At 35.5% G+C, this 59,654-nt stretch overlaps 4 protein-coding genes across 9 annotated transcripts; all 4 read right to left on the bottom strand.

Annotated features, from left to right (window-relative positions):
• Positions 1–14,849: 14,849 nt before the first annotated feature.
• Positions 14,850–23,004, bottom strand: LOC135141879 (lysine-specific demethylase 5). Of its 3 annotated transcripts, XM_064073450.1 has the most exons (12): positions 22,263–23,003; positions 21,869–22,131; positions 21,614–21,691; positions 21,427–21,565; positions 21,184–21,344; positions 20,998–21,132; positions 19,656–19,811; positions 19,326–19,604; positions 18,702–19,279; positions 18,283–18,520; positions 15,969–18,230; positions 14,850–15,822 (listed from the first exon to the last, which is right to left on the bottom strand). In XM_064073450.1, exons 2-12 carry the CDS (start codon positions 22,103–22,105, stop codon positions 15,340–15,342), a joined length of 4,746 nt encoding a protein of 1,581 aa, XP_063929520.1. In that variant the 5' UTR covers positions 22,106–22,131; positions 22,263–23,003; the 3' UTR covers positions 14,850–15,339. The 3 variants fall into 3 exon arrangements, with proteins under 3 accessions (XP_063929520.1, XP_063929519.1, XP_063929522.1); XM_064073449.1 differs by having other exon boundaries at positions 21,869–23,003; XM_064073452.1 differs by lacking the exon at positions 20,998–21,132 and having other exon boundaries at positions 21,869–23,004.
• Positions 23,005–25,658: 2,654 nt separating this feature from the next.
• LOC135141441 (uncharacterized) lies at positions 25,659–28,629 on the bottom strand. The gene is made up of 5 exons (XM_064072536.1): positions 28,349–28,629; positions 26,237–26,440; positions 26,115–26,185; positions 25,916–26,064; positions 25,659–25,864 (listed from the first exon to the last, which is right to left on the bottom strand). Exons 1-5 carry the CDS (start codon positions 28,614–28,616, stop codon positions 25,786–25,788), a joined length of 771 nt encoding a protein of 256 aa, XP_063928606.1. The 5' UTR covers positions 28,617–28,629; the 3' UTR covers positions 25,659–25,785.
• A 104-nt stretch (positions 28,630–28,733) lies between these two features.
• LOC135141439 (uncharacterized) lies at positions 28,734–35,893 on the bottom strand. Of its 3 annotated transcripts, none has more exons than XM_064072533.1 (5): positions 35,700–35,893; positions 32,611–32,812; positions 32,127–32,223; positions 31,912–32,016; positions 28,734–31,098 (listed from the first exon to the last, which is right to left on the bottom strand). In XM_064072533.1, the coding sequence occupies exons 1-5, from the start codon at positions 35,859–35,861 to the stop codon at positions 28,734–28,736; spliced, it is 2,931 nt and encodes a 976-aa protein (XP_063928603.1). In that variant the 5' UTR covers positions 35,862–35,893. The 3 variants fall into 3 exon arrangements, with proteins under 3 accessions (XP_063928603.1, XP_063928604.1, XP_063928605.1); XM_064072534.1 differs by lacking the exon at positions 35,700–35,893 and adding an exon at positions 32,883–33,083; XM_064072535.1 differs by lacking the exon at positions 32,611–32,812 and having other exon boundaries at positions 35,700–35,778.
• A 391-nt stretch (positions 35,894–36,284) lies between these two features.
• On the bottom strand, positions 36,285–50,128 carry Chd1 (Chromodomain-helicase-DNA-binding protein 1). Of its 2 annotated transcripts, XR_010282388.1 has the most exons (19): positions 46,725–50,128; positions 45,550–45,641; positions 42,448–42,613; positions 42,296–42,396; positions 41,889–42,241; positions 41,259–41,830; positions 41,088–41,201; positions 40,854–41,018; positions 40,658–40,800; positions 40,471–40,608; positions 39,318–40,287; positions 38,810–39,268; positions 37,843–38,763; positions 37,612–37,790; positions 37,453–37,561; positions 37,271–37,398; positions 36,931–37,212; positions 36,366–36,878; positions 36,285–36,311 (listed from the first exon to the last, which is right to left on the bottom strand). XR_010282388.1 is itself a non-coding variant. In XM_064072532.1 (18 exons), the coding sequence occupies exons 1-18, from the start codon at positions 46,731–46,733 to the stop codon at positions 36,656–36,658; spliced, it is 5,124 nt and encodes a 1,707-aa protein (XP_063928602.1). In that variant the 5' UTR covers positions 46,734–50,128; the 3' UTR covers positions 36,338–36,655. The 2 variants fall into 2 exon arrangements, 1 of the variants encoding a protein (XP_063928602.1); XM_064072532.1 differs by lacking the exon at positions 36,285–36,311 and having other exon boundaries at positions 36,338–36,878.
• Positions 50,129–59,654: the final 9,526 nt, after the last annotated feature.

Raw genomic sequence — 59,654 nt, 5'->3', positions numbered from 1 at the left:
ACTTAAAGAGAAATCGTGCGACCCCTTCGTAATTAGCGGAAGTGTCACTAACCGTTAAATGACGCGTACAAAGTGACGTCGGTTTGTTATACCGCGACGTGGTGTTCGATTAGTGCAAGATATCGCAAACACGGGAAGATCTTAAAGTATACTTATTAACATATCCAACTTAATTAACGTCAGCAAAATCGCCACGAGCTCCGAGCATAGTGCGCTGGAAATAGTTGTAAAATCTGGTAATTGACAGCGATTATGGAAATTTTCTTGCTTGAATGTAAGAGTGTGCCGTAGAAAATCGCAAATTTTCAGTCGTTTACGCACTGTGTTGTTAATAATAAATTTTCAAAACGGAAATTTAAGTATCGAAAGTCACAGTTTAGAAGTGAAGCTAGCGAAGCGAGCTACGTTTTGTATCCAAGCAAGTGGAGCGATCCGTCAAACATATTAAGTATGCGGAAGCCCGGATTCGTGTATAGGAGGCTGGTGGCGCGGAAAATTCGTTGTCAAACAGAGCTCGCGAAGCGAGCGAGATGCGTCTGTCGAAGCCGCGAGCTGTTACATAAACCCACATTTTTAATATATCTCAAATGAAATGCACGCCGTAAGTCTGCAAGTAAAATTTGCATGGAAAAATGCATCACTTAATGTAAATTTTATATACCGCTTCATAAAAGCGGTGCAGGTTGTCACCGCCGGTGTATTTATAGCTCCTTTGACTTTTATATAACATATAATTAATTTTATTCGCCATATTTTTAACAACGGAGCCGTAATTTCAAGCATTGTTGAGAAATATCGATTTCGGGTGAAAGAAACCTACTAATTAATTTTTGCTGTTTTAAATAGCACCGTATTTTTCCATCGGTTTCACTTCGACAAACATTTTAATAAATATTGACATGTAAAATTTTTCCTACACACTTTGCTACAATTTAGCAACTAAACCACAAATTTATTATCCAAGTATTAACAAAATTATAAAAGTTTTGATTGGAGTTTGATTATGCCATTAAATGTTTGAAGTTGTTTCGGAGAGATTGAACGCTAGCAAACGTTGACATCTTACCAAACATTTCGTTTAAAATACCGCAAAGTAATACGTCTTTTCAAAAATACTTTAGCTGAAGTCGCTACAAAACTCCTCTTGACAAAATCAACTTGTCTGACGACTTTTAACATCGCCGTCAATTTTTTTCTCAGTTATGAATTAAAACACTTGACTGAAAGAGGGATTTTATCCGGCGTCGCACAAAGCGTCGCACTTTTAAATTCTAGCTTATACGCAATATTTACTACAAAGGAAATAATTATTTGAGCGCTTGCTTGTATTGCGAGGAGTAAAGGGTGAATTAATATAATAAGGATAGTTAGGCGTCAATTAAACACTAGTTAACTTACACCGTTATGCCATTTACTCACTTACGCTTTGAAACAGGTATAAATGTATTCGTGCCATTTCGTATAGAAGCGCAAATGCCATAAACCCGTGAATAAATAGCAAAAATCAATTTAGTTAATAAAACTGGAATAAACTCCGCACCGGCGTTCAACCCTTCCCCAATAAATTCATCGCCAGGTTTATAGCTAATTCACCAATTAAATTCATCTACATTTTACAAAAAATTATAAACACGCCAACAACTTTTACACATTGTAACTTCCAAACTCGCTTTTAACAGAAATACGTAAAAGTGTGGTAAGTTTAGACGCGACCGACACAATACTCCCCACTTAATTTTGAAAATCGTCATTATTACGAGTTTTATGATAAATAAAACTTCCTATATTACAGTAAACAGTATTCAGCTAATAATATACGATGTATTCAAGAGTGTTGTGGAACCGAAAACATTCTAAAGCGAAACATTCGAGATACAATTTTCATTATTGGCAAGACTACGTTAAAACTTACCAATATATTGTCAACAAAATATGTTTTATTAATAGGAGAATCTGGCAACCGGCTGTATCCGCTTAACCTCGTCTCTGCTGTTTCAGATTTCGCTAAAATTTAGAATCAATTTTTCCTTTAAGATGCAGTTAAATTTATGTCGAAAACGCGGCGAAATCCTCCAAATGTATTTTCAATTTGCGATTTTTTGTTGCAGAGCGTGTGATATCGTCCCTTTGTTCCTGCAGTCACTTTCAACGATCCGTTTAAAATAAGGACCTTAAAACTGTGTCACTGCAGACAATACGACACCTCCAGATTTACACCACCGTACCCTTTGCTCTTCTGTTTCAATTACACTGTTGCAAACAATTTATTGATCTGGTATGAAAAGAGAGCTGTGGAAACAAACCGAAGTATTTTTATAACGCGCTTTGTTTTAAGAGCTGGGGATGAATATCTTAGGGTTAGTAATAATTAATATGTTAAATATTAAAGCCGAAAAGAGAAGTAATTTGCGAAGTTGCAATAAGATAAAAGGACTGCGTTAAAAGCTTTAGGCTAAAACTAAAACTTTCGGAAAATATGCTAATTTTTTCAAAGGATTACTTAATTGCTAATTACAATTGCGAGTTAGATTGAAGGAGAATTATTAATAGCTCGTGAGAAGTTGTTTTATTTTAAGAAACTTGTTATTCGTAATTTGTAAAAGTGCTGAGTCGAAATCAACCATCTTTGGATTTATGATAATTTTCCTATTAAAATAATGCGTAGATGTTTATAATGACTTACTGCGGTATCACAAAGATTTCATTAAAAATAACATTAAGAACAACATAAACAATAATAAGCACTTATATTAGGGAAGTATCACTTTGTTCGAAGCTCCTCGAACAGTCTGAACATGTTAATCAAGGGAGGTCATTTCATTACGTCGTATTAATACCCCTAACAATAGAACCCTTATTTAAAGACCTGTCATTTCGTGGTAAGTGGTGGGTCTTAAAATAATAATAACAGTACAGTAATAATAACATTTTTTTGTGCAAAATAAGACCGATGCAAGATAACCTATATGTAAATATTGTAAAAAATATTTATTTCATTACTGAAAGTTCTGAAATTTATACACGCTTAAAAAATTTCGCCACCAAAAATTTCATGACGTCGAGCCTAAAGTCCATTTTTGGTCTGGCGCGGAGTGTCAGTTCGCACTTCTCCACCGATGACAAGGAACGGAAACTGGATTGCCCCGATTGACAGATTGTTACCTAAATATTAAGAGGTCTCAAAATATGACCTGTTGTTTTTGAATCATTTGGCATACACACAAGAATAATGCTCCACAAAAAAAAATAAAAATAAAACCAGACAAAAAAGTCACAAAATCAAAAAAGGCGAGAAGATTAAAAAAAGGCGAAAAAAGGTTATAAAAATGGTCAAAAAACGACATAAAACATACACAAAAAATTGCGACAAAAAGCCCAACAAAAATCTCAAATTCAAAAAATTGAAAAATTTAAAATTACAAAAAAATCGATGAATCGAAAAATTAGGAAATCGAAAATTTTGAGTCGTGAAAATTTGAAAAAACGAAAAATTTTAAACAAAAAAATTAGAAAACCATAAAACTGAAACAGATAATTGAGAAATCGAAAAATTAAAACATCGAGAAATCGAAAATTTGAAGAATCGAGATATTAAAGAACCGAAAAATTGCAAAATCCCAACTAAGATATGAAAATATTGAAAACTAAATAATTATTGAAAAATCGAGGAATTGAAACATCCAAAAATTGAAAAATCGTAAAACTGAAAGCTCGAAAAATTTTAAAATTTCCAAAATTGGAATGTTGAGAAACTGAGAAATTGAAAATTTGAAATTTCGAGTTCTAAAAATCAAAGTTGAAAAATTTTAAAAACCGAAAAACCCAGATGTCAATCTTGATATATCCATCTCATTATCAAAAAATCGTAAAATCCAAAATTGAAAAAGGCAAAATTTAAAAACTCAAAAAATTGAAAAATACGGCAATACTGAAGAACTGAAAAATCGAAAAATCAGTAAAAAATTGACAAAACTAAGAATAGAAAATTTGAAACATCGAACAATAGATAATCATACATCAAAAGATTGAGAAATCTAAAAATGGATAAGTCGAAAAATCGAACAATTGCGAAATCGAAATAGTCCAAAATCGAAAAGCTCAAAATTGAAAAATTTAGAATTAAAAAAACTAAGAAATTTCAAATTAAAAAAATTGAAAAATTAAAAATTACAAAAAATCGACAAACTGAAAAATTGGAAAATCGAAAACCTGGACAATCGAAAGATCCAAACATGGAAATCTCGATAAATTCAGAAATCGAATAATTGAAAAATCGAAAATCTGAAAAATCAAAGAGACAAAAATTTTCAGTTTCTCAGTTTCTCACCATTTCAGTTTAGGGAATTTTTCAAGTTTTCGACGCTTTAATTTTACAAATTGTTCGATTTCTAGATTCATCCAGATTTCGATGTTTCGATCTTTCGGTTGTCCGCTTTGTCGATTTTTTAAGTTTTCGATTTATGGATATTTTGTAATTTTAAATTTTTCAATTTTTTTTTATTTGAAATTTTTCAGTTTTTTCAATTCGAAATTTTTCAACTTTCTACTTTTCGATTTTTCAATTTTACCACTTCTACATTTTTAGATTTCTCGATTTTTTGATGTTTTTATTGCTCAATGTTTCAAATTTTTTATTCTTCAGTTTTCAATTTTTTACAGATTTTTCGGCTTTTTCGCCTTTCCGATTTTTTGATATTTGGATTTCTCGATTTTTCAATTTTTATATTCTTGAATTTTTCAATTTTTTACAGATTTTAAATTTTACATTTTACTATTTTTGGATTTTACGGGATTTTTGATAATTCGATATCTTGACATCTGGATTTTTCGATTTTTAGAACTCGAGATTTCAGATCTTCAATTTCTCAGTTTCTCAACATTTCAATTTTGGGAATTTTTCAATTTTTCGACGTTAAAAATTTTACATCGAGGTTTCGATCTTTCGATTGTCCAGTTTGCCGTGTTTTTACTTTTTCGATTTATCGATTGTTTCGTAATTAGAAATTTTTCATTTTTTTTAATTTGAAATTTTTCATTTATTTTAATTCTAAATTTTTCAATTTTCAACTTTTCAATTTTTGGATTTTGGCTTGTTTCGACTACGCAATTTTTCGATTTTTGGACTCCATTTCTAGGTTTCTCGATCTTTTAATGTTTCTATTGTTCGATGTTTCAAATTCTTCTCTATTCTTCAGATTTTTTCAATTTCTCGAATTCTCATCCCTTTTTTTCATTTTTTACAAATTTTTTTTTGATTTTTCAGTTCTGCAATATCATCCACTTTTTAAAGTTTTTAAATTTCATTTCTGGATTTATCGAGATTTCGATGCTCCGATCTTTCGATTGTCCAGTTTTTCGATTTTTTCACTGCTGATATATTTTTATTTTTTAGAACGTAACATAATTCCTAAGTCTTAAAAAATTCAATTAAAATTTTACATACAAACAAATGAAAATCCGAGCAATATTTCGCAGTAAAATTGCTCCCAACAACTTTCAATTAACGAAAAACTTTTCTAAAAATCCGCGACGACGCTTTTAAACAAACCATACTTTTCTCAGATCGCTATACTTAACTGCGTCCCGTGTAAATTTATAGAGCGCCGTCGTAAAACAAGATCTCCACTTGGAATCGGGAAAACGGTCAAAGTGGCGACGTGCAGCAAAAAAATTCGGGTTGTTTGAGTTTTTGCAGCGGTGTTACTTCTGGTTTCGCCGGAAGCGACATCAACTTTTTTAGTTACAATGGATCTCTCTGAATTTTTTTATATAAATGGCATATTGAGGAGATATTACCGTCGATGTCGGTTTGAGGGCACAAATAATTGGGAAGCTTTGACAATGACTTAAATATTTATTTATTTGGATTATTTATATCAGATGATAATTTCAGTGGTCATTAGTCGGCGAGTTTTTTTTTGTTTTTTGTTTTTTGTGAAAAGCAATCTCATCGGTCAATAGATCGGAAATACGTGCGGAATTTTCGTGGAAAATTCGTTGAAACTGGAAGCGTTCACAATATTAAAAAGCCAAGACGACTGTCTGTCGGTGAGGATGAATAAATCTACGTGGTTGTAGTGCCGGGCTATATTTCACACTCGAACCATTTTTAACCCCGAATAGTTAATTATAAAAAATTAAAAGTGGTAATATCGTGTTAAGCGTAATTGAAATTTATACACCTTAAGTAAGTAGTAAATTCGTAAAATGAATTTGTTAAATGTGGTAGGCGCATCTGTTCTAATACACACGAACAGGAAAATTAACGTAATCGATTTAGTGGAAAAAAAGCGTGCGAAATTCGTCTTTATTGTGCTTACACCCTAATTTTCCGACTGAAGTTGGCTAATTACTTATCGCTTACTTTCTCACGTATTCAATTTTATCATTAGCAATCCTTTATAGAAGCGCTCCGTAGTAATTGAAGTAACAAATTATCAAACTCCTTTGGAATTTCCGAGGTGCTACACATCTCTTGAGAATGAGATCGGAATATCCGCAGGGTAATAGCAAATGACCTGTAACATAGCTTTTCTATGATGTCTGTAACCATCTCTACTTTATACGTTTGGTGTCGTTTCGATAAAATTTTCAACTGTTCTATTGATTCTTTCCGCGAAGTGAGTGCTCTCAAAATATATTTTGTGTATTATGGGATAAAAGCGAAGTGGCTGAAACAAGACGAGCCTAGAATTACACCTGTACTCGTTGACTTATCCAAGAAAAGTCAATACGTGTTGATCCCGATAATATTTCATTTAAATCTGCTCACGGTCGCACAGCGTAACCTTTTTAAAAGCTACGCCAATGAAATATTCAACTTTTGAATGAATGCCTTGTCAGCGTCACTATTTTTTGCTACCAGTGAAATATCCACCTTGTTTTTAAAACAAACATCCTATTCGTTTAAAAAATATAAACTCGACAGCGGCTGTCATTACTGATTCAATTTCGCGAAAGTAATGCGATACAATTACTAAGCCGTCTGCCAAGCCCAGAACGCCACCTTACATTTGCCACCGAACATATTATGTGCCGTAGAAGTTCGCAAGATGGTGCACGAACACAGATCTTCTCCTTCCCTCCGATTCTACGAACGCGGAAGGCGTTGAACTCTGAAAATTTACAGACCGAACTTCTTCAACTATCCTCCCTCGTTCGAATGAAGCGAAGAAAATTTACGGTCGGAGTAGCCGAAGAAAAAACCAATATGTTAATGCGCGAATACAATTAACCCAATTAATGCCAACAGCCAACTTTAAGTAACTTTAAATTCTTTAAGATGGTCAAATTATTATGATGCATGAAAATATGCGCCTCATCTTGCTAAATCAATACATGGAAACCGCAAGTCCGCACGGCCAATGACAAGGAAGCTGTGTGTTTTGATCAATAATAACAAAACTATACAAATTTGAAATTTGGAGGGAAAAAGCGCAGGCCCTCTAGCGGCGGCGCGACTACTTGGATTGGGGGAATAACCACGCGACGTAGTTCCGTCGAACGACGCTCGCGGACAGTCTCGCACGAGATTCTAACCTCAATCGATCAATAAAATACGAATTCGCATTTTCATATACTTGATTTTTGTTTAACACAGTTCGAAAAGTTTGTAGTTGGCTGAAAAACGTTTCAAACATAGTAAATCGGTAATTAAAATTCATCTATTCACCGTTTCATAAACTTGGTGACGTCATCTCAAAGTTTTCTTATGTTTTTAACAAAATTAGTCACGCCGAAATTTACTTGATCGATTAAACCACAAGTCGTATCAAAATTGATGTATTAGCCCCCACTACAATCTTGATGACGTCGTGTCGAAATTTACTTGCACCATACAGCATAGCATGTATATTAAGGCCGAAACACAATGTAGGCAATAAGAAATTAAGAAATAAGGGATAAAAAATAAGAAATAAAAATTTTCAGTACGTTTAAATGGGTGCAACAACCCGTAACACTGAAATGAGGAACGAAGGAATACAACAAATGATATTTAATTTTTTTTAAAGCCAGGGGCGAATTGGACCTGGTGTGAATTCGAGCACCTCTGGAAAATTCCTGATTTCCCGTCCCTGTCCATAACGTCTTGTCTTTGAAGTAATTTGAAAGGATCTAAGAGACCATTTGTGACTTGTTTTTGAAGCAGTTTGAAAGGACCTCGAAGACCTCTTTTGTTTTATTTTTGAAGAAGTTTGAAAGAATTTCGGAGACAAAACACTACATTTTTAGCTTTTGCTTAGCATCCCCCTAGCTACGGCCTTGTCTAGGAATTATGAAATATCGAGAAAATATGAAAGTACCAAATTGCTCGATGAACTCCACTGTACGCTCTTAGCTTATCCCCGATTAGAAAAACAACTTGAAACTGTTTGTTATACATCGGAAGAATGTCACGTAGAAATTAGTTTGATTTGAATGAGTTTGTCCCCTCAAAACAGAGAATCAAAAGTATTATGTAGTGACCTTCAATCGACAAAATGTTCTGAATATCTTTATTATAATTCTTATTAAATAAAGACGTTTGCATTTTCACATTTTCGGGAAAATGGGGTGACTCGTTCATAATTTGATCAATTAAAAATATGAATACAATGAGGAATCACAAGTAAAACCTCATCATATCTTACACATTTTGGATAGAATTTAGTCGGCAATATTTTGAGATAACCTCATCAATTTTTTAGGAAGGATGAGCAACTACATTTTAATCAAAAATTTACCATGCTTAAGATAACTTTAAAACATCTCCAAGATTTCAAAGTATTGGATTTTGCAGATTCAAAATTAAATTACTCTTTATTTTATTAGAGGGTATATCATTTGTCCAAATCAGTCTTATTTTAGCAAGTACTAGCCCCACCCACCCACCCTCTATTTTCTTGAAGGGATCTCATTTGCCAAAATCAGTATTATCTTAGCAAGTACTAGCCCCGTCCACCCACCCTCTATTTTCTTAGAAGGTATGTGATTTGCCAAAATCAGTCTTATCTTAGCAGGTAGTAGGCCTCTAAGAAAATAAAGGGCGGGTGGGCGGGGCTAGTGTTTGCCAAGATCAGGAATATTGCCAAATAACATACCCTCTAAGAAATAAAGGGCGGGCGGGTGGCGCTAGGATTTACCAGAATAAAACTGACTTCGCAAATGACCTACTCTCTAAGAAAATAAAAAGCGGATGGGCGGGGCTAGTACTTGCTAAGATAAAAATGATATTGCCAAATGATACATCTTCTACCAGTCTTGTCTTAGCAAATACTACCCCCAGCCGCCTGTCCTCTATCTTCATAGAAAATGTCATTAGCCAAAATCGCCCACCCACCCTCTCTTTTCTTAGAAGGTATACCCTTTGCCAAAATAAGTTTTATCTTAGCAGGTACTAGGTCTTATTTAGGCAGGTACCAGCCCCGCCCACCCACCCTCTCTTTTCTTAGAAGGTATATCCTTTGCCAAAATAAGTTTTATCTTAGCAGGTATTAATCCCGCCCACCCACCCTCTCGTTTCTTAGTCTTATCTAAACAAGTAGCAGCCCTCTGAGAAAATAAAGGGCGGATGGGCGGGGCTAGTGCTTGCCAGGATGAAACTGATATTACCAAATGGCATACCCTCTAAGAAAACAAAGGGTGGGTGGACGAGGCCAATACTTGCCAAGAGAAAATAGATTTTGCCCAATGATATACCTTCTACCCTTTACTTTCTTAGAGGGTATATCGTTTGCCAAAATCAGTCTTTACAGGTACTAGCCCCACCCACCCCCACTCTCTTTTCGTAGAGTGTATGTCATTTGCCAAAATCGGTCTTATTTTAGCAGGTACCAAGCCCGCCCACCCACCCTCTCTTTTCTTAGAGGTATGTCATTTGCCAAAATCAGTTTTATCTTAGCAGGGACTAATCCCGCCCACCCACCCTCTCGTTTCTTACAGGGTATATGATTTGCCAAAATCAGTCTGATCTAAAAAAGTAGCAGCCCTCTGAGAAAATAAAGGGCGGATGGGCGGGGCTAGTGCTTGCCAGGGTGAAACTGATATTGCCAAATGGCATACCTTCTAAGAAAATAAAGGGCGGGTGGACGAGGCCAATACTTGCCAAGAGAAAACAGATTTTGCCCAATGATATACCTTCTACCCTTTATTTTCTTAGAGGGTATATCATTTGCCAAAATCAGTCTTATCTTAGCAGGTACTAGCCCCGCCCATCTGCCCTCTATTTTCTTAGCGGTTATGTCATTTACCAAAATCGAGCTTATTTTAACATGTACTAACTCCGGATCCCTTTCTGTTCTGTTTTTGAAGTAGTTTTAAGGAATCTCGGGGATCCTTTTTGTTTGTTATTGAAGTAGTTTGATAGAATCTCGAGGACTTCTTTTGTTTCGTTTTTGAAGTAATTTGAAAGAATCTCAGGGACCCTTTTTGTTTGTTATTGAAGTAGTTTGAAAGAATCTCGAAGACCCCTTTTGTTTCGTTTTTGAAGTAATTTGAAAGAATCTCGGGGACCATTTTTGTTTCTTATTGAAGTAGTTTGAAAGAATCTCGAGGACCCCTTTTGTTTCGTCTTTGAAGTAATTTGAAAGAATCTCGGGGACCAATTTTGTTTCTTATTGAAGTAGTTTGAAAGAATCTCGGGCACCATTTTGTTTTGCTTTTTAAGTAGTTAGTTTAAGAGAATCTCAGGGATCCCTTATCTTTTTTCGAAGTACCTAACTTGAAAGAACCTCCGGATCCCCTTCTGTTTTGTTTTTGAAGTAGTTTTAAGGAATCTCGGGGACTCTTTTTGTTTGTTATTGAAGTAGTTTGAAAGAATCTCGAAGACCCCTTTTGTTTCGTTTTTGAAGTAATTTGAAAGAATCTCAGGGACCATTTTTGTTTCTTATTGAAGTAGTTTGAAAGAATCTCGAGGATCCCTTTTGTTTCGTTTTTGAAGTAATTTGAAAGAATCTCGGAGACCATTTTTGTTTCTTATTGAAGTAGTTTGAAAGAAACTCGGGCACCATTTTGTTTTGCTTTTTAAGTAGTTAGTTTAAAAGAATCTCAGGCATCCTTTACCTTTTTTTCGAAGTAACTTAAAAGAACCTCCGGATCCCCTTCTGTTTTGTTTTTGAAGTAGTTTTAAAGAATCTCGGGGACCCTTTTTGTTTGTTATTGAAGTAGTCTGAAAGAATCTCGAGGACCCATTTGTTTCGTTTTTGAAGTATGTAATTTGAAAGAATCTCGGGGACCATTTTTGTTTCTTATTGAAGTAGTTTGAAAGAATCTCGGGCACCATTTTGTTTTGCTTTTTAAGTAGTTAGTTTAAAAGAATCTCAGGGATCTCTTATCTTTTTTTCGAAGTAACTTGAAAGAACCTCCGGATCCCCTTCTGTTTTGTTTTTGAAGTAGTTTTAAGGAATCTCGGGGACCCTTTTTGTTTGTTATTGAAGTAGTTTGAAAGAATCTCGAGGACCCCTTTTGTTTCGTTTTTGAAGTAATTTGAAAGAATCTCGGGGACCATTTTTGTTTCTTATTGAAGTAGTTTGAAAGAATCTCGGGCACCATTTTGTTTTGCTTTTTAAGTAGTTAGTTTAAAAGAATCTCAGGGATCCCTTATCTTTTTTTCGAAGTAACTTGAAAGAACCTCTGGATCCTCTTCTGTTTTGTTTTTGAAGTAGTTTTAAGGAATCTCGGAGACCCTTTTTGTTTGTTATTGAAGTAGTTTGAAAGAATCTCGAGGATCCCTTTTGTTTCGTTTTTGAAGTAATTTAAAAAAAATTCGGGGACCATTTTTGTCTCTTATTGAAGTAGTTTGAAAGAATCTCGAGGACACCTTTTGTTTCGTTTCTGAAGTAATTTGAAAGAATCTCGGGGACCATTTTTGTTTCTTTTGAAGTAGTTTGAAAGAATCTCGGGCACTATTTTGTTTTGCTTTTTAAGTAGTTAGTTTAAAAGATTTCAGGGATCCCTTATCTTTTTTTCTAAGTAACTTGAAAGAACCTCCGGATCCCCTTCTGTTTTGTTTTTGAAGTAGTTTTAAGGAATCTCGGGGACCCTTTTTGTTTGTTATTGAAGTAGTTTGAAAGAATCTCGAGGACCCCTTTTGTTTCGTTTTTGAAGTAATTTGAAAGAATCTCAGGGACCATTTTTGTTTCTTATTGAAGTAGTTTGAAAAAATCTCGAGGACCCCTTTTGTTTCATTTTTGAAGTAATTTGAAAGAATCTCGGGGACCATTTTTGTTTCTTATTGAACTAGTTTGAAAGAATCTCGGGCACCATTTTGTTTTGCTTTTTAAGTAGTTAGTTTAAACGAATCTCAGGGATCCCTTATCATTTTTTCGAAGTAACTTGAAAGAACCTCCGGATCCCCTTCTGTTTTGTTTTTGAAGTAGTTTTAAGGAATCTCGGGGACCCTTTTCGTTTGTTATTGAAGTAGTTTGAAAGAATCTCGAGGACCCCTTTTGTTTCGTTTTTGAAGTAATTTGAAAGAATCTCGGGGACCATTTTTGTTTCTTATTGAAGTAGTTTGAAAGAATCTCGGGCACCATTTTGTTTTGCTTTTTAAGTAGTTAGTTTAAAAGAATTTCAGGGATCCCTTATCTTTTTTTCGAAGTAACTTGAAAGAACCTCCGGATCCCCTTCTGTTTTGTTTTTAAAGTAGTTTTAAGGAATCTCGGGGACCCTTTTCGTTTGTTATTGAAGTAGTTTGAAAGAATCTCGAGGACCCCTTTTGTTTCGTTTTTGAAGTAATTTGAAATAATCTCGGGACCATTTTTGTTTCTTATTGAAGTAGTTTGAAAGAATCTCGGGCACCATTTTGTTTTGCTTTTTAAGTAGTTAGTTTAAAAGAATCTCAGGGATCCTTTACCTCTTTTTCGAAGTAACTTAAAATAACCTCCGGACCCCCTTCTCTTTTGTTTTTGAAGTAGTTTGAAAGAATCTTGAGGACCCCTTTTGTTTCGTTTTTGAAGTAATTTGAAAGAATCTCGGTGACCATTTTTGTTTCTTATTGAAGTAGTTTGAAAGAATCTCGGGCACCATTTTGTTTTGCTTTTTAAGTAGTTAGTTTAAAAGAATCTCAGGGATCCCTTATCTTTTTTTCGAAGTAACTTGAAAGAACCTCCGGATCCCCTTCTGTTTTGTTTTTGAAGTAGTTTTAAGGAATCTCGGGGACCCTTTTCGTTTGTTATTGAAGTAGTTTGAAAGAATCTCGAGGACCCCTTTTGTTTCGTTTTTGAAGTAATTTGAAAGAATCTCGGGGACCATTTTTGTTTCTTATTGAAGTAGTTTGAAGGAATCTCGGGCACCATTTTGTTTTGCTTTTTAAGTAGTTAGTTTAAAAGAATGTCAAGTATCCCTTATCTTTTTTTCGAAGTAACTTGAAAGAACCTCCGGGTCCGCTTGCGTTTTATTTTTGAAGTACTTTTAAATAATCCTGGGATCCCCTTCTGTTTTGTTTTTAAAGTAGTTTGAAAGAGTCTCGAGGACTCCTTTTGTTTCGTTTTTGAAGTAATTTGAAAGAATCTCAGGGACCATTTTTGTTTCTTATTGAAGTAAATTGAAAGAATCTTGGGGACCCTTTTTGTCTTGTTTTTGAAGTAATGTGATAGAATCTCCAGGGCTCATTTGGTTTTGTTTTTTAGCTAATTTGAAAAAATCTCGAATACCCATTTTTTATTTTGAAATAGTTTGAAAGAATCTCTTGAACCCCTTTGTGTCTGGTTTTTGAAGTAGTTGAAAGAACCTTGGGGATTACTTGTGGCTCGTTTTTAAAGTAGCTTGAATCTCGTGCACCCGTTGTGTCTAGTTTTTGAAGTAATTTAAAAAAATCTTGGAGTCCCGTGACCTGCTGAACCAGCGTGGAAAAAATTCAGATTGGCACCTGAAAGGCTGAAGTTTTACTTCATTTAAAAGTATATATAATTTGAATTCGGGCGCCTCTGTAAATTTTTCGATTCAATTTGTTATTTCTTATATTATGTTTGGGACTTTATGTTTAGTAAATTTACTAAATTCATATTGTATTATTTATCTCCTCTTGTTTTCAGCGGATCTTCAGGAATTTTTGGACAAGAAGAACGAAACGTTCGGGAATGAAGAGAACGATATTAGACGAGAAACTGCAAAACTGGCACGATCCAAACCCGGAAAACGTCCTTCTATAATAGGGTGTGGTGTGACTGTGAAATCAAAATTTATCCCATCTAAAAACTTGATGACATCGTTTCACATTTTTTTGTTATTATTAATATCTTTTGAGGTTATGATCAACCTGGTGTGATGAAATTTGTCTGTCCATCCTCACCAAAATTTCGATAACGTCACCTCAAACAGTTTTTGCAGAATCAGCATATAATGCAGTAATCAGAATTAAAATTTACGATTTATTAAAGGAACCGCATGCCAATTTCTGCATTTATTTTATTAAAACACCCTCCATCCACCAATTTTGATGAGAAATTATATTCCTTATTTCCCTCCAAAAAATCATGACGTCATCTAAGCATTTTTTCAGACCCCCGTGAAATGTGTACATTGGTTTAGTAAATTCACATTATTTTTAACCGGAGTTATGCAAAAATTCCACCTTGCCCGGATGTTGGTTGGACTTCGAGGACTGGCGGAAGTGTCTAAATTCCAATCAATTTTAGGGCTGAAATAACTCTCGCAACCTTGAAGTGGCGCATAAATACAGTCGTTTTTTTTCAGGTTTCACATTCTGTAGTTTCGGTTTGAGGCTCGAATACAAAGTGCGCCCTCTTATATAATAAATTATAAGTTTCAAGGTGATTAATTAGTAGTGTTCGTCACATGAATACGACATGTGCAATTCAATTTTGTGCGGACACTTTGTTACTAGCACTTATACTTAAAAAAACATATAGTAGTATCCAAAAGTATTTATTGACAAAAAAAATGCAAGGACAATAATGTTATTATTAATAATACTTCTTATAACTATCAGAAAATCAAACATCATAAACAAGAAATAAAATATAGAAAAATAAAGATAATCTCTATTGTGCTGTAGATGGTGCACAATCAAAGAAGAGGAAAAACGACGACAAAAATAAATAAAACAATTAATTTATATGAATCAACCGTGGTTCATCTTTCGAATACGAAAAAAAAAGGTCGCCACACAATATTTGAACTGTAGATAAACCACTAGATTAAAAATAGCGTTATTTATCGAAAAACAAATTAATATACAAAAAAACATAGGCATACTTAATTCAAATGTAAAAATGATAATGATACAAGAAAATATTTTTACATTTCTTATCTTAAATTATCACAACTGAACAGTGTATACATTACCTATACTATAAAATACTCATATCAGTCCATCGGATAACCCCTGGACATTTATGACTAAAATTTGCACTGAACAGAGTCTTTAGACGTGGAAGGCTGGGTAAGAGTGGAACATTCAGAACTGACAGACGATAAACTATCCATGGTGTTAAGTGTCCCGTAAGTATTTTGTGAGCAGGTCATACAAATGTAATCCTCATCCTCGCATATGTCCTGCGCCGACAGACCAACGCAAGCCATATGAAACCACTTATCACACCCACCGTCACATTGAACCCAATCGACGTTCTCACCGGAAGGCTTCAGACAACCCGTCGCCGCGCAAATATCTTCGTCGTCGTCCTCCGACCCCGTGGACTGACGGCGCCGACCCTTACGACGCGTCCCTTCCTTCTTCCCTTGCGAAATCTCTTTGGCTTTTTGCGGCTTCACCTTCTTATTCTCGAGCTCGTTCTTTACAACCTTCGTCTTCTTCAGCAGCTCGAGCTCGTCAGACCGCCGCTTACGCCCGCGCTTCGAAGGCAAGTTCTTCGAGTGCATCTACAAAACAAGAACAAGTTAATGTATATAGTTAAGTATATTTTTCCTTTAATCTTTATCATGGAGACCTGCCGCATACTGCACTATTACCCGCATCTATTTTAGTGCTATTATTACTATTATGTATTCACTAGAACTACACTTACGTCGAAGTCGATCAAAATCGCGTCTTTGTCGGAATCCCGCGACGCTTGAAGCAGCTTCCACAGCTGGAAGGTCTCGTCCAGGTACACCTCCAAAAGGTCACCCTCCAGCAGGAGCTCCTCTATCTGCTTCTTGATCTCTGGAGGTATCAAAAGCTTGTACTCGCTGTTATCAAACTTGGGGAAGTGCAGCGAGTATGCGTGCTCCCCCATGCGGTCGTCGGCCGAAGCATACCCCTTCGAGTCGTCCGAGGAGTCCGTGACGATTGAATTCTCTTCGGTCCGGTGGTCCTCCTGGTTCACCCCACTATAGGGCGCAATTTCGTTCACCCTCGCGTGCAGCTCCGGGTTCTTGTACGCTCTTTTCAGTTCACTGGTGATGATTTTCTCGGTTCTTTGTCGAGCCGCAGCCTCCGAGTACTTCTGGCTAAACGAAGACAGTTTGTTTTTAGCTGCTTCGAGTTCCGGGTGCTGCATCAATTGTCGGGCGCGGTCTTGCCAGTTCATCGCGCGCTCGGTGAGGCTTTGGAGGGCTTCGCCCTCCGGGACTCTCACGTATAGCTTCTGCAGGGACATCAAAAGGAGAAGAATGGCGTCCAGACGCGGCCTCTTAGTCCTAAAGCAGGTGGGACACAGGAATTTACAGTCTTTGAAACCCAAATGAAGTGCGACGCTTGTGAAGTTTCCTTTGTACTTTGAAGACGCAACTTTGGGAAGTGGGACGCAATTTGAGTGAAACCAGTCCTTGCAGAGTTCGCATTGCATCATCAAACCGAAGAGACCTCTCTGGCAAACGCAGTACGTGGTAGTGTCATTCGGGTCGAGGTTCTTTTCCGAGTTTGAAGCTCTCACGTTTCGGATTAGTTCCATTTCTTTGTGTTCGGCTTCTTTGAATAGGGAAACCACAGTTGCTGGGTCCATATCACTGGTCAAGTTAAAGATGCCGTGATCGTCTTCTGGACCCTTTTTCCGGCACTTGTTAACATTGTTGAATTGTACCCGAGGCGATAGTGCTTCCATTAGAGTGAAGGTGGAGTTTTTTCGGAGGAACGCCCGACTGGTTTTCTCCTTCCAGGCGTTGGCGGTTTCGAGGTACGATTCTAATTTGCTAACTTCGACCAAATGAAGAGATAATTGATGACCTTTCTTGATTAACTCTTCCATGTCGTTGAAGTATGGGTAACACTCGGCGGAATTCATTTCCTCGAGTTGACGTAACCAATCTCTAGCACGATCCATAGCTTCAAAAAGGAACTCTTCTGACGGAAGATACGAATTTATTTGTCCTGCTTCTTTGAGGAGTTTGTCGACTTCTATAAGTACTTCGCTTCCAGTATCTTTTAGAATGTCTTGTGCCTTCTGTTCCCATTCCTCACTCCTCGTTAGTAAAGTTTGCAGTTCGCTCAACTCATTCTCAATTTCGGGATTAGGCGGCAACTGACCACCCGTTTTGATAATATTTTTGATGGACTCCAGTCCCAAAACTTCGGTTTTCTTCTTATACGACAACACGTCGTTAAGCCAAACGCACTGACGTAATCTCAATTTAATACTACGTAAATTTGGAAGTTCTATACACAAATTGTTTCCTTGACTAATACATGTTTCTAAATCCGAAATCGAACAATCACTCAACTTCATTTCCAACAAATTTTTACTAGTGGTTTCGAATTTCTTAGTTTCATCTAATAAATCTTTAATACTCTTTGCTTCCTCTAAAATACAAACTAAGCTATCTAATTCTTCATTGAACAAAATTAATTCTTTCAAAGTCAGTTTGTACTTAGTGTCCGACGAATTCCGAGTCCTCGTGCGCATTTTGTTTAAGTCAAGTTGCTGAATCACTCTTGCGCACTTCTCTGCGTCGTCGACGGCATCCGTTAACGTTTGAAGCAAATCACACTTCGGGAACTTTTTGCCGTCGGCTTCGTTCAGTAACGCTTTCAATTCTTGCAACGTTAACGTTTTCGGGGTTTTCGGGTCTAGAGCATCCTTAACCCGGTTAACCCAATGGTCGAACGACTCGGCCTTCAATTTCAACGATTTTAGCATTACAGGTAACTCATCTAACGTGTAACGATAACGAAGAGTGTAATTCTCTGGATGACAACTGCATAGGTTAGCGTAATGTCGAAGACAAACAAGCACATCAGGTGAGCATTTGCAAGTTACTGCAGAAAGGAAGCATGTAGTTTTACAAGTGTCACATTGTCTCTCGTCATCAGGAAGCAACTCGAAAGCCTCGCGCTCAGCGTTAGAAACGCCCTAAACACACATAAAATAACAAATGAAACTTAACAAACAGTACAAAATTTACCGCATCCAGGAGGTTCTTGCGTAGGGTTTTCTCGGTTTCGACCATCTGCAACATGTCTTGGTATGTGGCCGCGGCGATTGTCAGACCCAACTTATCAGGGTCCAACGCCATCTTACACACCAGCTCGTCGTGCGAGAAAACACAAAAACGCCTCAGATTTGAGTAGTGCAGGATGCACTCTCGACCCATTCTGAGCCAATCCGCCGGGGCGAAATTCACAGCCTCCGCAAAATTGTACCTACAACATTACAACCCCCAATCAGGTTAGCACAAATAGATCAGAGTGGTGTAGGTCACTGTATACAGACGCGGTAGTTGCAAAATCATTGCAGATGCAGGATCCTGCACCTTTACGTCCATTTACTTTAGTGCTATGACGTACACCGAGCTTCAATACTTTCTAGCCAGAAATCACGTACCCTTGATTGAACCCTGCGTGGTACGCCCTTGGGAAAGTCACCACGAACTCGCCAGCGTGCTGATCCGTCCGGTACACCGGAACCCCAGCTTTCATTAATATGTTGGGGTTCATGATCGTGACCAGTTGATGCAGTAGATCTGGCTGCGACTGGAACAGCTCTGGCGCTGCGGATTTCATGGTTTCTTCAAACGCTTCGGCCATTTTTCCAGGAACTCCATACCATGTCTTGGCTTCGCCCCAGTGGAGGTAGTTGATCGAGTAGCTCCAGTGGTCTTCATTGTGCCAACAAAACGTGGCGAAGCACATCCCTACGTACATCCAAGGGACTTTCATCCCCGAAATGTCCGCATTGATGTACCCAAGGACCGAGTTCTCTAACACTGGGAGGTTGTTCAAATTCCAGCCGGAATCGGCGTATTCTTTGTCCCCGGGTAGTAGGTTTAGCGACGTTTTGGTAGGGAAGCCTGAGCCGTGGTCCATCGTGTGGAGGTCAGCACCGTATTCAACCGTCACGTCTTCATCGATCGAGGAGACGATGCGCCAGAACTCTTTTTCGACGACACCCGTCGGGACCACCTATTCTGACTTAAGTAACACAGTTAAGGTAAAGTATGATACATACGTGCACTGGCATGTTGAAATACTCCGATTTGAACTGGTCGGCCATGTCGCCGAACTGTTGTAACGTATACTCCCGCTGTGCCTGCTCAAAACCGAAGGCTTCCATAGGTTTGGATACTTCTTCAGCTACACATTTCGGGCACCGCCAATCCCCTTTCGGGATTTCCCCCAGCGGCGGCATGAGGCAAAACGTGTGATAACTGTCATCGCAGCCGTCACACAACAACATGTATTCTTCAGAATCGCCACGGTTACAATTGTGGCACACGTATTTCGCTAACTGTAACACAAATCCGTTTTGCCGTCCCCCGCCACTCACACAAATACTCACAGGATCGAAATCGTAATTGACAGTTTTGTTATGCCGCTTCTCGTCGTCCTTATCTTTACTGATGGCCATTTTCGGACCAGCTCCATAAAACTGGAGGCGTTTCAACTCTTTGTTCTCGTCTTTACATTCCTCCTTCACGTCGTCTTCCAGTTTTGGCTAAAATGGTTTTACTAAACTATGCGGTCGGTTGCAGTTTAGTTAAGTCGGAAAATGTTACAATAGACGATTGGGTTAAACTCTACGAGAATAGAAACCAAACCAGCAAAGACAGTATAGCAATACAATCATCAATTAATGGACGGGAAAGCTTTACGTTTTACTGGTTCGTCGACCCGGGGGCAACATACGGCAAACCAAACAGGCGACGCGTTTCAACAGCTACGCTGTCGTCTTATCGGACAAAACTAAGATTTTAGCTTAATGTTGACAACTTGTGCTTATCTCGTTTTATCTTGTATCAACTTTGATACGAAAAAGCCTCTCCCCTTGATAGCAACGACGCAAAAGATAGCAGGTGAGATGTTTAGGTATATCGTGAGCTGCTGAAACGCTAAATGCTACTTCAATTTTATAAAAAAAAAATTAAATTGTATAATATTTTTTAATTACTCCCCCCCCCCAGATGGATTTGTTTAATTATACTTGAGAGACGAGGGAAGTTCTATCTAAGTAACTTTCGACCAATTTTAAACTTGTAATTAGTAAGTAATGATGTTTAACTAAGACTTATAACCCTATTCCACTGACCCATATTTCATCTTTTATGAATGAAATTCGGTCACTAGATTACGGTTCTAAATTTTAATCAAATATGGCACCACAGCACATCAAGTAGGCGTCAACTAATTGCAAATCCAAAAGATGTCAACGCGTTGTCCGGATGATGCCAACGTTGGTCACACCCATCGTATTTTGCGTCAAGCTTGATGTTTTCAAAACGTTCTTGCGAGATAAGCACAAAGTGATTAAAACGATTATACTTTCAACTTTTAACCTTTGTTCGTTTATCTCTATTACAACTTTTAAGCTTCGTGCTTAAAAACATGTAATGCTCCTTTAAACAAATTTTATTATTATTATTATTATTATTATTATAAATAAAACTTGTTTGTTTTGGATATAAATGATATAAAAACAAAATATAAATAAAAAATCAAGCACCGCCATTTTGTCGTAACAAGAACGACTTGTCAAAAACCACGTGATTTTTGAATCAAGGTGCGTAATGTTGTTGTTACGTAACGCATTGGGTGTTTGAAATGATTTCGCACGTATGTGTCACTTGGTCAACGTCGTCTACAACCTTTTCCCACTTAAGTAAAGCAAAATTCGGAATAATTACGTCAACTTCGAATCGTTTTGACCGCCGGGCGTGTTTTTCAGGTGGTGGTTTAATGGCCATCCTCCCTACGATCCCGTGCGGTTTATAATCTTTATCAGCTTTTTCGTTTTCTTCATTAATTGGTGATGTCATTTTCTAAAGAAGTAAATAAATGAGGTGTGATTAGGGGAAACCGTGGGGACTTACAAAGTTCATAGTTTTCCCTACTTTGAAAAGATCAAAAGGGAAAAGTAATCTTTCATAGTGGGTTTTGAGGATGGTTCCTATGCTACTTTTACCAGGAGGGTATCCCATATTAATGGCGATTTTTGACCATTTTCTGTCTTTGGTTACTTGCTCAAAACCACCTATTTAAAAAAAAATAATGTAATAAGAAGGAGCAGAGGAGACTGATAAGTAGAAAAGCGATTATAGTAATTAAGTAATTACCTTGACTTTGAACAATGCTGTGTAACGTGTACAAGTCGATACATCTTTTTTCGACCATTGGGATTTTCAATGTGGAACCTTGGAGTTCCCAAAATTTGGCGATTTGATCGAGAAAATTTAGTTTGACCCGAGTTTTAGCCTAGAAAAAGAGGGGTAATTTTTGTGCAAAATTATGTAATAGAGGTACCTCTAGCTCATTTAATCTTTGGATTCGTGGTGTAAATCTTAACTTATCGACATCAACGGCAAAAGGAGGCTGCCAGTTCTAGAAAAAATCACAACGTATTGTAGATAACATGGAAATATGGCAGCCAAGTAATTTGTAGCCATAATACTTTAGGTTATTAACAAGTGTAGTTGAACAAAAATAGCTGGACAATGAGGTGGTCAAAGTCTGATCAAAGGAGGCTGTCTGCAAAGTTTTGAAAAATTCGTGACTTACTGGGGGTGGTTTGATTTTGCAAATGCCTGAGCCTTCAGCGTATTTTCGAATCTTATTAATGTATTCAAGGGGGTCATTAAATTCCTCCTCAGTTGGATAGAATACCGGGGCTTCCGGGGGCGGATCAAACTCGAAAGCTTCTTCTTTGTAGCCATATCCCGATTCTTGTTTAGGTGTGTGTTTCGCGTTGCCATGAGTTTTAACAGGACTGGCTGTTTTATCCAGTTTTGTTGTCATTTTTACTATTTTTACATAATTAAGTCCTAGAAGAAAAACGCACGATGGATTTTTGAGCACGAGTCACAGGAAAACGGCTTTTGGACACAGTATAAGTCACGGTTTAATCATCAGCTCGGGAAAAGTTACTTTCCAGAAGATTAGCGAGGTACTCTACCTGGCCGTCACTATGGTTTCATTTGCGACGAGTATTTATCCCAAATCGCCTCAATGCTGCGTACTTTTCTTCCCCGAACTATTTCACAACACTTTTCACATCGATACACCAATTTTTGGACAATTTTTTTTTAATTCTGAACCAACACACAACAACATTACATGTAATAATATCCCCACCAGCCGTCATCGATTGCTTGTGGAACTTGTGAATAGCAACATAACAAAGATGGTCTACGCTTAAAATTAATGCACCTCGACGGCGAGAAAACGCACACTTTCCGACCGTATCCCCGTGTCTTTTTCGATTGCGTAACTGATGGGCATTTTTTTCTACCACCAAACACCTCCCTCGCGCACTTTACTCGTAAAAGTCAACTTTTAGGTTAACTAGAAAGGTACGTGACGCGTAGTGAACCAGTTCGTTGTTGCGATCTGTCATCGCCTGCCACCACTCGACCACTCAGCTGACTCACTGCATAGCAATTATTTCTGGACGAGTATGTTGGGCTGCATAACTGCTGGGTGTCATTTTTGTATCACAAAAATTAATTTAATGAAATAAACATGCGCTCTTTTTCGGCGTTACGAAATTTCCCGTCTACCAAAAAGAGACAGTGAGTGAGTACATGAACAGTACACACATACGCAGCTAAGGTTTTACTCACGGGTGACAAATTGGGTCACCGTTACGTGGACTAATAAATATTTCATGCTTCTCAAGAGTCAAGACGCGGAATTGTTACACACTCAGCAATCGTTTACTCGCGTCAACTGATCTGGGTAACATCAATCTCGACTTTTAATGGATATCGAGACACTTTTATCCAACTACGTAAAAATAAACTAACGTCGCACTTCAACATCGCTATTTCAAAATGTGGAAACTACAAAATTTTACAACAAAATCAGTATCAACAACGAACTTCAACAAAACTAAAAAAAAGTCAAAAATTCATAGTCACCCTGGATAGTAAATGCCAAAATCAAAAGTAGCAAAGATACGAACCGCCTCTGCAAACATCACCACCGAAAGATGGTGCGCGATTACAAATATGTTATTCTTCCAAAGTTTAAATTGCAAATTAAGCAGTCTGATAATTTGATTAATTTTAATTCAAGGTTGCTGGCGACAACTAGTAATTTCAGTTATAACAATAGTTACATGTTTTACTTTACCTTGTATGTTGAAACACAAATCTTGAGATTTGTGTTTCAATCCAAATGATGCATAACAGAAATTTTATAATGAATGACAAAAGGAGTTGGTTTTCAAGATTTTTCATTAAAAAAAAATTACCCACAACTTGTGGTGTATTTGTCGTTTTGTTTATTATTGTATGGAAAAATTAGACAAAATAAAGTTGAAATGGTAAAAAATTGAAAGTTGTGTTCATTTTAATAAAATATATTATCAATATATAACATTGTAATCAAGGACGTTATGTTAATACAACGGCCTTGACTATGGTACACTTCTGACATTACTAAGATAATAAATAATGATAGGTACTACCATGCTAAGCTAAAGAGCAGTATCTCTGGTTTTTTTCTTGAGATAATAGTGGTATTTCTGAATTTTTTAGAAGGCATTTTATTACCCTGGATTCTCGAAATTCGCTAATGGAATTGTCAAAGTTTTCAAAACTCGACATTCAAAATGTTCGCAGTTAATTTTAGGTTCCCTGCTGTTTTTTAAAGGAATCTGGTGTTTTGTTGCTGGATAAACTTGAAACAATCTTTTGAGCCCACCCACCCTGTCTTTTCTTAGAGAGTATGTCATTTGCCAAAATCAGTATTATCTTAGCAGGTATTAACCCCGCCCACCCGCCCTCTCTTTTCTTAAAAGGTATGTCATCTGCCAAAATCAGTTTTATCTTAGCAAATAGCGATGACACTGATCACTAACTTTTACAAAAAATGATCAAAATTAGGAAATATTACGAGCTTACTTATATGCACAAGGCGGGAATTTTGCACATCTCTAGTGTTTAGTTGGTTATGCTTTAATGGTTTTTTTTTGTTGTTTTTGTTTTTGTGTATAATTTATAAATATCTTACTACAATGTTTTTTTTTGTTTATTTATTAATGAAAAATAACAGCTTGTTCGATTAATAATAATGCACAACGATTAATAACTACTGTTTGTTATGGTTATTGTCCTAAAAAAATTGGTCGAAAATTATGTCGACAGAACTTCCCTCACTTCTGATCATATTTTGCACATTTTCGAAAGAATTTATTCGGCAAAATTTTGAGATGACGTAATCAAATTTTTGCGATTGATTAAAAACTTAACGTGCTTATAATAACTTCACAACATCAAGATTTGAAAGTACATATTTAGTTTTGCAATTCTTGATTTAATCAATAAAATAAATTGACTCATTCATTAATTTTTTCAGACAAGCCGTATAAGCAAATCTAAAAAATATTAATGCAGTGTTACATCACATGTACACACTCATCAATCATCATACTTTGTACATTTTAGTTAGCAAAATTTTGGGGTGACGTCATCAATTTTTTAGGGGGGATGAGCAAATACATTTTGATCAAAAATTTACCATGCTTATGATAACTTTAAAACATTGATTTATTCGGCAAACTTTTGGGCTAAATTGTCACTTCAAGTAGAGTCCGACAAATGCTGAAGGCTGACTTTCTGTTTATTGGATTATATCTAATAAGGCTTCTATGAATCAGATTTTAATTGTCAATGACGTCGGAAACCTTTAATCCTTTCCGACAAGCAACCCAAAAGCAGGCAGGCGTTGTATATTATTACCATAATAACTCTGAGCAGGTTATTGGAATTCACTATTTGGAGGACTCTATTTTAAACATAGACAATATACTGAGTGAATCCTCTGCCTCTCCACTAAAACCGTTACCTTTTCTAAAGATTGAGCAAAATGAAAAGGGTAGTAAACGGTACCTGAGTAGGTGTCTTTTGATGCGAACAATTTTAATTGCCTGACCTGACCGCACCCTCTTCATTGTGTTCTGTCCTCTCTGTATACTCCGTTTCACTCAACGATTTTGTTGGTTTAAACACGGTTAATTTGGCTTTTGGCTACTTATAATTTTAAATTGTTACATTCTTGTCTAAATGGTGCAATATATACTTATTTAGATCTGGGCCAGCCATTTTCTATAAAGCAGAAAAAAACAGAATAAAAAGAAATATATCTACTTGAATCCCTAGAAGGACACCAGACACGGTCTTGAGGCTCTACTCTACGCTTGTCTAATACATTTATTTTTTTATACACATCTTTACTAGAATAAGCATCTTTGTGTCTAAAGTCAGCGGTAACTACATCAAATAGGGTCACTTCGTGCGGACAAACTCACTTCGCCATGTTGATTTTCGTGTATTAAAAAATCGTGTCGCTGGGAGATAAAGGTCATATTTATTTTTAATAAGATCTATACAACAGCATTAAAAAATGTTTATAAAATACATTATAGACCCATAACGATAACAACGAGCTTAACTTCTAAGTATACTACGTATGCTTCATTTCTTTCCTTGATTAATCCCGTTTCCAGTGATGCTCAAAATTTCGGGAAAACGTTTCAAAATTTCGGCATAGTGGCTACAACAACAAAAGCGATGATTCAAGGTTTTTTACGTCACCTGTCACTACCTGTCATCAAATATACTGATCGCATTCCTCGGCGTATCCACTTTATGGTAGTCGATTTTGGGCCGGCTCAGATTGTATCGTCGGGTGCTGGTTCTAGTTTGTCTTGGTTCGATTCTGGAAGACAGTGGGGGGATGCTAGAGTCGCTTCTCTGAAATACACTGTTTTGTATCCCTCGCCTACTACAAGCACAAATTTTACCCGCTGCCTTTTCGTTGTCTTTGCAGGGCTTCCGATCTCTGGTAGACGCTGCTGCATAAAAACGCCTTCGTCTGGAATAAATTATGCATGAAAACGCTTATCTGCAATGTGAAAGCGCTTACTTTCGTTCTGAGAATTTTTGTATTGATCTTGTTTTGTACTTATTTTTGGAAATTGTGGCTTTTCGTTGTCTTCGCCTAAACCCGAATCGGATTGGCTCGGGCAGTTGTAGGTTTTTTGAGACTCGGGGAATTTGAGGCACATTTCAAGGTCAGGGGCGAACTGCCCGTAACTGTTTGTTCCGCTTACTGTCACTGACCATTCACCTAGGAAAATACAGTAGAACAAACGTTTTTATTTATTGAAAATTTTGCACAAAAAAAAACTATAGTAGGAGTTTGTTTTTGATCATCATTGTAGATGATCCTTACGAATATACTAATAACTTGCAAATATTTTAAGATATGAATAAGTGGATCCTGAACCCTAAATTTATTTGCAGCCCTAATTTTGCTTAACTGTTGATTCCACTTATCACAGCAATAAAAACACATTAAAAACAATAAACTTGACACAAATTGTTGCCGCGTTTTACCAACAAGGTTGGCAACATTAGAGCGATTAAATATTAAGATATACGGCTAGCCATAAAATTATACGAACGTATCGATGTTGACCTTGTCTACCCCCACTCTCCGCGAGGGTGAACAAACCAGCACTTGCTTTAAATATTCGATCCATATTTTCAAACACTTCCAAACATTTAAAGCATTTAGAATTTTACAGGTATTAACTGCGTTCGTTAACTCGGCTATTTTCAAAAATATGTTCAACAACCCTTCTCATAAATATTCAAAAGAGAGAAATTCTTTTAGTCGAATCTGACACAATCCTTCGGGTTGCAATGAAGTATAGACCATTTTGCACCTAATCCTCTGAAAACTTTTTCTAAGCCCTTGGTTAAACGAATCTATAGACTACCGGATTACGATGTTTTAATAAGATTTGGAACCCTGCCTTGCAGAAAATCCAGGTATATGCCAGTTGAAAAGCAGCATTGAAATAGCATTAAATTGTCTTCGTTTTCTAGATTAATATTAATTCTACACTAGACGGCGCTATCGATCAGATCAAAATAGGTAGGTCTTAATACGTCGAATAATACGAAATGTCGACCAAAGGCAATAAAAATAGTATATGAAGTCTGGTATTTACGATTATTGATTATTGATTCAGCAGTTCACAATAATTATCAGATTTAATAGATCGTAATGTGGTTTCCAAATAATACAACATCGTTAACGTATTTTCAAAACACGATAGGTCTAAGTATTGATTCCTGTGACACTCCATTATAGTATTTCTTGAGAAGGTTGGGATAAACCTAAATTCGAACTTTCACTCATTTTTTAAAAATCTTGCTTGACGCAACGAGTAAAAAATATTTGTCAATGGTGTTAAATCATGTTTTTCAGGAACAGGATATAATGACGACAAAATAGTGTCTTACAAAAAATTTATCAATTAAGTTAAAACGTCCCGCATACATTAATGCTAATGTGATTCAACTTTACTAATTAACTGTAAGTGTATTGGAACTTATTCAAGACTTTGTTAAGGCTTTGGATAAGTTCCAAAACTAGACTGTGCTACTACGTGAACGAAAAGGTAAAGAACTACAACCTACAAGTGCATGAAGTGGTCGATAAAATCCTAATGATTATCTTCATGTGTTTTTACAGGCCAAGGACGAAATATCCGACCATGAGAATATAATGTGTTAGGCTTATAATTTTGGCTAATTATAGTGGTAGCTTTTGTATCGCTAAAAGACTCTCGTCATCGCTACTTAGAAAGCGAAACAATGGAGATTTTTGTAACAGGACTGAAATATTGATCACTTTTGTAAAAGTGTAAATTAATTTTGAACAGCACCTATGTCACGTTTACAGGCGTCTTTCAGTACAGCTGCGAGAGTGTTAGATTTTCTGTAATAACCTTACCTTTTTGTACCAACTGGTGCGATTTCGTTTTTTACCAAGAAAAGGAGTCACAACTTTGAATAAATGAAATATTTAGAAAGTTTTGGAAGTAATTTTTATTCTATTTAAAATACGAAATAATGCATTTATAAAAGCAGAGCCCGTCTACAGGCAGTCAAAATAAATGCAGTCAGAGCGTCACTTGCCAAAAAATCCCTTAAAAAGCGTTTTTTTTCGACCTAACGTCCTTACCAAGATGTTTGGTGGTTTCCACATCGTTGTTAATTTTGTGTTTCAGTTTCCTCTGATTGTTATACTTTTTAAATCTTCCATTTGGCGGCGGCAGCAGCGTTTTCGTTTGGACTTCGCTGCTGGAAGAACCGTTTTCGTTCGACTCGTACGAGTATTTATCTCGCTTCACCACATCGTAAGTCACGTTACTGTATGGAGAAGTCAAATCGTTTCTGATTGGATCCGCGTCCTTGTCTCTGCTATTTTTAAAATCTTTGCGGACGCTCATGTCATTGGCGTTTTCGTTACTTTTTTGATAATTAGGGTCGAATGTCGTTCCTAAATAAAATCGGGAATTTATGCTTTGTTCAAAGAAAATGGACAGTGCTCTTTAAAACTACGTGCATTAGGGGTCCTGATACTTTGAAAGATTTATACCTTCGTCGGAAGTACTATCTGGGGAGCCTCTATTATTGTGAAGCATGTAAAAGGTGATCCAACCTTTGGGAATCGAAGAAAAGTTATCGTCTTTCACAACGGCCACAGCGGCTTTGCCTTGGTAACTTTTTTCTTCGGTGGCTTTCGTTTCGTTGTTGTTAGAAGCGTCGTTGGTTTCTGTAGAGGACTGAAACGATAGTTCCTCTGGTATCACTTCGAATTTCCGGTAGAATTTAGGTGGTGATTGTTTTGTAGAAGAGTGGCTTTCGTTTGGTTCTTTGACATTGGTTGCCTTCTCTCCTAAGACTTGGTGTTCTTCGGAAGCCTGCACCTCTGGAATATTTAAAGTTTCTATTAAAATGTTTGCTATAAGTTGATCTAGTTTTGGGTCACTGATGGGGACGCTGTCTAAATCTAAAAAAGCAGGTTTTTCGGGTTTATGCTTTGGGTTGATTTTGGGCAGCTTGTGGTTAATTAAAACGGGGATTCTGGATCTTGATTTAGAAAATGATTGCTTCTCTGAAGTGTCCACACATTCCATGATTTCCAAAATTTCGATCCTTTTACTAGTGTTGTTAAATTCCGTTTTGTGATAGATTCTTCTTGGACCGTAGTCGTAGACGTATTCGTTCTTACTACTATACAACGGCGACAACTTTTCTTTAGTTTTTTCTTTCGTCGTCCATTGTGTTTGTTTGATCTTGGTAGAATAAGAATTCCCCATCATATTCTCCTTCAACGACAGTTTGCGTTTCGTCGATTTCGTCCTCGCTTCCCTTTTATCGTCATGTTTACTTCTATCAATTTTGATTCTTCTAAAAGTTTCAATGCTAGGCAAGAGCGGTTTGTTGCTGCGTCTCTTGTTTTTTCCATAATTGACTTCAGGGAGTGGTACACTATTTAAATTGACATCACTATTATCAACTACGTGATGGATATGATTGCCATTCTCACTGGCACTTATATAATTACTATCCGACTTGGACGAACTTTGTTTACTTTTGTTCCTTTCTTCTCTCTTTTGTTGTCTTTTTGCTAACCGATTCTTAACTTTCAATGGAAGATGATCCGAAACTGCCTTTAACTCACTGCGGCTATCAATCTCCATCGGAATGAAAAATGCGGTTGGTTTGATAGACACCTTCTTAGTATCACTATTATCAGGAAGCTCCAAAGACACATCACTTTTGTTGGCGATCACGTCACTCTGCGTAGGATCAGTCCTAAGTGACGACGTATCTTCTAAACTGTCCACTAGACTAACCGTATCAGACTCCTTATCAGTCGACTCCCCCGACGAAATATTAACTTCCATTGAAGAAGTGTGAGGACGTGCCGAAAAACGCGGGACGGCAATCTGCGGAAGTTCCAAAGGCTTAGTATAAGGACTTCCCACCCCGACGTTACTGATCATGCACTTGACAATCCGACTATGCTCAGAATTGTCAACACTGTCCTCCCGCTTCAAGTAGAAACTCGGAATCTGCTTCACTTGAACAATGTTCGCCGCACTGTCATTTTTGATAACGTTAACTTCACAAGACTGACTTTTCACGTCCTGCATCACTTGATTAAAAATTAAGTCCAAAGTCGATTGACTCAACTGCACGTTCGATATAACGTTAACGTTCGTGGTACCGACGGTCTGTGTTGCCGTTTCGTTCGCGGTGTTCGCGTTCTTGACGAACTTCTTCACCTCCCCCAAATCAGGCGAGTTGTTGAAATCTTGATTCGACACCTCCGTGTCTTCCGCGATCTCCTTGCGAATCTCCGACGGCGTGGACAAATTGTTGTTCGACGACTCGGAAAAATTCGTGCGGCTGTTGGTGTACGCCGAGTCCGAGTTGTCCGAGAACGTGGTGTAACTCGTGTTCGTGTATCTCGTTTCCGTTTCCGTTGTCGTTTTCGGAGTCGTCGTGGTGCTCGTCTCCGTGGTGTACTTGCCGGTTTCGTAAACCTGGTGCTTGGGTGAGACTTTCCGGGTGATTTGCTTGTGTTGCGGGGAGGTTTTGAACTCCTCGTTCAACAATCGCTTGCTTTGCGATCGCACGAGGTGCTCGGGCGACGAGTGAATGGAGGTGAGGGAGTGAGTGGATCTTCCCGAATACAACTTCCCCGAGGACTGTTGCCACTCGTAGAAGGAGCCCGAGAAGCGGCTGGTTGTTAGGGGTTTGCTGTGACTCCACAGTCGTCGCAGCAACGTGGTTTTCCTCATTAAGTCGGGGTCGCGCTTGCGGGTCAAGTTGGGGTCGCTACCGCCCTCCATCTCGGTTCTACAAGGGTAGAATTTTGGGTCGTCTTGAGAGTCGAAACGTTGTTGCGCCAACGTGTGCCTTTTAAAAAAACGAAATTTAGTTTGGGGCGAAAACTGACCGAAAATGGTTGGAATTTAGGTTTATAATAACTTAGGGAAAACAGCTAACCTAAATTGCAAAAACTTTCGATCACACTGGCAATTTCGTTTAAGTTTAGGGCGTCAGATCAAATAAATTGTTAAATTGACCATACAGGATTTTGTGAAGGCGGTGATTTTGCGTCACGACGGAAAAGGTGCAACGACTTTCTCCCTTCTTTGTTCAATGCACGCGCTTGAGGAAATAATCACCTTTTAGTATGTGTAATAATTAAACATAAATAGGCGCGGAAAATCCCAGGGATGTATTTTTACGATCATTGAGATTGATCGTAAAGTTGTAACCCAAACATCGCCAGTAGACGGTTTTGGTCAATAACATCATGGAAATTCCTGAGTAATTTTTCAGCCGAATTACTCACCCTATTATAAATTTAGAGTGCGAATGCGGCATTTGAGACGCCGGATACTAAGAATTCCAGACAACGACCGTGACGTAGATTAATCAAAACGCTGACAAAGGAAGGGTTGAAAATCCCGGTAATTAAATTCGATCCTGGGGGCAAAAAATTGAATTCCGGTAGCGCAACATCGACCGCATTTGCCACTTCAAGAAAAGACAAAATTTTCCTTATCCCTTATATAAATTAGTAATAAAAAATACCGTCGGAGATGTGCGTGACCTACACTTCCATCGATTCGTTGCCAGAAGGTGGGGGATTTTAGAATACACATTACTGAGTCACCGGCGCTTCTTACCAAATCTTAATTTAAACTTAATTAAAAATCTTACTTTCTCATTATGGTTTCGGGTGCACTTAGTCTCCTCCTCAGCAGAACGGGTGAAACCATTTCGTTTGTGACACCAGCGGGTTTTTCTTCCATAGCTCGAGCACAACTGAAAAGGACATCGTTATTTCGCCGAACTTCGCGAATATTATAAACAAAACGGGTCGAGTACAGCCGGCTCCAAAAGCACGGAAATTTTTCCCCAAATACAAAAATTACCTTTTGTCTGAAAACTGTGGCGGTATCCACGCCTTTCTAACTTCCTCGAGGACTTCCTGCAGCGTGAGCGTCTTCCTCTTCTGGCTGCCAAAAAATCCTGCCGGTAACAAAAAGCAATCAACACACCTTCAATCATGTTTAATAACTGGTGAAAAAATATGAGAACGAAGGCGGTTCATGTTCGTGAATAAAATAGAATGCGGGGTCGATATTTGTATAAGTGAGTGATCCATATTGTTGTCTCGCTTCGATTTCGTATTTTCGAATGTGCATGTAGAAGCTTTGTTTTTGTTTATTTTAGCACACTTGTTCGGTCAAGGTTCCCAACGGGTGCGCAACCGTTGTCGAACGAGTGTTAAAAGTTACTCATTATTCGACCAAGTGCATTTAAAAAAATCGCCGATTATGCTTTGCCGACGTGACACATTGTGGCAACTGCTAAATATCACAAAAATGTCGCGTCACTTTCGAAAAAAACACTTACCTGAGAGATACTTGGTTAAAGAAATCGACGAACGTCGTTTCAGCGGTTTGAAACGTGAACGCACGGAGAAAAGAGAAGAGTCGCCGCGACGCCAGCTACGGACTGAAAGGCGTCGAGACGCCGACCTTTCAGGAGGACGTGTAAAAGCTCGTATTGAAAACGGTGGCGACAGGCAGAACACACACAACGGATTTTTCGAGATCTGTAATGAAATTTTCATTCAGTGTTATTATGCTGCCGTCAATCGATATGTTGACGCTATTTTCACTCACAAGGAAAGAAAACGTGAAAATATCGAAGCGGCTTTGAATGCTGCAAGCACTTAAAAATGGCATGTGCTCATCAAATTAATTTGACCAGTTGTGGCGGGTTTACTGGATTTTTCCGGTTAATTTATACATGCCAACTTGGGTAGCTTAGCGTAATCGTAATGAATTAGCGTTGTCATTGCGCCGTTTCATAGAAAACAATGTTTGAAATTTTATTAACGAAGGAAAACGCCAACGATATTTATAACGCTGACAAAAGAATTATATGCCAGATAATTTTAATAATGTTAACGCAGGATTAACTTCTTACGCACGCACAGAAATTTATGTCTACAGCTTACTTATCTTTTAAAAATCCTAAACTGCTACAGGATGTGCAAACAGAACGAAGTATTCTTTTTTTAGATTTATTTACACGTAAATATTATCTCTGCACAAATTTGCCAATTTAGTAGGTTTTATTCTGTCGAACTCACACAATATACCTACACTGGTCGAATAACAAAATAAATAAAGAAACAAATAATTGCATTTAATACACATATAAATTCATTCGTCTATCATTACTGCGTCCTTACAACATTTCACCAAAGAACGGCAATAAAAATCGTGAACGACTCCAAATATAGGTATATTTGATACACCTATATGACGTCATTAATTTTCCAGGGGGACGAACTGATCAACTATAGTTACAAATTATTTCAGTTAATCCAAACACACCACTTATCAGCAAAAACTATCCCGTCTTATGCAATTTACAAGGTCGCAATAGCGAATATAAACCAAACACCACATGTCTTCACATACATACAAGTTCATCGTGCAAATTTTCAACCTTGGTTGTGCTTTTAAAATATACAGTACAAAAATTTCGTTATCCTAAAAAAATTAAGGCAACATTTAATCAACTCGATTGGCGGGAAATTCAAATAAAGCTTCTCGCGAAACTTAAAATGTTATTTTATCAGACAGTTTGAGTAATAGGTTGAATCAGACTTAATGTTTAACTTAGCGTGACGCATATGAAATTTTTTTAAAGTTGTAGGTACAGTAGCCAGATTAGAATTTTTTCGAAAGAGGGATTCGAGTTATCACATTAGGTACTTAATTGGATCGCAATACAAAACATTTGGCAACACTGATGTAATAGGTGTCAGTATCACGGAATGAAGATAAATATTGCCCAAGATAGATTACATCTGGTTGTTGATGGAATAGAGACACTTCATTTGGGACTTATTTTCAAATATTTTTGTATTACGTGCTATTTTAAATACCTTTTAGTTTGTTTTTCTAGCGGGTTAAGTATGGCTATTCTTAGTTCGCACGAAATAGTAAGGTATCTATCCTTGAAAAATGTATAAAATTTTATTAGGAACTTCATCGATTTTGTTTTAAACACTTCGTGGGAATAAAATTCTAGTATTTTATTAATAGTTTGGCCAAATAAATAAAAAAGTGTGGGTAATTCCGTGAGTCCAAAGGTACCTAGTGGTATTTATCATGGGTTCGCTATCAACTAATACCGTTCCACATTCTGAATGTACAAATAAGACTTATTGTGTGTTTTACTTAGCAGAAACAATGGAACAGAGTGTAAGAATACGATGTATGAATAGTTTTTTTACTCTTATCTAATTTCGTTGTACATACTAAAAAAATATTCAAAATCCGCCTTGAAATGTATGCAATGTGGACTTTAGTTAGTTTTCTTGTCACACTAAGTGGAATATTATGCGTCATTTATCACTATCTAATTTTAATTTAGTGAAGAAACTGTCTAGTCATAACGTTATTAAAACTGTGATAGGTACATATTCTAGCTAACAAGTTGTTTTGACCCAATTAAAATCAATAAAACGCCATTTCGATTTGCTCATGTTGGATTTTTCCTCTTCCTAAAACGGGCGTGGCCAATAAAATTTAAGTAAGAATTACGAGTAGGTATTGGCGGAAATATAACCACTTAGTAAAGATTATTAATACCGTTCAATAAACTTTTTTTATTCAGTCGTAAAATTTATGTCTCAGCTAGTAAAAATCACAGATCAACACCCTAATCTAATTCCGACACTTAAAACGTGTACTAATTGTGTAAATGAAATATTATATTTCGAAATAACATCTTTATTAAAATATGGTCTTGACCTAAAAACCGTCTCGACGTGTAATTTTCCTCGAATAAGCCTCGTTACCGCTCAATTAATCCCAGTATGAACCAAATTGGACACAATCTCCAGGTGCGCTGGACGGGATTATCAAGCAGCACCGACAACGAACAAAATGGATTACAGGCTGGATTATCGTCTCATGAGCTTGCGGTATTTTGGTTATAATCCTCTGAACTGCCTGTTTTGTTTGTCGTGATATTTTAATCTTAAAAATTTTCTCTCTTTTGGGGTGGCACACTTTTTGGTGGGAAATTTGAATTCACACGCATGCGTGGTTGATTCAGTATGAAGATTCTACGTCATCAATTTTTTGGAAGGGAGAAACCAACAACATTTCACCACTTAATCACAATCTTAATTAAATTAAACAGCCGTTAAAATGATCTTGCCATCATTTATTCATTTTAATCATCGCTTAAGTACTTATACACTTATAAAATAGTGATAAGTGTTTCTGTAAGCTTAATATTTTAGTCTTATTCTTTCACATAGTATGTGAGGTTTCTAAAAGGCGGTACCAAAATTGTGTACTACCTTGTGTGTGGATTCAGCGGTGCGGCGTTTAGTTTTAATTGACACTAGGCAGAGATAAGTTATTTTCATAGCTTTGTAACGAAATAAAAAGATTTAAGACATAAATGTGTACCTTGTCAGAAGTTTCATTTAACATTTCACACGGCACACACTTTAAATCACTGAGCACATTTGAGTTAAGCCAGACTCTACTTCGCGAACGGTTAAATAAAATTAACTTTACTACTTGACTCAGTATTATGACAAAAGAAACGAAAATTGCAGTGAGAAACATACGATACAACGGACGCGCTAACCTCTTTGGGCTTTTTGAAACGAGTGTCTAATTTTTGTAGCATTTATCGACATCCACTACGTATAGTTAAATCGGTATCAGGTAGTGCTCTTCCCTGGATTATTTGGGTGAAATCAATATGCCAATCCGGTTATGAGTCGCTTAAACGTGAAGGCTGCAGTCAGCTTGTCGGATTAAAAGCTTACATGATGACGGTATTTTCCATTATGTAACAATAATCCACTGAACATGGTGTATTTTTGCACAGTAGGTATGAGTAAAAATTTGCTTACCTTTTGTCTTTCGTGGAACGTAATCTTGACCCTGAATTTTAGCAAGCCACGCTAAAGACGGCTTGGATATCGTCAACTTTAGTTTGTTTGTGTAAACGCTGTCGGTTTTCGCTTTGTACAAAAACTTCGCTTTTCTGTGTACAATTTTATTAGTCTGCTGCAAGTTAGAAATAAAACAATAAGTTATCAAAACATATCTATTTGTATTTACATTTAAGTTGTCATTTACACTGGTTGGATAGGCCTGCACATCAGAATTGTGTTGGCATAACACAGCCACCTTTTTGGGATTTAACTATAATTGCGTAAAATAATATAAAACATCTTTTGGTAATGAAAAAAATGCAGGACACGGATGAAAAATCATTGAGACAAACAAAAAGGAAACATAAATACAACGGAAAACTCTCAACAACTTTTCAAAACAGTTAATAATCACCCCACATTTTAAACACTGTACATTGTTATGCACACATTTTCTTCCTAGATTACGATATTAATCTATTGTGGCCGCCTATCGTACTCGCGTCTAAAGTCTCTTTCTCCTGGACGCCAGTCACCAGCTGCAAATCGGTCTCTTTGAAACTGTTCGGGTATGTACACGGGCATGGCTGAAGGAAAATTTGGAGAAGGACCGTAGTAAATTGGCGGTCTTTGACCCATGGGAGGCATCGCGTCCCGTGGATTTCTTGGAAACCGCCACAGATCGGGACCATCGGGAGATCTACACCAGATTAACATTAACACAAACCCGAACCGACAAATACACAACTAACCTTTTATCAGAACGATTAAAGTCACCCCTGTGGTATCCACCCTGTCGCGGATAGTCGTACCTATCACGTTTATGGTCGGCGAAACGGTCTCTAGATTGCCCACCTGCCCACCTTTCATGCTCAACATGAGACATTTGGTCATGTCGAAAACCACCTTTCTGCATGGAACTGGGTTTTCGGCTACTGCGACCATAGCGAGACCATTCACCTTCTTCTTCTGGTTCGTCACGATTTTTCCTCTTCTTTTCTTTCTCTTTTTCACTTTTGTCGCGCTTTTCTTTCCTACAAAAAACACGAAAAAATTACGCATTCTGGATCATTGTAGCAATTCAGGTAGTACTTTTCTGAGTGATGTTTCTTGGATTCGCGTTCCTCTTTTTCGTCACCTTCGTGGCGTCTTTTGTTTGTATGTTCGCGATCGTCTTTACTATCGCTCTTCCTTTCTTTGCTTGTGCTACCGGATGCATCCTGAAATCTCGGGTATTAGTACCGTTGACCAAACACTTAGCTATCACTACATACCTCAGCCTTCTTCTCCATTTTGTCTGACTTTTTGCATGCTCTTTTGTACAACTTGTATAACTTTTTTGAATCGAATTCAGTGAATTTTGAAACGAAGTACCATAAATTACTGCAATAGAAACGTCAATTGGTTGTCTTGTTATTTAATAAACCACAAACCTTCTCCACTCTTTAATTTTTTCCGGATCGTTGTACTCGTTCAAGCAGTGGCTGATTTGTTCGCCGATTTGGATTAGGCAAAGTCTGGTGTGATTTACCTGTTCCGCTTCGGATAAAGACTGATCTGGATTATCAAGTGCTTTGAGTGCTTTTTTAACCGGTCTCATTTTTTCTTTACACTAGAACAAAAAACCGTTACGAGGGGTACGAAAGTGGCGCAGTCGTTAGTACTTCATTGAATATGGAAGGATCTAAATCACCCAATACGTGTACTGCTGTGGGTTCGTTGTTTGCTGTGAAGTGCATTGGTCCTGCGACTTTCTTATCTTTCTTTTTGTCTTTCTTCTTCTCCTTTTTCTCGCTGTGTGACTTCGTGGAACTATCGGCTTCTTTATCGTCGTCCTTTTTGGGTGTGGATTTGCTCTTTTTAGGAACGGCTGTCGCCGTACTGGTCGACGACGTAACGGCAGACGCTTCATCGTTTGAACTAATATCATCATTGTCGATGATTTCTTTAGTCAAAGCTTTGGTTTCTTTCGACTTCCGTTGTCTCTTTGGTTTGGAGACACCTTTCTTCTGATCTAATTGTTTCTTTAAGATTTTTAGTAAGTATTCCGCCCTTGACTGGAGATGTTTGGCTTGTGGTTTTTTATCCTCGTTTAATAGGATTTTATCACCGATCCCGAAAGTCGGGTCCAATTTGATCTGCTCCCACGACCCCATTCCATAAACGTATATCCCTTGAAGCAATTTCGAGTCTTCGTTGACGTCCCATTCGACGTCGAAGTGAGCCGGTTTGGTTCGGGCATCCAAAACCCATTTACTCCGTTCGTCCGGATTAGACGGAAGCACTTCATCTAAAGGTTGGAGTTCCTCCTCACAAGCCATCATCGTTTTGGCGTTTACGGAAACTCCGCCCAGTTTGAACGACGGACCGCGCATGCGCTTCCTACCACGACTAGTTTCATCTTGAGTACCTTCGTTTTCTTTGGTGTGTTCGCCCATGTAAGCGCGACACCTTTCATGAAGTAGTTCGCCAAGCTTCCGCAGCTCGGCTAACGGCTTTTCTTGCAATTCCGCGTCGCAAGCTACCGCCTCTAACCTCTTCAAAGGAGCGCTGAATTTCTTATAACTCTTCACGAATCGCCGGATCTGGAAAAACAGTTAGTTCCGCCTTGGTGACAATAGTCGATCTTACCTCAACGTCCGTGAAGTTCTTAATTCGTTCTCGGTTAGCTAAAGGTGGTCGCCCCCTTTTCCGCGGTCTTTCTTCGTCGCTATCATCCCCTTCGCCGCTCGACCCACCCGAGTCCTCCGCCTCTTTCTTCTTTTTCTTCTTGCCTTTGCCATCTTCGCCGTCGCTTTCCGACTGGTTGATCTGCTGGAGCGTCTTCCGGGATCGCGGGGGAAGGTACAGGTCCTCCATCTCCTTGGATCTTTCTTCTTCTTCGACCTTCTTTCGGAGCTTTTCAGGAATGATTTCGTCCCAATCTTTACTTTCGTCGTCTGCGGGGGTTGCGTTTACTGGGGAAGGTTCCGTGTCTTCGTCGAAAGCGGCAAAATTGGCTACCTTGAATGCCGATAAGAGTTCGTCCCCGGCTAAAGTGGGTGCTTCGTCCCGGGTTTCCGCTCTTCTGAGAATTTCGTCGATGTCGCACTGCAAAAATCAATTAAAACCGCGACTCTACGGGTGTTCTTTCTCTTACATTTGGTTCCTCGTCTTTGTCATCTTCGTCTTTGAACAATTCTTCAGCCCCGAATTTGAGGATCGCCGTGAGGTCCTCTTTGTTGAACGGGTTGTTATTAGACGACCCTTTCTTGTCCAGTACCGTCCGTCCCGTGGTGTCCATTCTTTGGATGACGAGGTGATCTAATACCATTTTTTGTTTGGCACGTTCAACAATCTCTTCTTCTACTGACCGCGCGGTGACTAACCTGTAGATGTTGACTTGGTTTTTCTGCCCGATCCTGTGGGCCCTCGCTTGAGCCTGTAGGTCGTTTTGAGGATTCCAGTCCGAATCGAATATAATCACAGTATCAGCCGTCGCTAAATTAATACCTAAACCGCCAGCACGCGTCGACAAAAGAAAACAAAAGTCTTGAGATCCTTCGGCGTTGAAATGATCCAGCGCTTGCTTTCTCATTTCGCCTTTAATACCGCCGTCCAAACGTTGAAACGGAAAATGGCGCAACTGCAGATATTCACCTAAAATATCCAACATTCTCACCATTTGGGAGAATATCAACACCCTATGACCCGTCTCGCGCAAACGAATCAACAGTTTGTCCAACAACACTAGTTTACCGGAACCGCGAAGCAAGAGCTGAAGTTGATCTTCCTGAGTATTGCTCGACTCGTACTCGGTCGGTTTTGTTAACAACGCGTGATTACAACACTTTTTTAGTTCGATCACGATATTTAAGAAGGTGTTGGTCGAGCCCTTCACGCCTTTACGCAACGCGTTGTAGTTCTTCGTAAGGATCCACTTATAGTACTGTTTTTGCACCGTCGTCATTTCCACACGTAGGATTTGTTCGACTTTGGCTGGCAACGACTTCTCTACGTCCTTCTTCACCCTACGAAGGATGAAAGGTTCCAACTGCTTGTGGAGCCTTGAGTAGCCTTTGGTGGAGGCGTGCTCGTGATCCTTTTCAAAATCTTCCCAAGTCTGGAACCTGCGCGCCAACTCGCTATGAATCACACATTCAAGGTAGTCAGAAAGAGTTTTAATTCATTATATTGCCGCAAACGGTCTCAAAAAAAGAAGTAAACAAAAAATAATACACAAAAGAGGGTCAAGGTGGGACCACTGTGTGACGCTATAAAAAACGAAACGCAACTGGTACTACACTACTTACTTCTGAGGCATAATAAAGTGGAGGAGAGCCCAAAGTTCCTTGAGGCTGTTTTGAAGAGGAGTACCCGTGATGAGCAGACGGTGGTTCGTGTCGAACTCCATCAAAGCTTTGTAGAGTAGAGAATCGTCATTTTTAAGTCTGGAAAGAGTGGTTTAAGGTCGGTTTTAACCCAAAACACGAATCCTACCTATGCGCTTCGTCCACTAACAACACAGCCCAACTTAAACTACCGAGGAATGCTTTGTCTTTGAGGACTATTTCGTAGGTGGTTAAGATGGCGTTGAATTTCAGTCGCTTGGAACCTTCGTAGCTCCACTCGTATTGTCTGATCTGTTAAACACGAATCGTTAGACGCTTGTAAACCCCAAAACTACCAAATTTACCGTATCTCGGGATTGAACGTCCCCCAAGTACGTAACAAAATTCAACTCCGGAGCCCACTGCGCAAACTCCCGCTGCCATGACGTCATTGTCGACAACGGCACAACGCACAGGAACGGTCCGTGTAATTGATAGGTGTTGAAGAGATAATACAGAAAGCATATCGTCTGAACAAAAAATAGTTGCCATTAAAATCTAAAAAACCAATGTTGTATTTACCTGTAATGGTTTATTACCTGGATTGTTTTACCCAGGCCCATCTCATCAGCCAGAATAACGGAGTTTTCTTTCGTCCAGGAGTGGATCAGCCAGTTGAGTCCGTCCATTTGGTAGTCCCTCAGAACGAGGTTCTACACCAAACAAAAAGCGACTTAAGTACGGTTACAAACTTCGCTTAAGAATACTACCTTTTCAACGCCCATCATATACTGAGGCTGCGTTTTCACCTCGTGGAATTTCGGCCTGTACTTCAAAACTTTACAGTGTTTGGTGGGAGTCTGCTTTGATTGTTCCCGGTCTTCGAATTCTTTGATTTTCTTTGGCCACCGTTTCTGGATTAAGACGGAGTCCTCCCACGTGGAATCAGCGTACGGAAGACTCTCCCATTTGATGAAGTAATCAATGCCGCCGTCGGGTTTATTATATTTCGCTATAATCCTCTCGACGTTGTTGTAACTCTTCAAAAGTTCTTGGGACAGCTCCAATTGACACTCGTAGTATTCGATATCTTCGGGAGTTGCGTACCTCATCCATTGTTGTATTTCCATCTCTTTCTTGATATAATTTTCTAGCTTCTTGATTCCTTTAACCTTCTGTTCCTTCAGCGAGTCTTCCGATTCCCACGTGTTATGTATATGGGCCCAATCTTTCCACTTGATGACGTATTGTTGTTCCGTGTTTTCAAGATCATTCGGGTCCACTCCCTCATTAGGATCCCCGTTATCTTCAATATAGTACATAGTTGTGATGTTTCCGGTTACTAGAACACACAAACATGTTAGCGGACATTGTCACAGTACGAACAATTCGTTTAGTACCTCCTTTCTTCCCTCTCCTCTGTGCCAAAATTTTTTCAATAGTTTCACATTTTTCTTCAGGTACAGGTTCCGATGTCTCGGTGTATTCTACTTCTAATAAGTCTTCAGAGTCAGTTTTATCTTCTTCACTATCTTCCTTATAACTAACCGAAGCACCTGCCGTCCTCCTCGAAACCGTCCTTCTCTTATCTTCATCACTATCAATACTAGAATCGTCCGAACTGTAGTTAGTTTTAGTCTTGGCTTTCTTCACGGTGGCACGTTTAGCTCCAACCCTCTTGCTCGGAGGCGGGATTTCCTTATCTTCTTCCGATTCAGACGAACTGTCGTCGTCGTTGTATCTCCACTCATCACTGCAAAATCACGATCAATACGGTGACATTTAGATCGACCGCAACCACTACTACCTTTTCTTCTTTTTTCCTTCGCCTTTATTTTGCAGTCGCTCCGGTTCCTTACGTGATCTAGACGATCTTCGGATGCCAAAAATGTCCGGATTTTCTTCCCACTGTTGAAGATACATTAGTAACAAGTACGCACTCAAGGGAGTTATTAGTACCTCTTTCGAGTCTGATTTTCTCTTAGATTTTGAATCTGGCGAGTTGGTTGAAGTATCGGGACTAGTTTCTAAAGGACTTGTTTTACCGTCGGTTTTTGAGTCATCGTTTCCTGATAGGACCTCTCCTCCCGAGTCTGACCCGCTGGAGGACGAAGAGCCGGAATCACTGTGAAACGGAGTCGTTATTTCGAGTTTTGTGGTGACTAAGACAACATTAAAATGTAGAGCACGGGGTGCACAATTTGTGCTCAAAATGGAGCATACTTGTCTGGGATTTTCCTGTATTTTGTAGCTTTTTCGTTCTTTCTGTTTACACTCTTTCTAAAACGATCTAGTGGAGTCATGTCAGGTGGTCAAGCTGGATATTTTATAGAATCACTTATATTGCTGTATGACACTGAACCGTATTTTTAAACTAACGTTGTTGCGGCCATTTGACCCTTTATTTGAGTTATTTGAATCTATCTAGGAATGTGTTGGTGTTACCAACATACTTTTTTAAATATTAAAAATCAAAGCTTGTTAGAAGTGTTTTTTTTTAATCGTATTGAATAATAAACCGTACTGTATAGTTAGACTTACCTTTCATACATTGTAGTAGCACAATCTGGAGGTTTCTTTAAACAATAAATGTATTTTTTTCTGCTAATTCCTGTGTGCTTTGTATTTAGCCATCTTAAAAATTATTGGCTGCAGCAAATTTTAAAAGTATCTAAATATCAAAAGACTGATAACAAGAATGTTTGATTTTTAACGAAAAAACTAAATATGGCGGCGATAATGCGTTATTACTTTGACAACTAGTTTGACACTTGTTTGCATAGCCGCCTTTGTTCCGGGTTTGGGAATCAATAAATTTGGGTATAAATTTCGACAGGCCTAAGCTTTTTATGTTCCAGATATCAGAACCGAACTCGAGAGCCTCCGGACATTTTATTTTTGGTTTTAACTCTTATGACAAAATGAAAAAAAAATATATATATATATATAATAAATACAACCATCGTTATAAGCCAAGTGATAACTCAAATTTGTCGTTATCTAAACCCAAATTTATTGTTCTCAATCGCTCCTGCGGATTTTTATATGTTAGCTGCTTTTATGGACAATTGTTTCAATTTTTTTTCTGCTGATTACGAATCTGTTTTTAGTTTTTTCCTCCCACGCAGCTTCGTTTTTGATTTAAAATCCGAGAATCATAGAAGGGGAAATAATTCATTATCACCTTCACAAGGACGTAATTAGTCGGTCATGAGTTGAACATAAACATTAATAAACCAATTAGCATAACACAGAATAAAGAATCCCGAGAATCTGTTGTTTCGTTTTTAAAAGTAGCAATCTCGGGAGCTAAATGTGTTTCGATTGTGGAAATAGCATCAAATAAATAAAGAACCTCGAGATCCCGATTTTGTTTCATTTTTAGAAGTGACGATCTCGGGGGTAATTGTCTTTCACTTTTAGAAGTAGCAATGTGGGGGCTAATTTTGCAGCATATAGGCCATCAACGAAAATACGTATTTTATGACTTTGTCTCCTTCAGATTTACGTAGCGTTTTTTTGTGGTATTTTTCGAAAATTTTTTAGATAATTTACACAATAATTACGATTATTTTGAACCGCACCGTTGCAGAAAGTGTTGCTACGATAAAGCTGTCACCAAAAAGTATTTATCCAAGCTCGTAAAAATCAATGGTAAAATGGTGCCTTGTAGCGACGATGTTAAAAATTGATTGCTTTGTTTTATAAAATTTCAGTACTTTTGTGTGAATTTTAGGTAAGAATTTGGCCACTTTTTATTTAAAATACTACTATACAATGTATAATCAAGTAGTAATTAAGTTTTTCCTGTAAGCGCAGCCAAGTCGTTATTTTACTATTGATTTTTACGAAGGTATTTCTTGTCGATTTCAACGTAGCAACATCCTTAACTACGGACCAATCTTTTCTATCAAAAATAGTTGCCCCTGTGAATTTTCCAAATGTATATCTTTAAAATATTGCCAATTTGCCAATATTAATTAACCCTCAGATACCTAAACGAAGTACTGAAATTCGAATATAAACAGTTTTGTTTTCCTTTCCTTTAAAAATTCTAATATTTATCTAGGTATACAAGCACATAAACAAATTTATTTATTCATCCCTCCGAAAAGCTAATGACGTCATCCAATTTTGCAATATATGTAGCACAATTAATGTTTACAACAACGAAATCGACATTAAAAATTTGAATTGTTATTACAATTCAATGGAATGCTATAAAAGCGTCGTTATTGTTCACTTGAAGGTCTTTTTTTATAAATAATAATAAAAATTGGGACTTGGATGCCATACTTAACCGAATTTTTTTCTGAAAAATTGTAGCTCCGATCAATATTTTTCAAACTGGAATAGTAGTTGTCTGTTTGAAAATATTTTCAAAATCATTAGTAAATTGGTGACCTTCGTTTCCAAAAAAAATCTTTCGTCAAAATTACACTTTGTAATATGTTGAAAAAGTAAAACGTTTTCAAAATTTCGTTGAATAATTTGTGTTCTTTGAAAATTTAACTCAGTTGTCGCAAAATCAAAACGGAAATTTTCCACAATAGCGAAAAGTAAAAATAAAAAATGAGCGCCTTACATAAAAAATTTTCAAAGTTTCGCGTCATTATCAACTTGTAAAAGAACAAATACTCAAGTAGTTTATTGTTTACCGATTAAAATTAATTAAAATCCCCCCACGATTTAAACTTATTAAGGATTGAAAAATCGTACTAAATTCCAAAATACAGTCAGAGGTGCCAATTACAATTTACCTCTTTGAAAATTTTCGATTAATTTTGCAAATTTTTAAAAAATGTTTTATCAAATTGGAAACGAATTAATTGAAATCCAATTACGCACGTTTACGAAATCAATCAGCGATCGCGAACCCTTTCGTTAATTTTTTCAAAGACAAGTATAACGTAATTAATACTTACCTTTGTGTAGTCAAAATTCGCAGAAGTGAAGATTTTGAAGTGCACTACTTTTTAATGTTTGTCAAAAATGATTTTTTTTTAATTAATTTAATGACAATCTTATACTAATTACCAGCACCAAATTCCAATAGCTTACCTTTCTGATCCAGAGTTATTAGATGAAGAATCACTTTTGCTTTCGTTGTCTGATCCAGACCCAGAATTTTCTGAATCTGATACGTCACCAGTCTAAAAAAAATAACACTGCCTTATTTTTGCTCAAACTTAACAAATATATAGACGAAAAAAAAGAAGACTTAAGTTCGGGAATCGCTGTTACGGTAAAATTGAAGTTAATTAAGACCCCTATAATAAAAACGTAAAAACAACAATATTGTTTATTTTTTTCTATATAACACAATAAATACAAAGTAGGTACGTAAATAATAAAATAAACATGTCATTATCTGATGATTTGTAAATGCAGAATCATAATTAATATAATTTTATGTAACAATAATTTGTAAGGGCAAGTCACCTGTAATTTGGGGTATAATTGGGTGGAGCTACTAGAAAAAATCTTTTCTGTTGGAAAACCACGAGTTTTTTCTTTAAATAAACGTGTAAATATTACTCGTGTACGTGTATGGAGCACCTACTAAAAAAGATTTTTCTGTAGTCGACTGAGGGGGGTAAAATTTACAGTATCCCTAATTCTGGTTAACAATTGTACCCTAAACATTCTCAGATTTCCTGTTATGGTCCACGTTAACGTTTATAAGAATACATAACAAAAAAGTCAGGATTCATAGAGGTTACATTCGACAATCAGATCAACCCCACTGTAAAAGTGGTGCAAAAAATTATAATACAAACGAATTATGAATGAAAAGTCTTAGATATGGTTTGAAGGCGTTTAGGAGAAAAGCAGGGCATTGAAAGGAAGTAAAAAGGCCCAGGAAACATAGGTAAACGTACTGGGAAGTAGTAAGGGAGGTTCCAACCTGTTAAAAGCACAACTTTAGCCTTAAATTGCTCAAAAGGGTCCATCTCAAAAATTGAAAATTTTGCTAGCGACGGGTTTCTAGAAGTGTTGAGAATATAAATACGGAAAGAAAAGTGTGGAACACGATCGGCAAGGGGGCGAAAATGGCCAAAAACTGTTTGTAAACAACAATATACTGAAGAAAAGTGTGTAAAGTCTTACGGGTAATCAGACCACGCCCTTGAGTTCACATTGACGCAGTATTTAAAAAACACGTTATAATCCACGGGAAAAGCATTTTAACTAAATAACAGCCCCCGAATTAGTATTTAAAGGGTTATTCTTACCTCAGGCATCTTGCACCACGTTTATCTTCAATATCTCGTTTTTACTATGAACAAGCACGACGAAAATTTTCCCAAAACAATCGCGAAACGTCCTTTAATGTTTTCATAACGTTGAATTTCGGCAAATTTTGACCTTAACGCGAAAATTTGGCGATTTTATCATCAAGTTCATGCAACACCACTACGTGACGCCATTTTGTACAAGTACGCCGACGAGTTTTAAATGGAATTCACTTTTACTCCGAACCACAAATATTATTAGTCTTTTTAAACTTGTTTATAAAATACACTTTTTAGGTTATATTATCACAATTCGCCACTAGATAGGGTTAAGTTAGTTATTATTGATGCCACCATAATTGTGTGCGATGTTGCTCGCAGCCATCTTGACTTTCTATCTGAATCGACAGCGTAGCTAAAAGCGCAAGACGGGGTCAGGGGAGCCAACTGTAGAAACGGTGGGAATCTCGGCGGGCCGCGGGGAGCGCGCGGCGATGTGACATTTCTCTGACGTCACGGACGTAAACTTTATTCGTTATTACCATAAGGTAAATTTCGCGTAACAGAGTCTATTGCACGAGAATTATTTTCCTACCGCTTTTGTCCAATCAAATCTTGCGAAAACGCGCCATCCGTTTCCGGAACACGGCAAGAAAAAATCCAAAATTTCGTACCAACAAAAATTCAACCAACTTTTAGTTGCGAAAAACCCCAAAAGAAAACGTTCACGACGAGTGTGCTTGTTCATATTTCGCCAAAATTCACGCTTATAACCTTAAAATTATCCTCTCAACCGCAATCAATTCAGGAATGTAGCCGTTTCTTTTATCAAAAGCGCGCCAAATTTGAATGAGCTCTACTTAGATTCTAAGGTCACTTATTTGCTTCTCGTTTCGAGGCAAATTGTATAGAGTGCGGTCAAGTTTATAAAAATATTTGTATTTCAATATGGAAATTGATTTATTTCTTTTATTTTATTTTTTGAAATCAGGATATTTGTAAACTTGGCCACGTTTAACAGTCTTGCATATGGAAGCAGTATATGACTAAATACACAGTCATTATTACAATTTTTCTTTAAAAAATAATACTACACAGCATAAATCATATAAATATAAAAAATACTTTTAAAGCCTTGAATACGCTACACACATATATATAAAGTTCGTTGATCACTGTTAATTCAATTTTTTTAATAAATTAAAAGTAAAAATGTCTTTAGAAGTTTCAGTTGACTTGCATCAATAATTTTAATCAAAGAATTTCGTTTTTTTTTAAATTCTGATTTGAATTTATCATACTTGGAAAGTGTAGACGCCCGAACAATTGGTTGTAAAAAAAAATATGTAATATATCGACCACAAAAAAGCACAACTACAACAAAAAAGTTCCGTGTAAAAAAAAAATAACACGACAAACTGTCAGTTTTGTATATACTTTGTCCAAATAGTTTTAGCACAGAAATAGTTTTTAAAATGTAATGAAACAAAAATTAAGCCACGACTCTTTAGTTGTTTAAAGTTTTATAGTTATGAAAGATCATAAATTGAGTAGTAAACCATTAAAATAATGCTGTATTGACTTGGAACGAAGTTTATATATTCATTTAAATCGGTGATCCAAACTTTTTTTTAACAAAAACCTAATCAGAGACCTCCATAACAGTACAAAAACGTATACAGATGATGAACTATAAGACGCCCGAACAATTCGTTGTTAAAAAAATTTATTTATAAGCAAGTGTAAGCTAAGGAAGTATTGTAATCGAGTCCATCGGGCGACTGGTTGCTTTTGTTAAACAATGAAGAGTTTTTGAAATATAATGAAGAAAAATTAAGCGATAACTTTGCTACAACTATTTAGTTGTTTAATGATTTAGTTACGAAAAACGTTGTTAAAAAAATGTATTAATTTATTGATGAGAAAGAACTCATGGTAAAAAGAACTAAAGTTTGTCTAGAATTATAAGAATTTTATGGACTCCCAGAGTTAATTTGTTTTATAGCCCTTTTCGAATCGCAGCTTTTCCAAGAAATTTGTAGTCGCTTCACCACTTTAAGAAACTTTTACTAAAATTACATATCATAACGACAAAGAAACCCGTCGAATTTAAGTACTTTACCACAGTAAGTAGCTTAGGGTAATTATCTCCCTCTGATAACGTTACTGGACCCCATCCTTTTCTACCTTCTCTATTTGTACAATAATATTTATATACACACTATTCTTCAAATGCCAGTATGAGTACGACACAACTGCAGAGCGTCTTTAATTAAATTAAATTAAATTTGATAGTAATAATAGTGTTCATGAATGATCAAAGATATTATACAAATAATGCAGGTATAAAAGGATGGGGTGCATTAACGTTATCAGAGGGAGGTATTTAGCCTACTTACTGTGGTGAAGTTGGTACTTAAATCCGACGGGTTTCTTTGTCGTTATGATTTATAACTTTAGTACCATACCTGCCTGCCAGACTGCCCGGAGCGGGCGAACTTGGGTGCAGTAAACATCGGCTTTCCCCTGGCAGGCTCTTTAGCTGTACAATATAATTGACGAAAGGGCTCTAAAAAGGAATTAATTTTGGGAATCCACAAAATTCTTATAATCTAGACAAACTTTAAACAATTTTCCTACAACTTGTTTTAAACAATGAAGAGTTTTTAAAATGTGATCGAATTAAACGACAACTTCGCTAGAATCATTTAGTTGTTCAACATTTTACAGTTACGAAAGATTATAAATTGATAGTCGTAAACGATATTAAAAGAATGTGGAACGAAAGAATCACTTCATTATTATCACACTGTAAAATAAACTTGGTGATTCAAATTTCCGATGCATCAACTCGTTGTAATTTTGAAAGAAAACTAATCTGATATCTTCATGATTGTACAATCAACATATACAGATGATAAAGAAACCGTAGACTCCCGAACAACCTGTTGTTGGAAAAAAGGACGAAAAAATGTATTTATTTAATTAAGGAGAGAGAAGTACTCATAGGAAAAAGTGGTAAACAATTTTCCTAAGACGTTTTTTAAGCAATGCAGAACTTTTAAAATACAATTAAGAAAAATTAAGCGATAACTTCGCTTCAATTATTAAGTTGTTTAAAGTTTTATTTACGAAAAATTCATAAATTCATGATCGTAAACCATATTAAAAGAACGCTATATTGATTTGGAACGAACCTTATGTATTCACGATTTTATTACTACAAGATAGTACCATAAACTCACTGATACAAATTTTTGAAGAAGCCAAATTATTCATTGTAATTTTAAAAGACAACTAATCTTATTTCTTCATAATTGTACAATAAAGAAGAAACTACAAACCCGCCAAGATAAAGAAGGAACCAAATTAAGTTTTTTTTTAACAATGGAAGATATTTTTAACCATTGAATTTAAAAAATTAAGATAAAATAAAGAAACAATAACATAATTATTTTGTTATTAAGATTTTCGCTGTTACGAAAGATTCGTAAATTCGAGGAGTCCATAAAATTGTTATAATTCTAGACTGTAAACAATTTTTCTAAGACTCGTTTTAAACAACGAAGAGTTTTTAAAATATGATGGAAAAGGAATTAAGTGATAACTTCGCTACAATTATGTAGTTGTTCAAAGTTTTACAGTTACGAAAGATTAATAAATTGATAGTCGTAAACGATATTAAAAGAATGTTATTATTAATTTGGAACGAAGTTTATGTATTCACCACTTCATTATTATCACACTGTAAAATAAACTTGGTGACTGAAATTTCTGAGGAAACTAGTTGTAATTTGGAAAGAAAAATAATCTGATATCTTCATGATTGTACAATCAACATATACAGATGATGAAAAAACCGTAGCCTCCCGAACAAACCGTTGTTGGGAAAGAGGACGAAAAAATGTATTTATGTAATTATGGAGAAGTACTCATAGGAAAAAGTAGTAAACAATTTTCCTAAGACGTTTTTTAAACAATGCAGTTTTTAAAATGTAATTAAGAAAAATTAAGCGACAACTTCGCTTCAATTATTAAGTTGTTTAAAGTTTTATTTAGGAAAAATTAATAAATTGATGATCCTAAACCATATTAAAAGAACGCTATATTGATTTGGAACGAACCTTATGTATTCACGATTTTATTACTACAAGATAGTACGATAAATTCGCTGATACAAATTTTTGAAGAAGCCAAATTATTCTTTGTAATTTTAGAAGATATCTAATCTTATATCTTCATAATTGTACAATAATGAAGAAACTAGAAACCCCCTAAAATAAATAAGAAACCAAATTAAGATTTTTTTTAACAATGGAAGATTTTTTTAAACCATTGAATTTATAAAATTAAGATAAAATAAAGAAACAATAACATTATTATTTAGTTATTAAGATGTTCGCTGTTACGAAAGATTCGTAAATTCGAGGAGTCCATAAAATTGTTATAATTCTAGACTGTAAACAATTTTTCTAAGACTCGTTTTAAACAACGAAGAGCTTTTAAAATATGATGGAAAAGGAATTAAGTGATAACTTCGCTACAATTATGCAGTTGTTCAAAGTTTTATAGTTACGAAAGATTCATAAATTGATAGTCGTAAACGATATTAAAAGAATGTTATTATTAATTTGGAACGAAGTTTATGTATTCACCACTCCATTATTATCACACTGTAAAATAAACTTGGTGACTGATATTTCTGAGGAAACTAGTTGTAATTTGGAAAGAAAAATAATCTGATATCTTCATGATTGTACAATCAACATATTCAGATGATGAAGAAACCCTGGACTTCCGAACAACCCGTTGTTGGGAAAGAGGACGAAAAAATTATTTATTTAATTATGGAGAAGTACTCATAGGAAAAAGTAGTAAACAATTTTCCTAAGACGTTTTTTAAACAATGCAGCTTTTAAAATGTAATTAAGAAAAATTAAGCGATAACTTCGCTTCAATTATTAAGTTGTTTAAAGTTTTATTTAGGAAAAATTAATAAATTGATGATCCTAAACCATATTAAAAGAACGCTATATTGATTTGGAACAAACCTTATGTATTCACGATTTTATTACTACAAGATAGTACGATAAATTCGCTGATACAAATTTTTGAAGAAGCCAAATTATTCTTTGTAATTTTAAAAGATATCTAATCTTATATCTTCATAATTGTACAATAATGAAGAAACTAGAAACCCCCTAAAATAAATAAGGAACCAAATTAAGATTTTTTTTAAACAATGGAAGATTTTTTTAAACCATTGTATTTAAAAAATGAAGACAAAATAAAGAAACAATAACATAATTATTTAGTTATTAAGATGTTCGCAGTTACGAAAGATTCGTAAACTCGAGGAGTCCATAAAATTGTTATAATTCTAGAAAAACTTTAAACAATTTTCCCAAGACTCGTTTTAAACAATGAAGAGTTTTTAAAAAGTGATGGAAGAGGAATTAAGTGATAACTTCGCTACAATTATGTAGTTGTTCAAAGTTTTACAGTTACGAAAGATTCATAAATTGATAGTCGTAAACGATATTAAAAGAATGTTATTATTAATTTGGAACGAAGTTTATGTATTCACCACTTCATTATTATCACACTGTAAAATAAACTTGGTGACTGAAATTTCTGAGGAAACTAGTTGTAATTTGGAAAGAAAAATAATCCGATATCTTCATGATTGTACAATCAACATATACAGATGATGAAAAAACCGTAGCCTCCCGAACAAACCGTTGTTGCGAAAGAGGACGAAAAAATGTATTTATTTAATTATGGAGAAGTACTCATAGGAAAAAGTAGTAAACAATTTTCCTAATACGTTTTTTAAACAATGCAGAGTTTTTAAAATGTAATTAAGAAAAATTAAGCGATAACTTCGCTTCAATTATTAAGTTGTTTAAAGTTTTATTTAGGAAAAATTCATAAATTGATGATCGTAAACCATATTAAAAGAACGCTATATTGATTTGGAACGAACCTTATGTATTCACGATTTTATTACTACAAGATAGTACGATAAATTCGCTAATACAAATTTTTGAAGAAGCCAAATTATTAATTGTAATTTTAAAAGACATCTAATCTTATATCTTCATAATTGTACAATAAAGAAGAAACCACAAACCCCCTAAAATAAATAAGGAACCAAATTAAGTTTTTTTTTAAACAATGGAAGATTTTTTTAAACCATTGAATTTAAAAAATTAAGACAAAATAAAGAAACAATAACATAATTATTTAGTTATTAAGATGTTCGCTGTTACGAAAGATTCGTAAACTCGAGGAGTCCATATAATTGTTATAATTCTAGAAAAACTTTCAACAATTTTCCGAAAACTCGTTTTAAACAATGAAAAGTTTTTAAAATGTGATGGAAGAGGAATTAAGTGATAACTTCGCTACAATTATGTAGTTGTTCAAAGTTTTACAGTTACGAAAAATTCATAAATTGATAGTCGTAAACGATATTAAAAGAATGTTATTATCAATTTGGAACGAAGTTTATGTATTCACCACTTCATAATTATCACACTGTAAAATAAACTTGGTGTTTCAAATTTCTGAGACAACTCGTTGTAATTTTGAAAGAAAAGTAATTCGAAATCTCCATGATTGTACAATCAACATATACAGATGATGAAGAAACCCTAGACTCCCGAAGAAACTGTCGTTGGTAAAGAAAGAGAACGAAAAATTGACAATTTTCCCAAGATTTTTTTTGAACAATGCAGAGTTTTTAAAATGTATTTAAGAAAAATTAAGCGATAACTTCGCCACAATTATGGAGTTGTTTAAAGTTTTATTTACGAAAGATTAATAAATTTGATCGTAAACCATATTAAACGAGTGCTATATTGATTTGGAATCAAGTTTATTCTCTGCTGTATTACCATAAGCAGTACCAGAAATTCACTCATTCAAGCTTCTGAGGAAGCCATTGTAATTGAAAAGTAATTAATTCTTGAAAGAATTTTTTAAATTGAAGGATTTTAAAATTTATTATAAAAAAAATAATATTCCAATTATTTAGTTTTCTTTTAAAGTTTTACAGTTATCAAAGATTCATAAATTGATAGTCGTAAACCATATTAAAAGAATGTTATTATTAATTTGGAACGAAGTTTATGTATTCACCACTTCATTATTATCACACTGTAAAATAAACTTGGTGAGGCAACTAGTTGTAATTTGGAAAGAAATCTAATCTGATATCTTCATGATTGTACAATCAACATATACAGATGATGAAGAAACTGTGGACTTCCGAACAACCCGTTGTTGGAAAAGAGGACGAAATAATGTATTTATTTAATTATGGAGAAGTACTCATAGGAAAAGTAGTAAACAATTTTCCTAATACGTTTTTTAAACAATGCAGAGTTTTTAAAATGTAATTAAGAAAAATTAAGCGATAAGTTCGCTTCAATTATTAAGTTGTTTAAAGTTTTATTTAGGAAAAATTAAAAAATTGATGATCCTAAACCATATTAAAAGAACGCTATTTTGATTTGGAACGAACCTTATGTATTCACGATTTTATTACTACAAGATAGTCCGATAAACTCCTTGATACAAATTTTTGAAGAAGCCAAATTATTCATTGTAATTTTAAAAGACAACTAATCTTATATCTTCATAATTGAACAATAAAGAAGAAACTACAAACCCCCTAAAAGAAATAAGGAGCCAAATTAAGTTTTTTTTTTAAACAATGGAAATTTTTTTTAAACCATTGAATTTAAAAAATTAAGACAAAATAAAGAAACAATAACATAATTATTTAGTTATTAAGATGTTCGCTGTTACGAAAGATTCGTAAACTCGAGGAGTCCATAAAATTGTTATAATTCTAGAAAAACTTTAAACAATTTTCCCAAAACTCGTTTTAGACAATGAAGAGTTTTTAAAATGTGATGGAAGAGGAATTAAGTGATAACTTCGCTACAATTATGTAGTTATTCAAAGTTTTATAGTCACGAAAGATTCATAAATTGATAGTCGCAAACGAAATTAAAAGAATGTTATTATCAATTTGGAACGAAGTTTATGTATTCACCACTTCATAATTATCACACTGTAAAATAAACTTGGTGTTTCAAATTTCTGAGACAACTCGTTGTAATTTTGAAAGAAAAGTAATTCGAAATCTTCATGATTGTACAATCAACATATACAGATGATGAAGAAACCCTAGACTCCCGAAGAAACTGTCGTTGGTAAAGAAAGAGAACGAAAAATTGACAATTTTCCCAAGATTTTTTTTGAACAATGCAGAGTTTTTAAAATGTATTTAAGAAAAATTAAGCGATAACATCGCCACAATTATGGAGTTGTTTAAAGTTTTATTTACGAAAGATTAATAAATTTGATCGTAAACCATATTAAACGAGTGCTATATTGATTTGGAATCAAGTTTATTCTCTGCTGTATTACCATAAGCAGTACCAGAAATTCACTCATTCAAGCTTCTGAGGAAGCCATTGTAATTGAAAAGTAATTAATTCTTGTAAGAATTTTTTAAATTGAAGGATTTTAAAATTTATTATAAAAAAAATAATATTCCAATTATTTAGTTTTCTTTTACAGTTTTACAGTTATGAAAGATTCATAAATTGATAGTCGTAAACCATATTAAAAGAATGTTATTATTAATTTGGAACGAAGTTTATGTATTCACCACTTCATTATTATCACACTGTAAAATAAACTTGGTGAGGCAACTAGTTGTAATTTGGAAAGAAATCTAATCTGATATCTTCATGATTGTACAATCAACATATACAGATGATGAAGAAACTGTGGACTTCCGAACAACCCGTTGTTGGAAAAGAGGACGAAATAATGTATTTATTTAATTATGGAGAAGTACTCATAGGAAAAAGTAGTAAACAGTTTTCCTAATACGTTTTTTAAAGAATGCAGTTTTTAAAATGTAATTAAGAAAAATTAAGCGATAAGTTCGCTTCAATTATTAAGTTGTTTAAAGTTTTATTTAGGAAAAATTAAAAAATTGATGATCCTAAACCATATTAAAAGAACGCTATTTTGATTTGGAACAAACCTTATGTATTCACGATTTTATTACTACAAGATAGTCCGATAAACTCCTTGATACAAATTTTTGAAGAAGCCAAATTATTCATTGTAATTTTAAAAGACAACTAATCTTATACATTCATAATTGTACAATAAAGAAGAAAGTACAAACCCCCTAAAATAAATAAGGAACCAAATTAAGTTTTTTTTAACAATGGAAGATTTTTTTAAACCATTGAATTTAAAAAATTAAGATAAAATAAAGAAACAATAACATAATTATTTAGTTATTAAGATGTTCGCTGTTACGAAAGATTCGTAAACTCGAGGAGTCCATAAAATTGTTATAATTCTAGAAAAACTTTAAATAATTTTCCCAAAACTCGTTTTAAACAATGAAGAGTTTTTAAAATGTGATGGAAGAGGAATTAAGTGATAACTTCGCTACAATTATGTAGTTGTTCAAAGTTTTATAGTCACGAAAGATTCATAAATTGATAGTCGCAAACGAAATTAAAAGAATGTTATTATTAATTTGGATCAAAGTTGATGTATTCACCGCTTCATTATTATCACACTGTAAAATAAACTTGGTGACTGATATTTCTGAGGAAACTAGTTGTAATTTGGAAAGAAAAATAATCTGATATCTTCATGATTGTACAATCAACATATTCAGATGATGAAGAAACCGTGGACTTCCGAACAACCCGTTGTTGGGAAAGAGGACGAAAAAATGTATTTATTTAATTATGGAGAAGTACTCATAGGAAAAAGTAGTAAACAATTTTCCTAAGACGTTTTTTAAACAATGCAGTTTTTAAAATGTAATTAAGAAAAATTAAGCGATAACTTCGCTTCAATTAATAAGTTGTTTAAAGTTTTATTTAGGAAAAATTAATAAATTGATGATCCTAAACCATATTAAAAGAACGCTATATTGATTTGGAACGAACCTTATGTATTCACGATTTTATTACTACAAGATAGTACGATAAATTCGCTGATACAAATTTTTGAAGAAGCCAAATTATTCTTTGTAATTTTAAAAGATATCTAATCTTATATCTTCATAATTGTACAATAATAAAGAAACTAGAAACCCCCTAAAATAAATAAGAAACCAAATTAAGATTTTTTTTAACAATGGAAGATTTTTTTAAACCATTGAATTAATAAAATTAAGATAAAATAAAGAAACAATAACATAATTATTTAGTTATTAAGATGTTCGCTGTTACGAAAGATTCATAAAGTCGAGGAGTCCATAAAATTGTTATAATTCTAGACAAACTTTAAACAATTTTCCCAAGACTCGTTTTAAACAATGAAGAGTTTTTAAAATGTGATGGAAGAGGAATTAAGTGATAACTTCGCTACAATTATGTAGTTGTTCAAAGTTTTATAGTTACGAAAGATTCATAAATTGATAGTCGTAAACGATATTAAAAGAATGTTATTATTAATTTGGAACGAAGTTTATGTATTCACCACTTCATTATTATCACACTGTAAAATAAACTTGGTGACTGAAATTTCTGAGGAAACTAGTTATAATTTGGAAAGAAAAATAATCTGATATCTTCATGATTGTACAATCAACATATTCAGATGATGAAGAAACCGTGGACTTCCGCACAATCCGTTGTTGGGAAAGAGGACGAAAAAATGTATTTATTTAATTATGGAGAAGTACTCATAGGAAAAAGTAGTAAACAATTTTCCTAATACGTTTTTTAAAGAATGCAGTTTTTAAAATGTAATTAAGAAAAATTAAGCGATAAGTTCGCTTCAATTATTAAGTTGTTTAAAGTTTAATTTAGGAAAAATTAAAAAATTGATGATCCTAAACCATTTTAAAAGAACGCTATATTGCTTTGGAACTAACCTTATGTATTCACGATTTTATTACTACAAGATAGTACGATAAACTCGCTGACACAAATTTTTGAAGAAGCCAAATTATTCATTGTAATTTTAAAAGACATCTAATCTTATACCTTCATAATTGTACGATAAAGAAGAAACTACAAACCCCCTAAAATAAATAAGGAACCAAATTAAGTTTTTTTTAACAATGGAAGATTTTTTTAAACCATTGAATTTGAAAAATTAAGATAAAATAAAGAAACAATAACATAATTATTTAGTTATTAAGATGATCGCTGTTACGAAAGATTCGTAAACTCGAGGAGTCCATAAAATTGTTATAATTCTAGAAAAACTTTAAACAATTTTCCCAAAACTCGTTTTAGACAATGAAGAGTTTTTAAAATGTGATGGAAGAGGAATTAAGTGAAAACTTCGCTACAATTATGTAGTTATTCAAAGTTTTACAGTTACGAAAGATTCATAAATTGATAGTCGTAAAAGATATTAAAAGAATGTTATTATTAATTTGGAACGAAGTTGATGTATTCACCGCTTCATTATTATCACACTGTAAAATAAACTTGGTGACTGAAATTTCTGAGGAAACCAGTTGTAATTTGGAAAGAAAACTAATCTGATATCTTCATGATTGTACAATCAACATATACAGATGATGAAGAAACCGTGGACTTCCGCACAATCCGTTGTTGGGAAAGAGGACGAAAAAATGTATTTATTTAATTATGGAGAAGTACTCATAGGAAAAAGTAGTAAACAGTTTTCCTAATACGTTTTTTAAACAATGCAGTTTTTAAAATGTAATTAAGAAAAATTAAGCGATAAGTTCGCTTCAATTATTAAGTTGTTTAAAGTTTTATTTAGGAAAAATTAAAAAATTGATGATCCTAAACCATATTAAAAGAACGCTATTTTGATTTGGAACGAACCTTATGTATTCACGATTTTATTACTACAAGATAGTCCGATAAACTCCTTGATACAAATTTTTGAAGAAGCCAAATTATTCATTGTAATTTTAAAAGACAACTAATCTTATATCTTCATAATTGAACAATAAAGAAGAAACTACAAACCCCCTAAAAGAAATAAGGAACCAAATTAAGTTTTTTTTTAAACAATGGAAATTTTTTTTAAACCATTGAATTTAAAAAATTAAGACAAAATAAAGAAACAATAACATAATTATTTAGTTATTAAGATTTTCGCTGTTACGAAAGATTCGTAAACTCGAGGAGTCCATAAAATTGTTATAATTCTAGAAAAACTTTAAACAATTTTCCCAAAACTCGTTTTAAACAATGAAGAGTTTTTAAAATGTGATGGAAGAGGAATTAAGTGAAAACTTCGCTACAATTATGTAGTTATTCAAAGTTTTACAGTTACGAAAGATTCATAAATTGATAGTCGTAAAAGATATTAAAAGAATGTTATTATTAATTTGGAACGAAGTTGATGTATTCACCGCTTCATTATCACACTGTAAAATAAACTTGGTGACTGAAATTTCTGAGGAAACCAGTTGTAATTTGGAAAGAAAACTAATCTGATATCTTCATGATTGTACAATCAACATATACAGATGATGAAGAAACTGTGGACTTCCGAACAACCCGTTGTTGGAAAAGAGGACGAAATAATGTATTTATTTAATTATGGAGAAGTACTCATAGGAAAAGTAGTGAACAATTTTCCTAATACGTTTTTTAAACAATGCAGAGTTTTTAAAATGTAATTAAGAAAAATTAAGCGATAAGTTCGCTTCAATTATTAAGTTGTTTAAAGTTTTATTTAGGAAAAATTAAAAAATTGATGATCCTAAACCATATTAAAAGAACGCTATTTTGATTTGGAACGAACCTTATGTATTCACAATTTTATTACTACAAGATAGTCCGATAAACTCCTTGATACAAATTTTTGAAGAAGCCAAATTATTCATTGTAATTTTAAAAGACAACTAATCTTATATCTTCATAATTGAACAATAAAGAA

The sequence above is a fragment of the Zophobas morio genome, unplaced genomic scaffold, assembly GCF_036711695.1.
Source record: "Zophobas morio isolate AGI-343-1 ecotype UQ-CSIRO unplaced genomic scaffold, CSIRO_AGI_Zmor_V1 ptg000044l, whole genome shotgun sequence".
NCBI lineage: Eukaryota > Metazoa > Arthropoda > Insecta > Coleoptera > Tenebrionidae > Zophobas > Zophobas morio.
The sequence above is the reverse complement of the archived record's forward strand: the minus strand, read 5'-3'. Positions and strand labels throughout refer to the sequence as shown.

Coding starts and splice junctions, on each gene's coding strand:
- LOC135141441 (XM_064072536.1), bottom strand. CDS start 28,616: ATGAGCGTCCGCAAAGATTTTAAAAATAGCAGAGACAAGGACGCGGAT. Junction 26,441..28,348: donor GGAAACCACCAAACATCTTG/GTAAGGACGTTA, acceptor GTATTTTCCTAG/GTGAATGGTCAGTGACAGTA. Junction 25,865..25,915: donor ATCAGTATATTTGATGACAG/GTAGTGACAGGT, acceptor TTGTTGTTGTAG/CCACTATGCCGAAATTTTGA.
- Chd1 (XM_064072532.1), bottom strand. Junction 38,764..38,809: donor AGAACTTCACGGACGTTGAG/GTAAGATCGACT, acceptor CTGTTTTTCCAG/ATCCGGCGATTCGTGAAGAG. Junction 37,213..37,270: donor AAGAAACATCACTCAGAAAA/GTACTACCTGAA, acceptor TGTTTTTTGTAG/GAAAGAAAAGCGCGACAAAA.
- LOC135141879 (XM_064073449.1), bottom strand. CDS start 22,105: ATGACAACAAAACTGGATAAAACAGCCAGTCCTGTTAAAACTCATGGC. Junction 21,692..21,868: donor GCAAAATCAAACCACCCCCA/GTAAGTCACGAA, acceptor GATTTTTTCTAG/AACTGGCAGCCTCCTTTTGC. Junction 19,605..19,655: donor TCAATTACGATTTCGATCCT/GTGAGTATTTGT, acceptor TTTGTGTTACAG/TTAGCGAAATACGTGTGCCA.
- LOC135141439 (XM_064072533.1), bottom strand. CDS start 35,861: ATGTTTCTCACTGCAATTTTCGTTTCTTTTGTCATAATACTGAGTCAA. Junction 32,813..35,699: donor TAAATGAAACTTCTGACAAG/GTACACATTTAT, acceptor ATTTCATTACAG/ATCTCGAAAAATCCGTTGTG. Junction 32,224..32,610: donor TTTAACCAAGTATCTCTCAG/GTAAGTGTTTTT, acceptor TGTTACCGGCAG/GATTTTTTGGCAGCCAGAAG.